At 41.9% G+C, this 72,089-nt stretch overlaps 1 long non-coding RNA gene across 1 annotated transcript; it reads right to left on the bottom strand.

Annotated features, from left to right (window-relative positions):
• Positions 1 to 17,003: 17,003 nt before the first annotated feature.
• On the bottom strand, positions 17,004 to 62,309 carry LOC118173491. The gene is made up of 7 exons (XR_004754232.1): positions 61,842 to 62,309; positions 60,843 to 60,970; positions 24,742 to 24,835; positions 23,740 to 23,851; positions 22,836 to 22,925; positions 21,723 to 21,872; positions 17,004 to 18,993 (listed from the first exon to the last, which is right to left on the bottom strand). It is a non-coding gene; the product is annotated as an uncharacterized LOC118173491 (long non-coding RNA).
• Between the last annotated feature and the right edge of the window lie 9,780 nt (positions 62,310 to 72,089).

The following is a 72,089-nucleotide window of genomic DNA, read 5'->3' as shown; positions in this document are numbered from 1 at the left end:
AGTTTTTGGCATCCCAAAAGCATATGAAAAGAGGCATGACCAATATCTATCTGCTTCTATCGCATCTACAGCAGCACTGTAGACATGCATATGAGAATAGATGTATGATATATGGATATATATGGATGGATGGGTGCACAGACGTATTATTAGCAGTTATTTAAGCCCTCCCTCCCTGGAATTTTGCACCCCATGAGCTCTGTCAAACCTTTTCGTGCTCCTCACAGTGCAAGCCAGAGGAACCCAGTCAGCTAATAAAATGACAAAATATTGCTAGCCTCAGGTGCTGAGTACAGAATGCCTCCGCGGTACACAGATCTCATCACTGGCAGTAATGAAGAATTTTCAGTGGTGAAGAAGAAAGGTCCCTGCCTTTTTCTTTTCTTTCCTTTTTTTTTTTTTTTAAACTGTCCATAATTGTCATTAGATGTCTTAAAGCTCACACGCTACCACAGAAATTGCAAGGAGGTGATGCCCTCAGCGCCGCTGCTTCTGCCATGTGGAAAAACACTCCCCATGCAAAGAACGGTCAGCCAGATTTGCCTGGTGTCGAGCCAACATCCCGGTTCCTACCCAAGTGTTTCAGCAGCAGCCAGCACCTCAGTCAGTATGATTCATTGGATCAATAATTCTAAGGTCTGTACCTAAAAGGTTGAAAAATGTGGTAAAACCTGGCAGAAGAGTAATGATTGTAATGTTCAGCAAAATGGTTAATGAGGCTTGGAAAAAGCAGACTTTGGGGGAGAGAAATATGTACAGCTTTAACCTTGCACACAAGCTCCAGCAGAACATTCTGTCTTTTAGGTTAACTCTCAAGTCCCCATACATTACGAGACATCTGTATTTCCTTGACATCTTCACTCTTTTACTGAATGGCCTTTTTCTTTCCCTATTTTCATGTACTGGCAGCTGGAGGAGGACGCGGCCCCTTTTCCAGGTCACGCTACCCCTAAACCAGCACTTGCTGAATGGTTGGGTTTGGTAGTGCTGTTACGCAAAGGCACACAAAATAAGGTTTCTTTCCTTCTCCCTACCTGAACATTTTGTTTTCCCTTCATTACCAGTCCTCCCCACCCCCCATCATACACCATCTTGCTCAAAATAACAAAATTCTCTCCCAGCTCTCTACCTCCTCATCATTTCTCTCCCCTCAGCTGGTGTAACAGCATCCTGTGCATAAGTTATCATGCTCAAAGGAAGCCTGGGAACAGTAATGCTGAGACAGCTAAGGCTAGTGATATTATTTAGCATTTGATTACTCTAGGAAAAAAAAAAAAAAAAAAAAAAAAAGGACACTGGCAGCTACAATTTCCTATCATTCCTCTCCCTCTCACACCTTTGGAAGAACCACGAGGTCCCTAAAAGCAGCTCACTTCACCACAAGCTGAAACACATTTCAGGGTGCACGAAATGGCACCAGCCTCTGTGCTCTACCCAGGATAAGAGTACGGTACCCATCATCAGACCAATAACATCATGAGATCAACTTCAGGAAGGAAATATTAGCTAAGTGATTTAGAATTCAACCCCCCACCTTCCTCCTCAGCAAAGCACCCACACCACATTACCACCGATGCATTTTTCTTTGTAACATAAAATTTACTATTAATTCATTCATCTTCCCAAAGCTGAACAAAGGAAATGTGCTTTCTAAATAGTGCTTAAATATTCTGCCATTTGTCCCCGTTGTCAGTCTGCACTAGCAAGAGATCTATAACTAATCTCAGTGCCACCAACGATACCGCAAGCTGCTCCCTCCATCCATAAAGCATCGTGTCCACAGGAGAGACAATTAGATGCCACTGATCTCTTTTCTATAATTCACTTTCCTACCTAATCGACAGTTATCCATAATGAACTTTGCATTGCTAGCTCAAACTCAGCAGTTTCTCTTGCCTAGTGCAAGACATATAGGCAAAACTGGTGGAAAATGGCATATAATGTTTTACGAAGTGATTTCTGAATAATCACACTTTAATTTTAGAGCTGTTTAACAGCCATAGCAAATGGCAGACAAAAGAACTGAAGTGAGGAGTATGACCTATGAAACGGATGAAAATTCATTTGGAAAAGTCTCCATTAGGAAAGGGTCTTCTTGTCACAGGTCTATAAATCACGCAGTAAAAATGAAGCTAAATTGTAGAAGCAATTAGTTTTATAACTCTGTATCTTTGTAGTCATCTGGGTGGTAATAACGGTGGAAGTAAAAGGAAATATTTTTGTCCTGCCTGAAGATGCATGGAGAGTCATGAGAAGCTGTGAACTGACCCTGCTATTTGTGATCCCTCCAGCAGAACCTGAGCTTGGTGTGCATGGCCGCCTGAATTGATCCATGGCCCAAACCCAGAGGTCAAGCCGCTGCAGCTGCTCCCCCTACCAGAAGGCACACGGATGCTCCAGAAGTCCTCAGAGCAGCTCCTGCAGGAGCCTGCTGAGCAGGGACGGTGGCCAGCTTGACAGGAGCAAATGCTTCCCAGCTTTGTTGAGTTTTCATGCAAATGCACCCAAATCTTTCCTCCAAAACTTCATGGAGTTCAGCTGCGATGAGAGCCTGGAACAGCTGCCATGCCGGCTCTTTCCTCCAGCCAGGGACAGTCTGCAGGGCACAGGCCAGCACCCAGAGCGACTGGGGAAGGGAGCAACAGGCAAAGCTCCCCAGATAACCCAGATGTAACCCATCACAAAACACCCGGAGATGTAGAAAAGTTTCTAAAAGCCTTGCTGTTGTAACTGAAGGAAGAAATGCATTTAAAGTTAAGGTAAAGTAAAGGTAAATAATAACAACAACGGCAAAGCACAGATGTTCTCCTTAGAGCTAGGCTGGAATAACCGTGTTCAAAGACGGGTCCATGCACCTAAGTCTCACCTAGCTATTGTGGATGGTTGCTTCCACCCCCCCGCCCCAGAACACCCAAATGTACAAGAAAAGACCCTGGGCTCACTCGCATGGGGGGCTGCAGTACTCAAGGAGGAAACATTAGACTGGAAAATAGCAGAACGGCAATCATCCCGGGAGGAGAACCACACCTGGGGCTGGGGAAGGGCTCCTCGAGCAGGCGCTGCTCCTCGCCTGAGGTTGTCCAACCTTTCTGTACGAACGCAGCCAAGCAAGGCGAGACTTCAAGGAAATCCTCCTTGGAAAAGCACACGCTTATCTTCACTGAACCTGAAAAATGATTGCTTCCCCTCTTGAGAAGAATTTGAAAAGCAAAAATGTTTAAAAATTGTTGAGAATATTCAGACACTGGCTGCGAAACAACTATTAAACCTACAACAGAGGTTTTTGGTGGAGGGGAACAGCAGAGCTGATGATTTTCAAAAGAAAGCACTGAGTGTATTTCCTCAGAAAACCCTCCTGGAAATGCACACTACATGCACTGAAATGTAATTCATGTGAGTTGTGATGCATTGAAAATGTACTGCAGATATTAAAACATTTTATAAGTGTGGGTAAGAAAAGTGTAAACCACTCCATGTATGTATTCATCTTCTAATACTTCAAATTGCAGTCTGGGCTGTGTCAGACCAGCTCAGACCTGTGGATTATCTGATCAATAGCCAACAAGAATGAGAATATTTTCAGTTCACTGGAAAAAAAAAGTCAAGGAACTGAGAAATAATAACGGAAGCAGTGATTCAATCAGAAGGAGCTGTAGTAGGTGGCACAAAGCTATAGGACAAATGTCAAGCACACAAACAAATAGCACTGCTGAAGTGAAAAAGCATGAGTTATCAGAGTGTCTTTTAGAAGGGCTCCGTGGGTCAACCTCCTCCTCAAGCAGTGGTATTGTCGAAAATAAAAAATTATTCAAGGAAGTAAAATCATGTGAGGCTGCAACATTTGTCAAATTTGTGGTCCCAGTCTTTGAGCCATGGTCACGCTGACCTTCCTGTCATTTTCAGACCTGAACGTAAAAGGAGAAAGCACACGGGTCTGGGGAGCCTGCAGGAGCTAGCTGCTGGAGTCCTGCTGTTTGCAAACACCTCCTGGCTTCACAAGAAGATTTTTCTTCCTGTAAGCTTAAGCTAATGAAAAGACAAATGTATTTTAACTAACCAGAGCGAGCTGATGGCCTAGCAGGAACGTCAAACGCTGTGGGAATAGCTCGTTCTTTCTGTGGTCAGGCAGAAAGATGAGCTGGAAGTACGACCAGGCACAGCGTGGTGGTACCTGGCCCGGGACAGCCAGGCACAGCCTGTGCAGAAGAGGAGGGCTTTGAGAGGACAAAGCACGTCCCGGCCGGGGCAGAGCCTTGGGTGGAGCAAGGAGTTGCAGGCCTAAGAGAAAAATGTCATTTGTCTGCGAGAGTCATGAAAAATACATCGTGGAGAAATGCCCGGAGGGGCGAGGGATGGTAATAAAGCACAGCAACAAAGAAAAGCGCTCCAGCCAAGAGCTGAAAGTGCTGGAATTGATCAGGCACGGGGAGCTGCAGAGCCCTGTCCACAGACGGCACCAACCGAGGTTAGGGCACAGCCCCAGCAATGGCACAAGCGCCACAAGAGCCACCCCAAAAAGCCACAGGCCTGCCTTGGCCAGCAGCGTCAGCTCTGACAACGCAGATGTCTGCCTCCAGCTCCACGGGAGCGCACGTGGCAGCTGACAGCTTACCGAAGCATCAGGAACGAATCGGTGGGAGATGAACCTCCCTTCAGGGCTCGCAGGAACACACAAAGGGTCTCAGCTTCCCTGTGCCGCCCGTGTAGGTAGTGACAGGGATGAGCGGCCCGAGCCCAGGCTGCTGCAGGACCTCATGGCTCTGAGAAGCAGGTAGGCTGCTGCCCATGCAAGAGACTGGGTGCAGGGCAAAATCGTGGGGGCAACAGTCAAAGATGAAGTTTGTTTCCATTCCCTAGGTAGGGAACAATCCTACAGGCTTCTCCACGGGGTGAAGGAACCCTTTCTGGACACGTAGAGTTCCTCTGCAGGTCCTCCCAGCCACCTCCGATATGCAGGGCTCCAGATCTTTGAAAAATGGCTAGTTTTAAAATACCTGCAAAGGGTCGTCTACCTTTTTCTTGTCAAGTTCAGGTGTTTTCTTGCTTTCCAGGTCATCAGCAAAAAGCCTTAGCTAGCCCACAGAAATCCTCTGCAGGCAAGGAGAGCCAAGTGGGCCAGGTATCAGCGTCTGGGAACCTGCCACCCACAGCTACCAGAGGAACAACAGTTTGCTCTGTGCCTTACAATCAGGTGGTGTCTGAGTATTCGGGCCTCACCGTGCACTAACAGACTGCCCATCACTTCATCTGGCTGTGTTTGTATTCTCCTTCATTGTATAATTTTATTCGTTGAGTCCAACCTCACCCAAAAACGAGTTGGAGGGTTTGTTGCGTTCTCTGGTCCTGCAGAATGGGGCTGCCAGGTCGTCACTCCTTTGGGCGGATTTTTAATTGGCATTCCTTCATCCAGGAGAAACGTCTGCTGACGTGACGGCATGTTGCTGTGGTCACCCGCTGGTACTTCGTCCCGATGCCTCCGCAGAAAGCAGGCCGATGTCGTCTTTGGCTTTGAACTGCCGGGCCGCTCGCACTGAGCCCTTCTGGGAACCTGAAGGACAGGCAGCGATGCTGGCGGGGGGAGGCAATGGAAAGCCTTTGTCCTCACCTGTTCCGATTAGTATCCATTTCCAGCAGTTGTGATCAGAATAGTAAACAGCATCCTACATGCTCTGGCTGGCGTAGCTGCACCAATGTTCTGGTTTATATGCAATGATCAACTCCAATATTCAAATTGTTCTCTGCCTCCATCATCTACAACTGTAATTTTCCAGTTATGGCAGGAATTTTTCACTTCTAAGTACCAAAGTGCATATTTTTGTGTATTTCTATTATTAATCTTATTTTCATTACTGCAGTCCTCCCAGTCAACTATTTCTTCCTATATACCAAACCTCCTCTGCACCAGCAATGCCTCCCTCCCCAGGCTTTGTGTCATTGGTAAATTTCAACAGCACATTGCCAAGTTAAGTGCCAGCCTCAAAACTGTTCCTAATGAACTCTATTAATAACTCCACTCCTACGGGGTAGCTCTTCTTTTAGCATAAACCGCACCTAATTAGGTTTTTGCTGCTTTCCCACTCATCTTACAAGGTGCTAAATATAAATGATTGAATATAACAACTTGAAGGTTCTTTTCATTCCGGCACTGTTTGCATTTTCCAGCACTTCCCAGGAACTGGGAGAGGGAACCTTTCCCCCAGCCCCGGCAGCACCCGCTGTACTCAGCCCTGTGTGGTTCCAGCACGAGGTGCACGCTGGTGGAGCTGCTTCGGTGCACACCAGGACACGCCAACCATCGCCGGCTGATTCATCGGTGCCACTGCTACACCCCTCCTACATAAGCAAGTACACCCAGCATTAATTTGGGCACCCTGTTATGCAGGCACACTCATAAAAGCACTCTTGGGTGACCTGACACGTTAATGGCAGGGCAAAATACAAGTTACACTTGAAAAAAAAAAATAAAAATCCAGAGAGGATCAGTTAAAGACTGGGATGATCCATTAGTGGCACACGGTGTAGTGACTTCAATTATCTCCTTCTCCAGAGGAGCAGCCAGAGGCTGCAGCAACCTGTAATTACAGGGAAGGAGGCGTGCTCAGGTTACCTCCTCCCGTGCCAGCCGATAGATGGGAGTTGTGGCCTTCGTGTCCGCTGGAACGTGCCGTAAAGGAGAACGTCCTGTAAAGGAGAACGTCCTGGTGGTGGGCTGTGACATGAGAGGAACCGGCTGTGGGACGGGGATCAGATCAAATGGACTTAAACACAGCTTTCAGCATGCCTTCCACATGACCTGCACTTGCTCTTCTCTACTGAGAACCATGCCATAAAATATTACCTAATTATTAAATTGCATAGCATTGGGTCAGAACATGGCTATTTTCTGTGCAGCTGGATGCAGTACCAGTTATCTGCATCCAGGGAGTGCAGAGGGAGGCGAGGAGGAATGTCTCTGCAAAGCAACTCAGGAGGAGCAGGTTTGCTCTGCACCCAGCACGAACCATCACGCTTGGCCCAGGTTTACTTGGGAAGCTGTGTAGCTCTGCTAATGCACTGCTATACCTCAGCTTTTAAAGCACGTATATATATAAACGGGACTTGATAACACTTCCTTCCCACATCAGTGAGGCTCTCGCAGTGCAGTGGAGCACGGTCTGCTCAACCTGTCCCAGAAACAAGCTTAGCAAAAGAAAAAGCAAAACTAGAAAAGAAAAAACAACCAACCAAAAAAAAACCAACCCACACTACAAAAACAAAAACCACCAACAAAAACACCTTCCAAAAACTTCCACACAGAGGATGATCTGCTGCCTTTCCTGGAGCTCCACGCTGGCTTTGCCCTGGGGGCACTGATCTCCGCAGCCCTGAGGAGCGCTGTCAGGTTCGCGCACCTTTGGGAACACCACAAGGCACATCAAGTGTGCACACCTACACACGAGACAGCAGTCTGTGTCTGCAGCTCACAGTTTAAAAACAAACAAAAACATGCAAGAAAGCCATAACTGCCAGGCTTGATCCATTATATTTTCCTACAAAAGCCTTCAGCAAGTTCTAAGCTTAATATTAAATCAAAAGCTAGTTATAATTCAACACGTAGTACTTAGTAATTCACTAAGTGAATTTGAGTATTACTCTCTGGAAAAAAAAAAAATAATAATAATACTGTACTGTAATACCTCCAGCCTCAAACAGCTGTTTCCCCCACACCAGGAATGCAGCTACCCAAAGACCTCAGGAACACCAGCAGACTTGAAATCCAATGCATTTACTTTCATGTTCTGAAACGGCTTAGGTAGAACACAATTTTTCTTTTTGAAGAATTTCCTCTCTTTTGACAAGTAAATAAACGTCCAACTTTATGCTAATTTTAGTAGCAGAAAGCAAAAGAAGAAAGAGAAAGGAGGAAAAGAATCTGCAACAGGTTTGCTGAATACGAGTTACTCATTTCATGAAACACAACAAGGATACTTTATAAACTAATCCAGCTTTACGACTGCAGCGTTGCCTTCGGTTTTGTGTTATTGGGTAATTTGTCAGTTCTGGCACTTTGGCAAGTAATAAAGTAAGGAACAACTACTAGAAGCATAAGCAAATTATTGAGTCTGATTCCTCCTTCTTATTGTATTCTAAACAGAAGCTGATTTTAAACAGAAGACTGTTGACAGAAACAAAATTACTTCTAGTATTTATGAAAGACACAGCACTAAAATGAGAAGCCTGTATATAAGGCTTTTCTGATTTTGCTTTTGGTTCTTCTCTCCCCTCCCAACAAAATAGATCGCTTTCCATTAAATGGTTTGAGCTGAACATGAAAACCCTTAATCCCTACTCAGGTAAAGCTTCACTTTGCATAACTGGTAGCTCTGAAGAAAAAGAACATTGCAATGACTTCAGCTCAGATGCGTACCGCTGAACACAGCCACGTAGATATGGCTGCATCTTTTTACAACGGATTTTCTGGAGCCTAAAATTAAAACCATACTTAAAACCCAGCGTGCCTGCCTTGTCTTGCCACATTTCAATGCACTGGTGTGAGGCGGGTGGACACTTTCGGTGCAAAGCATACAGCAGAGAACTGCTGTTCTTGGCAGCAGTCTGCTCCAGGGAACCCATTCCTCCAGAAGAGCTGATGCAGTTCCAGAGCATCCCCGAGACACAGAAAGCCTCTGCTGCCCCTGGGAGTTAAAGGGATTCACGGACAAAGCATCTCCACATGTACAACCTGCACAATGCACCATAGGGGGAAAAAAATACATTCAAGAGCACCCTAATTTAATAGGAATTCACTGACTGATCACACAAACGTCAGTGGTCAGAGCCAGAATTTATTTTCTCTTACAGATTGTCCTGCACTAATGCAGGATTTAACATATCAAATGATCATGAAAGATTAGGAATTAGTTCCAGAAGAACAAGAAAGCCATCAAACAATAGCAATCCCGCTCCCGCATTAGGTACTAATTTCAGCCCTCATGACTGGTGTGCATCTCCATATGTTGCTACTAACGAGGAAGAAAACAGGCAAATCTGGAACAGAGATTTTGGTCATATAAGCACTGCAGTCCTTGATTAAGGAAACAAGTCACTAACTGTCCAAAACGTATGGAATTAACAAAGAAGCAGATGTTTAAGTGTGCCAGCTTTAATTTGCTACTAAATTAACGTATATATTCACCAGTACTCACCAATATTTCACCCTTTAAAGTCTGTCACTGGCAGCAAACAGCAGATAGGGATGCTTTTCATTAGTGCCTTTGAAACTAACTTTCTTTTAATTTAATGATGTATGTTACTCAGACGAAGCAGCACGTATTTTACAAGAGAACATGAGAACATAACTGCAAAAACAAGGCAGAAGACAACCCAGCTCTGATCAATAAGCTGGCTGGATTTGTTTCATTTTGTTGTTTTATAGATTCCATTTAAAGTGAGCATTGAGCCTTGATTTATTATCAAAAACCCACCGTAGTAGTTGAAAACATCACTTTAATGAAGAAAAGATCTTTCAGGGTGTTAAACCTCTCTCATTACCTGAAGTCCAGAACTGCAATTATGATCAGCATTTTGCTGACTTGAGGGAGATGAACTATTAACACTTGGAAATAAAAGACACTGAAGAGCAGTGTCTTTTCTGCCAGAATGGGAAAAAAAGCAAAGTCCAGAACATTCATTATCATCTCACCGCTAACTAGCTCTGTGAAGAGCCCATGTCAATATAATGTTATCTGTCCTCAACTTGTCACATGTACTAGTTCAAACATGAATTTAAGGAGATTTTTGAAAATTCTATATAATTAATAAGGTATTAGCAAAGGAGATGCTCATGCACTGAACGCCTTATATTTCATTTAACATCAAGTTTTATGTGCTTCTCTAACTCGTGCATTTCTGATAGCACTAAACTGGATCAGTAAAAAATGGATGTCTCACACGAAGTCCTAATGTCTCTCCATCACCAGCAGGCATGCGAGGGAAGCAGAAAGTGAGAAGTTTATGCACAAGTAGTTGGAGACAAAACCAACTTTAAAAGCCTGAGTGCGTGGACTGTGTTGCCCTGAACCTTTTCCAATTGTATTAAAAACCTTCCTGAGATGGGTGCAGCAACACTACTACTACCCTGAATTACTTGGTGTCCTCAAAGGCACTTGTGCTTTTCCCTTCCCTGTTCACTCCTTCTCAACTCTTTATGAATACACTGCTGCCAAGTATGTTCCACTAATGATTTCCTTTCAAGGTAAAAATATGCAATTTCCTTACAGATCCACGTTCTCTTAGTTGTTTGCTTTTGTTTGTTTTTGTGTGGTGGTGGTGGTGGTGTGTTTGTTTGTTTTTCCTCCTTCCTCTCTAGTTCTTAAAGTGGTGTGGGGACAAAGTCTGGGGTAAGCATTTGAGAGGTCAGAGGACAACACAATGAGGCTATGGCAGGGAAGAAGACAAGGAACAATACAAGCAAACTGGATTTGAGTAGATAGAGATGAATGTTGAGCCTGTGGGTCTGGACATGCCTTCCTGTCCCCTGTGATCAGCTCCATCCCTCCGTCCCGAGGCCATCCTCCTGGGCAGGGTGCTGGACACCAGCCCAGAAGAGGTGCCACTTCTCTGCTTCACATCAGCAACACAGAGGTGCGTGGGGGTCCTGCTTTCAGCAGGTACATCCTGACTTATCCTTTTATCACAAGGGGTTTTTGCTTGGAAAGCAAGTTTGCTCCAGAGGCGGCCGTGCTGTCGGTGGCAATAGGCTTTACGCCAGTAGCTCCCTTGTCCCAGCAGCCATCTCAGCAGATGCTGCCTAGAGCAGCAGCCTGGTTTTGCGTAAGGCTATTTTTTGTCTCTTACTCCTTTCCTTCTCGGAAATAATAACCACTTACCTGCTTGTCTTGGAGGCATGATCTGTGATGACAAAATTGTGGGTTTTAAGGCGTTCCGAGGCAGAGGGCTGTAGCTGCGCTGCCCAGCGGCTCTCCGTCCTCGATGAGCCACTCCGCCTGCACCACGACGCTTTCTGGTGCCTCCCATTTTCCTCTCCGTGCCGGCCCAGCTGTGCTGGATAGCGTACTTAGGAAGGAGAGCCAGACCTCTACCTGCACGTAATGCTTTTCTGCACACCTACACAGGAAAGGCATTAATGGCCAAATGGGCAGCTGCCCAGGCAGTAATGGACAAAGCAGCAAGAGGAAAGGAGAGGGGAGGAGATCTTTAAAGTCCATTACTTTACCGCATCATTTCATCTCCAGGGACATGATTTAGCTGGAAATGCTTGTTGTGGCTAGAGATTTTTACTTTGAGACTCAGCTTATGCAATTTTGCCTTTTAGTGTTCTCTTGCATGTTAATGATTCCACCTTTGCCACTAATTAAAAAAAAAAAAAATCCTATTTGCCTGCTAGTCCATTTCAAAAAATTAGATAATGGATCTCACTTAAAATATTTTTGAGAGGAGCACATAAATGTATAAAACCAATAAAACCAGCAACAGTTGTGTGGTTCCAGAGTACTGTACAAGCAGATGGTTCATGGTTTCGCGGTCATTAAAAACTACTAGCTGAGAGGCAGGGGGAAGGACCCTATGGCTGTGCGGGGACAGCCCAGAAGCCAATTACACACCCAGATACCATACATTGTCAGGAAATTATATTCCACAGCTTGGCACCTGCGCCTGCCAAGCAATCTCTACATGAGCACTGACCAAGAATGTCAAGGTCACTGCTGAGCCATGTGGAGGTGGAAATGGAGTTGAATCACTGCTGCCAGAAATATGACTATGTTCTGACAATTTAGTAATAGAATTGCATGGAGATGATGACACTATGTCTTGTTTTCCATTCAAACCCAGAGTAAAGAGGAAAGTACAGTCTGGGAAGTGTGGCTAGTGCAAAAATAATCACTTTTCGATGCCTTATCTAACATTTCAAAAGATCATTTTATAATCCTCCCTTTTTTGTTATTCTATTTCGTTAATGCTTTTTTTTAATGAGAATAGTAAGTTTTTTTGTTTTTTGTTTTTTTTTTTAAATAAGAATAATTATCCAACTAATTTTCCTTGCTGGACAAGAGAAAAAGGAACATTAGCTGAATTTCCCTAATGTGTCTGAGTACCCACACTAAACAAACTGCCAGAACACAAGCTAGCCCAACAATTCAGAGTGAACCAGGTTCTTTGCAGTCCTACAGGGTGAGATTCCCACTGCAACGCTGCAGAAGACGTCCCACCAGAACATGCCTTGCCCCCCGGTCCCTCTCTAGGCTGATATTTTACTAAATATCAAATTATTATTAAGTTCTAATGCAGCAAACTGCTCTGCTCAGAGAGCAAGGGGATCAGCACGCCTCCCGAAACAGCTGGCCAGACTGCGGCAATCCAGAGGCGCCGGGTGCAATTATGCCACAAATCAGTCACGGTAATTACAAACAAACATTTTAAAATTTTAATTGTGGGGGAGAAAAAGAAAGAGAGACAATCTCCAGCACCTCAGTGAAAACAAACAAACCCATGCTGTAATTAAGAGAACTTGGACGTGCAATGCCGTGCCACACGAGCCGCTTGTGGCTGTTGCCTGCAGCGCTGCGGCAGGGGAGGCGCGCCGGGACCTCGCGGGCTGGGAGCTCAGCACCCAGGCACGCACCGCGTGCCAAGTCTGAACGCACGGCTATGGCACACAACATCCAGCTTCAACACCTATCTGTCCCAGCAGAAACAAATATTGTCCTTTGTAAGCTGTTAACAGAAATAAGACAATGAAATTTCTCGTCCTTGCACCACATCTTCACTGACCAAACGCTGACTATGCCCTCAGCGGAAGACTTGGTCTCCTTTTTTATTACATCATCTTCTATCTTTTCCATCTTTCTATTTGTGTATTGGATTTTTTTCTGCCCTAGTGCAAGGCCCAGGCTGCTTCTGCCGAGGAAGGTGAAATCTTCGTGGTGCCCTCAGCACCAGGTGAGCAGGGATGGAGCCAGGAGCAGTGGCACAACCCCAGCCCTCCAGGAGATGAGCACCACCCGAGAGCTGATGAGGCTGAGCCCAGACACTGCAAGCCTAAGCACCAAAAAGGAACGCTCCTTAGTTGCTCTTTTTTTGCATCTCTTGTCCACGCTTTTTAGCAACAAGAGCAACCGCTCCGTTTCAGCTAATTTCCTTTCTTCACAAAGGAAATGAGAACTTTGATTATTTTTAACATTACATAGATGGCAGTTCTTGGTAAAAGTTCTACAGACAGGGAGAGATGAGGAAAACGCACACTTAAAATGAAAGCCTTTCTTAATAGTCTTTTGAAATTTTACCTATTTTCTAAAGCACTCTTTTTCTAGCACTTTTCCCTCATCTTTATATGACCTTTAAACAATATTTTTAAGCACAGCTCTGGCATCCACTTCTGCTCCCAAACCCTAAAAAAAAAGTACAATGATTTCTTGTTAATGTAACTACTGCTCAACCACTACTCAAGTGCTCCTCCACTCAACTGCAGTTCCTACAGTGCTGCTCCTTGAGAACTTCAGGAAATGGGAGTCCACAGCTTTGAGCAGGCATTTTCTGGCACCTCCCCTATGCCATCACGAGGTACTGGAGGAACTCGCAAGTGTTTTATGTTCACCTCGTTTTGCTTCAATTTATTACAACTGAAAAATCTACTTTTAAGAGAGAGAGTAGCTTTCTTAAGGTCTTTCAAGACCCCTTTCCCCAGTAATTATTACAACTCCAACCAAACAGTCCCAAAGCAGGGTATTCGGCTTACCTGGGAACCATTTCTGTCTGTGCTGCCTGGCTGCCGAATAACAGAAAGTAAACTCCCTTGTTCCTGAAGCATCTGCAAGACAGAGAGAGGGATACTGTGATGCTGTCTGAGAGCTATTGATTGAAAAAAAAAAAAAAAAAAAAAAAAAAAAACCTACAAAAATTCACACTAAAAACACACAATAAACCTTCAGACTCCTAATGTAAAAGTCTGGTAGGATGGTAAAGTAATATACTTGGTTTTATCTCCATTTTCTTGTGCAGTCCTTACCTTCAATGAAAAAAAATATTAAAAGAAGGAAAGAAAAGAAGTAACAGTATATTGTCAGTGGTTGCAGGACCCTGTGCAGTTTGAACCAAAACATTTTAAGATCTGAATATGGAACAGTCAAAACCATCACCAAGTTTGGTGTCAAAGCAGCGAAACACACAAATAATTTCAAACAGATAAAGCTCCTTCTTAGCTTGAGCCCTCTTCTGTATCCTGTCCTTAAAAAGGATTTTTTTGGTATATGAAAAATTCGTCATTAGCATCAATTTTTTAACAAAATTAACATGGATCTTTAAACTTTAGTTCTAGCTGCAGCTCCAGCACAGTAACCATAGAAATAATTTAATCTCTTCCTATTAAACGTTGTTTGTCCTTGATCATTATTTTTCTTAATTGAAATACTTTAAATACTTCGAACAAAATTGCTTTGTAGCACAATATATTGCATAAAAGTTGTTTCAGAATGTAACCTGCTGGTACACTATGTCCTACATTTAAAGAGTTTTCTGGGAAGCTCCTTAAAGGCACCTTTAATTTTTAATAACTCCCTGGAAATCTGAAACGGAAGGAAAGGTAGGTCATATTTTTGGGCATCCCATTTTTGACAGAGCTCTTTGAACTACGCAGTTGTGATTACGTACATATTCTCTGTGACTTAGATTCTCATTTAATGAAATTTTAAAAGCAGCAAGTCTAATTCCAGGAGGAGTAACTGGTTATCTTAACATTTTCTTAATTATAATAACCTGTGACATCTGGATCTTCCTTTCATATTAGAGGGAGAAGTACAATGCGTTGGATGTGTTGGCTCTTTGAATCCCACATTCCCGGCCCAGAAACCCTTCCGGCAGCTGAGGACTGGCAGCCACCCCATCTTAGATGGGTTAATTTTCTCCTGAATGCACATTAGAAAAAACCCTTGCAGATAATTTCACTTGTACCTTGGGTGCAAGACTTCTGGGGCTGCTCCAGCAGAAAAACCACTGCACACCCAAAGCCCCTTCCCTCATCCCAATGCCCCCCGCACGCAGCTGAAACATGCACTAAGGTTCTCTGCGGCAGTGCTTAATTTGTAAATTGAGCCAACACAAAAGGACTGCAGTCTAAGGATGAAGCTCGTTTCTGGCCCAAGACCCAATTAATGCTAATGGGACGTGTGACAACCGGATTGGATCCACAGCAGCTCAAGGAGGGGCGATTAAAGCAGAAACTGCTGAAGAAGAATGAACAGTGTGAAAGCTGTCCCGGCAAAAGGGCTGTGGGGGATCCTCAATTGCACATTACATCAACAGACCTACAGCCCATTTATTTCAATGGGTTCAGTTTACTTATAGACCACATTTGAAGGCAGCATATTTACTGTCAAACTCCTAGCCCAAAGACTCACTAATTTGCCAGCACAGACCAAGCCTTTTTCTAAGCTTATCCTCCCATCCCCCCTCTGCCTGTGACAACTATCCCCCGAAGCAGTGTGTGCACTACCAAAAGACACAGATAAGCTCAGCAGACAACGGGGCATAAAGTGGTAATTTATCCAGTCGGGTGACGGTCAGGCCGGTCCCCCCACGATGTTCTTGCAGCAGCCAAAAGCAGCCAGCCCCTCCCAGCAAGGTGGCAGGGGGCACAGAGCTGCCGCTGCCCTCCCGCAGCCCTGGTACAGCGCGTTTCTCTGCCTGCTTGATCCTGCCACGCAGGAAGGCATTTGCAAGACTCAGCAGGCATTTTCCCCAGCACGGTTAGCGCTGAGCAGGGGATAGCTGAGTCCCAGTACGTCAGTCACTTTAATTGCTGCAGTCTCAGGAGTTGACTTTCAGTGGGTTTTGAGGAGCCCAGCGTGCCGTGGCATCTCCCTTCCAGCAGTGACAGGATATATCACAAAGCTTTTTGATGCTGCCCTGAAAACCTGCCTTCCTAAACGGTCATTGCAGGGTTTTCTGACAGCTTCCTAGCTCATTTATTTGGCATTTGATCACAGGTTTAGAGAAATTATAGAAGTCCTCTGAAAGCTATGATCCCCAGAGTGGCTAAAGGAGATTCACAGGCTTTAATCTCCCAATGTGTCCTGTTAAAAATAAATAAATAAATAAATAAAATCCTATATACTATGTGCATTGACACTATGTGTACAACTGTCATGATGCAACCAGACCGAGTGCTGAGCCCTTGGACAAGGCCACCCCACGCTGCTTTCCATGCCTCCAGCTCTGTTCCACCTACCTCTGGCTGCTTCCTGCAGCACTCCTCACTCGGCTTTGGATAACCTGTAATGACAAACAGTTGAGAAGTTTTCTGTTTACAAATGTATAAAAAAACGAATGCCAACAAACGAGGGGCCTGAGGAGACCTATTATCTGGCAGGTTGAAAGTGGAACTTGGAAAAAAAAAATCAGAGCTATTCCCTGTTCCATCACTTTCAATGCAAAATGCGTCTTCAAACCTTTCAAAGCTGTTCAGCCTCTCTCTGCCATTGTTTTCATTTCTGAAATGGAGATATTTGATCTTTTTTAGCCTGATGACATTTCACCAGCATAGGATGGCTTTAATACTTTCAGTCAATCATGAGGAATTTACCTCAGCCACTGTGATACCATTTGTGAAAGAACACATTGATTTCAGTAGGGAATTCTTGTACAAATTCTTAATATAAATGACATTTTTCTGTTTTCTCTCTAAAAAAAAAAGTGAAAGTCTACATGCCATACTTGAAACAGAGCTTGAGCTCTTGTTTGCATCAGCCTTTCCCCGGTATTCCTGAAATAATTAAAGTCCATTTATTCCCTTCTTGTCTTCCTCTGATGTGCTCAGAGAAGCAACATTCACTGCTGAACCCACCGGCAAAATGCAAACACTGGATGAATTACAAAATTTCAGGCTGAATATTCATCTTGGTGCAAGCTGAAATAGTGCCAAATCCACTGGAACGGCAGCAGATGAAGATGTGTCACCTGCCACTGAAGGTCAGTGCCCAACAGGTCCACGTGTTACAATTTCCCTGACCACCACCAAGACATCAGAAGAATGCTGAAGACACCAGAGCACACAGCAAGCCTGGGAGCTGAGATGAATTAGTGCCTGGAGACATTAGGAGGAGGTAAGGAAAACAGCCACGTTTCATAAGCCAGGAATCATCACTGCATGTTACAGAACAACCGTCACTAACGCACAGCTGAAATGAAGCTGGAGACCTTTGGACTCGTGTGTTTCACAAGCTTCTGAGACAAAGGGAAGAGTGGCCAACAACTGCAATTGTGTGTTTACTGCTGACTTACAGATTTTATAAAATAGAAATAAATTTGTGATATATCCCAAGGTATGCAGAACTCCAGATTGTCCTGTCTCCAGGACAGCTTTGGCCCAGCTGAATACATCTATGTGAAGTGGTTTTTTTTTAGCTGTGCAACTTCCTAACATCCACCACTAAATTCATGAATGGGAGTAACAATTAGCTACAACTTCATACACACGGAAATCCCAGTATTTATGATATGTTGAATATAGAGAGGTTGAAAAACAGCATTTAACAGCATTTTCATATACTTAACAAGCAATGAGGGGAACTTTATATCACTCAAAGTAGCAACTTCCATTAGAGCAATCTTCAGCTGCTGAACGAGAAGTGTATTGGCAAGGCTTGTCTAATATATTCAAAGTGATCTGCAGAAGATCCCAGTATCACTAGAGATGATGCATGAATAACAGTGGAAAATATGATGTAATTACAGGGATTATCCCACCCCTGGGACAAAAAAAAAGTGAAATTCAAGCACTCTTTAATCTCACTGGGACAAAATGAACTCGATGATAACCATATTTTGTTCAAAAGAATTACTTGTACTAATTAAGAGATGAAGGTGGCAGTTCAGAATCTATTCCTGACTGTCATTTCAGATGTCACATCAATCTATTCCACTGAGAAAATAACAATCAAAATACTCCCTCAGTCCCAGCAAGCCAATTTGTACTATAAAATCACTCTTACACAGCTGATTATTATGGTTTTCTTTTAGGTACTCTGGTGAACCAAGATTGTCAACTGTATAGAATAAAGGCAAATGTATTTTTAAGAAAAAAAATATACATATATCTTTACACAAACTCTTTATATCTATTAAAGTCAGACCACATATTTTAAATTGCAATACAATGTTCAAGAGCCAGCTTGTGGAATAGCAGTATGCATTTCAAAATATGCAAAGTATAAATACAGGGCTGCATACCTAAATCCCAAGACATATTCACTGGTATTCCTGGGCACCTGAATGTTTTTGCGTATCCCTAAGATATTCAAAGCAAGAAACACAAAGTTGCATGAAAGGATAATACTTATTCCCCTGACCCTTGGCTGTACTGTTTCCCATAGCCAGAAATAAAGCTGCAATCTGAAAACAGTTTGTGGAAGCAGCTTGTCACGTCACTGTGGCGCGTGTCCCCGTAATTCGGACGGCAGGGCCACGTACTCACGCTTAGCTGGGAACGTGCTGCCACAGCACAGCACCGAGATGGTTTGTCTGAGTGTGATTCAACATTTGGCAGCTGTTTTCATCTTGAATCATGCATGCAATGACCATTAACAACAATGATATTGATCCTTCAAGTGCTATGAGCAGGGAATTACAATGAGATCCTGGACCAGCCCGGAGAGCTGCTGCAGTCTGCTGGTGACAGCCCTTCTGAAGACGACATACGCAGAGGTGCTTATTCAGTCGTAACAGTTCCTAGAATGAAACTGAAAATGAGAACTATTCATAAATATTTATCCACATATATAAAGCATACAAATAATGGAGCAGTAACAATATGTCGATATAATAAGTGCACTGCAATTCAGTGAGAGTTTATGGCCAGCGGTGTTTACGTTGCTTCTCCAGTCCTTCCATTAAGCTTCTTTGCATCTTGTCTTAAATTCTCATGTAAGCCAATCTGGACCGCATGTACATAGTCCTCAGTGCAAGAGAACTCACACATCCTTTCCCAGCCTTTTGGCATTCCTGTAGAATAAGAATTTATACCAATTTAGGGAGGTGTGACATGCATTTTGCATGGCTGATGTCCCTGTGTACTTTAACTAGAGGACTACAGGAGAGAAATAGAATAAAATCCTATTACCAGGTAAAGCATCCTGGGGGAAGGCAGTGGTAGCAAGCCTAAGAAACAGATGTCTTTAAGCTCCTGGCACTCCTACAAAGCCAGGCACATATAATTGAATGAATAGCTCTGAATTACAAATAGAGATCATAAATTCTGCAAAAGGTTGTCTTTCAAACTCATAATGCCTGGAGGAAATGGGAAGACTGAAAATACGTGCTTTTTAATTGCATTCGTGAGGTTCAAAGACTGGGTGTCAGGAGCTGCCGCCCCTACCTTTGCACTGAACAGAAAACCAGGATGTTCTGAGAGGGGCATTTGACACCTGGCAAGATTTTTCAGTGGAGAAAACCAAGCACAAGCAGGCTGCCCACAGAGGCCATGGGGTCCTGGAGATGTTCCAAACCTGAACTGTCGGGCCCTGAGAAGCCTGTCCCGAGCTCACCCAGTCCTGCTCTGGGCCAGGGTCAGGTCTGATCCTGAGTCCTCCACAGCTCCCTTCCGACCGGTTCTCTGTTCTGTGGCTTAAAATAAAGAAATCCCTTAAAATTAAGTAGCACCACAATTCTAAATAAAAACCACTCTAAAAGACGGGATGATATGATGAGGCGTGACTAACGCATCAGCGAAAAGAAGGATGAACTACAGTACAGGTCACAGTACTAACAATCTCAATGCATTACAGCAGAATACAGAAGGAAAAACTAATTTAAAAGAGCAATATCCTTACTTCTGCAGAGGTCAAAAAATTATAAAGGACTTTCTATTCACCAGGAGATGATGAAAATATTGGATAATCTATGGCACGCTTTTGGATTCTAGCTGTTCCTGGTGGAATGGAAGACTGATGTTTTTTATTTTATTTTATTTTTTCTGCTATAGGAAAAAATTCTGTCCAAAGTTTTGGTTGCTTATCTATAAAAAGAATTCATCCACCTTGATAGATGCGATAGAAGTCCCATGAGAAGGCTTTAAGACATAAGCAAGTCTGGTGGAACATTGATCCTGACTTTGTCAAAAATCAGGCAGACAAAATCCTCAGAGCTGTCAGGGGGGAAAAAAAAAAAGAAGAGAAAAGAAAAATCTCTTCCTATGAGCTAAATTGTTCGTAAGTGGCAGGGGGCCAGGTTGGATGGAGAAAGGCATTAGAATTTTTCTGACCAAGTGCATCCCTTTTATCACCCCTGAAATGTCAAACTATCCAACTCCCAAAGGCATCTTTTCTGGCAGCTCTTAAAAGAAAACCAAAAGCCACAACCAACCAGAAGGGAGGGAAATAAAAACTCACATAAAGAAAGTAGTAGCTGCCCGAGTTGTTACCAATCCATTTTCCCATTCTTTACTCCACACATCAGCTTTCCCCCTCTAAGCCACCCTGTGAAGGACCAAGAGGAGATTTTGCGCCTTTTCTGTTCTAAGCACACCTACCACATTTCAGCAGCTTTTTTCTTTGTACAGTTTAAAAGAAGCTACCAAATGAGCACTTATTTGTTTGTACTGGATCAAAGTAATTATTTTAATTAGCACAGATAGTTGGGATAAATATGGATAGCCATGGAATCTGAGAGTAAAATAACTACTGCTTATTACTTGAGTGAAATAATAAAAAATAATAAATTTGATTACCATTCACTAGCATATGAGCAATCGTTTTCTTTCCTCAAATTCCCTGGCTCGTATGAATTTATTAAATATAGGATTTACTTGACAGTATCTGTATATAATTACTTATCACATAAAATGTCAGCTGTGGTTTATGAGCAGTTAAATGCTAGCAGTCACCATCCCATTTCACTGTGAGGTTCAGTTTTGCTGCACATACGGATGTTTAAGTTGCAGTGCAATGCTTGTGGTATCCTCCTCAATTAAAATAAATAATTAATAAATAAAAATAAATAAATAACTCAGATTCAGCCTTCCAGCATTAATATTCATGCTTGAGTTTAAAATTCACTTTCCATAAATATTCTCCATTGTCTGCTGTGTCTACAAATATTCATCCTGATAAATTAGTTGGCTTTGAAGAAGGCAAACTCAAAGAAAGTGATAAAGCAAATTCTACTTCTTCTTCTTCAGTAAATACCTGTTCAAAATACTCACCTCCACTCAAGGATACTCACATTTGATGGTGATATTTTATAATTGGCCTAGGAATGTGCTGATGTGTGTTCTGGGAAGGAAAAGTATCCTGAGGTGCTGAACATACAGAATATGGTAATTAAATAATTTTATGTTCTAGTTTTAACACAATAAAACAATAGCTATCAGATAACATGATTTTTAAAGCTGCTTGATCCTTAAAGCTACTTGTAAAACTTTTAGTGAATGGAATAAATCACCCCAAATTAAGCCTCCTTCCACAGACATCGGTAGGAAATATTAGATTCTAATCAACCAAGGGTGATTGATTAGAAGGAACCAACCATACTGATAATCGCGGGCAGACTTTCCCAATTCTTGGCATAAAAACGTAACTCATAGAAGGGAGTTCAACTGTTTTCTGCGGATGAGTGCAAACCACGCCGCTAAAAGCACTGGTCAAAGAAAGGAGGAGCGAGCACACCTCTGCCATCGCCCCAGGACGCGGGGACAGGTGGTTGAAAGCTGCTGGTCCTGCACTCCCTGCACACACGTCGTGTCCTGCTCAGCTGCAGCCACTCCTCACCATCTCTTATCCCCTCTGTACCAAGGGCAGGCATGAAGCTGAATCTGTATTTCTTTTTCTCATTTTTGCAGCGTTTCTGTCTTCCTCCTTCAGTCTTCTGTTGCACTGCTCCATCCTCTGTTAACGCTGTGTTGTCTAATTACGTTGTCCTTGCTAGCACTTTTCTAGGCTGTACAGTAAAAATGATCAATTCCAATTTGCATTTTTGCACATTATCATATTTTTTATTCTCACTGTGCTTTCAAAGAGAAATCCGCAGCTGCATTTCTAAGTTTGAACGAGGCCATCTGACTAAAGGGCAGGTGAAACAAGCAGAAGGAAGAAACCAGAATTCAAAGCAATGGCAGGAAGCAGAGAAGAAAAGGGGAGCATTCCCTGGGATCCCACCAGGATGGAGATCTACACTGCACAAAACTTGGCTGCAGTGACAGCAGCAAGCTGACAGGACGGGGTAGCTGAGATACCTTGGATTTCTGCAGAGCCTTTGAACTAAAAAAATCCCTGCAAGAGAGGCCCATGGGGAAGAGCTACCTGGCAGAAGAGCTTGATTAGCATCAGAGGAGAAGCACACAGATGGCAATGATTCCATGCATCTCTACCCACACCTCTAAAATAAAATATTTAAGGGGAAATTGCTTGTGATTGGCATGGGTCTCCACAGAACTACCTGCCCTCAGGTCCTCTCCCGAGCCTACTCCGTGGGAGGGAATACTCTGCTCTGCCACTGCTCAATAAAACTAAATAAATGTCTACATGGATCCCAATTAAGACTAAAACTTAAAACGAAAATACAAGGCAGGTGAATGCCACACAGATGTTTAAAACTATTTATGAAGGATTGCAGGAAGAACACCTGCCAGAGCCTTTGACAGAAATGGAACAAAACCTCCCTGATCTGAGAGACGAGGAAAAAAATAAATAAAACTTACCCCCCTTTGAGACCTGCATGCCACTAGCATAGGACAGAGAAAACACAGTAAAATGTTTTTAAAGAAAGCAGCTGGCAGTAAGCTTGTAGCCTATTTAGGCATCTAAACTAAACATTAACTCTGTCTTCATGTTGTTAAATATGAATAATACCTTTTTGTTCTTGTGGAGGATCTGCTGGGATCATGCTTCACAAACAACTCATCTTGAAATGTTCAGCGATGCTCAGAGGACTGATGCAACCTATAGCGACAGATGGAAGGACAAGATTAAGACTACTTAAAAGTGAGTAATAACAATCCTCTGTGTTCAGTGTGCTAGCAAGACTCTTAAGTCCTTGTATCTCTGTTGAAAGAGTAAAGGTGACTAAGTAAAGGTGACTAAGAAAACAGCCATTAGAACAACCAGAATTTGAGAAACGTACCTAGATAGTAGGAAAGGTTGACTGCAAAGAATAGAACACAGAATTTTAACCTGTAGACACAACCTGAATCAAAGAACGCAGCAAACAAGTGTGTGAACAAAGCACTCTAGCAGTGCACATGGTGATGGGGTAAATCTTTTTTTTTTTTGGACAGACATAGAGCTGATATACAGAAAACTTCTGTACTAATAATATTCCTCTCTGTATCTTATGTTTTGGTTCAACAGACATTATTTTAACTGAAAAATATTTGTTTGTGCAAAATTGCCCCAGCTTTAACGCTATTTTTCCTCGGTGAATTAAAGTAAACACTGAATTCTAAAAAAATGCACACAACACTGAAAGCACATGCATTTATTATTGCATCTTTGCCTGTGATAGAACTTCTTTTTGGATTTTAATTCATTCCACTTAACATTTAAGCATCCTATGTATCTATAAACATAAGCTTAATTCAAAGCTGGTGTTTATTAGCAAGATAATTGTACTTATTACTTAAGCACAGTGCCTAGCTGGCATTCAGCCCAGATTGGACTTTTCTCTCTATTGTATCTGCAGAAAGATTTGGACGGGTTTCAACAAAAGCAGATGCTCAACCAATTAGGAAGAACTGCACCCGAGCCCCAAAACCACCCTCCATCCCGTTTGGTGTATGTGGAGGTGAACTGGCCGCACGCAGGAGCCAGGAAACGCGGATGGGAGCCAGCAGGTGAGCACACGAGGCTGGGAGAGGGCAGGCACAGCTCTGACCGGAGGCCAGCAGCGGTTCCGAGATGCAGCAGAGAGGCACCACGGGCATGGAAAACAGAGAGAACCGAGTCTGAGGTGATTGATACCAGCTGTGACGTTTTGCTTTATTAGACAGAAATTTCAAGTTTTTTTCTAAGCCAAAGGCTGAAGAGATTGCACAGCCAACCAGCTCTATAAATGCAGGGAACTTCATAAAGATTTGGACAGGTTAAAATCCAGAGGTAAACACAACCTTTTATATTAACAAAACAGTAACACAGAATGCCTAAGGATTTTACACAAGGATGGAAGGAGGAGAGAAGGACAGTTCACACATATCAGGAGTGGCTGGTTTGCAAACATATGAAAGCCCTTAAATCCTATTTCTGAAAGGGTTGGTAGCCAACATGCCAGCTGGTCAGAGCTCTGCCTAGGAAGGTTTTTCTTAATGAATTTTTAAGTGAAAGCTCTGAAAGACTCAAAGCTCACATGGAGTGCAATGAATTTGGTTTTACCCAATGCCCAAAGTATATCAACCTAAGCCCTTACAGCACACTTATTAAACACTTGGCTATTCCCCCCCACCCCACCCACCACCACACGAATGTTTTGCTTTTTAGTACAGTAGTTAGCATTATTCCTTACAGAAACAGCTGTAAGTTGATGAGTGGATGCTACATGGCATGTAAATCTGTAAACCATACAGATCCAGAAATGAATCCCAAAACTTTAACCTCTTTGTCTTCTTTCCTTTGGTGACCAATAAGACAAGGCCGTATTATTCTCTCAGGGAGGGGGAAAAAATTAATGCAAAGTTCTTTCCATTATTTATTTTCATTTGATACTTAGCTGCATATTGACAAAGGACCACAGAGCTGGAGGAAAACTGCCTTGCTGCCAGTTTACCGTGAATGTTGAAAACCATCTGCTTTTGAAATGAATGTTCCTTTCCCTCTTTAATAATTAACTCTTGGTGATCAAATACATCCTTCAGTCTGGTCTATAAAGGGGAAAAAGAAGAGAAAGTGCACTCATCCATCAAAGAAAAACACACTGAAAATTTTTCTCTGTAATTCATCTCTATAATCAGAGTAACAGAGCTGGGCCACTAGACAAGGAAAAATATCCTTGTACATGCAGTGTTTTGTGACCTGGATTAGCACAAATTCCAGATGTAAAATTATTTGGGCCCCCAAGGCTGGTTTGGACTTATATCTAAGATAGTTTATAATAAAGACTGCGAAGAAAACCCCAACACAGATGAAACTCCAGATGTGTTTCACAAGGGATCAGCCCCTGGTGAAGAGATCTCAATGGCAGACATAGCTCCATAAATCGTTACTGGCTCCTCATTCACCTCTAACCTTTTGATCTCAGACCATTTCCAACAAGACAGATGTCTGCATTATAAAAGCAGCTGATTTGCTCTGTTCTGTGAGGATGTCAAAGATTAATGGGTCCTTGAAATTTAAATAATTGTCTTTCTGGGTCAAGATCAAGGTGAATGACGTGGGGAAATAAAACCTGCCAGTTCAGTAGATAATTAGAGCATCAAAGGGAAGGTTGGAGGACTGGGAAATCCCACAGCTGCAAATTGCGGAAAGCTGGGAAAGCCAGTGACTGTGCAGTGACAGGGATAGCCCCTGCCCCTTTTTTATTAATTATTTTTGTTATCAACACCCTGAAGCCCTCATCAGTATCTTCTTACAAGTAGAAGAATCTCCTTTTGCCTGTTCAAATAGAATGATAGCAAGTGTTTCTGTAAAGCAAAGAAAAATTATAAAAAGTGTAGTTGAAGAGCCTATACCTAACTAAATGCATGTATGCAAATATCCGTACACAGAAAGTATATAAGGTGGACAGACAGGCTAGAGTTTTTATTAAAAAAATAATTTCTGGTAAAAAAAAGGTATCAAAGTGAGCACATCTAATCACAGACATCAACAATCAGATAGAACATATAATCAACCCTTGCAATTTAGTTAAACAGATGCACATAAACTAAAACTTGCCAAATTAATTAGCACCCCCAGAAAAGCAAAACAGATTTGTATTTGTAACACATGGACCCAGACCAATAAATCACCTAACAGGAAGAAACTACAACGCCGTGTGAGTTGGCGTTAACTGCAGCCTCTTGTGTGTGCCCTGCAACACGCAGCTTTCTGTGAGTACCGCGTACCAGTGGAGCCTGACTTCTGAAATATTTACCAGTTATGCACTGGAAAAGACCTACAAATAAGCTTAACTGAGAATTCATTTACAACATACAATAAGTAATATCTGAAATCTCTCTCTACTGTAGCCTATGCTACTCAAGAGTTGCTCCCACCTTTGTCAATCACTTCATACCACCAGTCCCAGTTCAGAGACCCGGCAGCAACACACTCTTGTTTGCGTTCTGAAAGCAAAATCTTCACTGGCATGGCATGACAGCCAGAATAACACACCACACTTCAGCTACAGCCAAGCAGCGGCTGGGTTCGAGCCTGTTTTCCACAGATGAACAGCTTAACACAGTTGCTCTTGCCCAGCATCTGACCTCCTTGATGGATTCTGTACCCAGACTTTGCAGTTCAGTCCAACATACCTTTATTCCACAAGGTGTAATTCACAAAGAAATATTTCCCACATCATTTACAGAATTGCACGACATAGCTATAAAGTTAAAATAATGGCAGAGGAAAAAAAAAAGAAATTAGAACCTATAATCAGTGAAGAAGAAATATGTTTTCAAATGTGATTTGCAAATAGACAGTGAATCAGTGAGGCAGGGAGACTAGAGGATGCTTCTATAGGAAAAACAGCCAGGGAATGAAAAGTGGGACATTTAACAAGGCATTGCACTCCTTTACTGCTACTTGCATGGACTGTCTTCACTCATTAATCTGCAAATTATTCACTGCTGGATCCTCAGTAAAGTTATTAGCTAGACTTTATTTTTGCCTTCTTTTTTTCATAGACACCCAGGCTGATGTACTGACAATAGCCAGAGGATTTACTATCCCGTGTATCCCAGGGATGTGATGCGACACAAGTGACTCCTCCAGCAGGAGCATCCGAGAGCAGCAGGGTTACACCTGACAGGCCCAGCTCAGAACACCCCTCCCCTCTTGCACACACATCCCGGGATGCACATTTAATGAGCGTGTGTGACCCTTGACTTGCCAATATATACATTACATGGGTAATTACTAGAGGAGTTCTTCACGCACAGGAAAGCGCTCTGAATTGGGCTTGGACTGGTCCTGTACTTCTAAATTCACTGAGGGAAATTTGGGATATACCCAACGCATATTAAAAAGAAGGACATACGATGGCAAACTCAATATATGCGATATAGATACCAGAGCCTTAATAACAGTGACAAGAGGAGTACTACGGACAGTAAGGTTAATCCTAGTGCATCATGCGCTTTACAGAATAAAGTCACTGCAGCGATAGGAGAGGGAGGAGTGGGTGTTCAGTGTGTGTAAGTCTGCTCCTTTCTAAACATGTGGCAACAAGCTCAAGAGCTCAGAGGCCAAGTTCAGAAGGAAAGCGCCATGATTTTAAGGCAGCAGAGGAAGGCAGACCCGAACCAAGGGTGACTGCGGGCAGGAGGGCACGTAGCCACCCTGAGCAAAGCCTGGCCCCACCGTGGGGCACGGGGCACACCAAGCCTCGGGCTGCTCACGCTCACAGGACAAAGGGACGTGTAGCTTCAGGCCACTTCGGCTCAGATTGGGCCCCCTACACACATTTGGGACACAGTTGCTGTGTCTAAGAAACACACACCTATTTTGAGATCTTGGCGATCTTTTCTTCACTTTTTTTGTTGTCACAAAGACATAGTTCCTGGGCACTAGAAGCTAGCAGCTCTGGGGTGGTGCTTTCCAGTGGGCCCGAGCGCACACAGGAGCAGTTGTTCTGGCAGAGATTTTCAGAATGATTTTCAGGTGTCAGCTGGCAGAAAGTCATGGACGTGTTGCCTAAACTCCAGAAATCAAAGTCAGTTCAGTTACCATACATCTTAACCAGCATTCATTCACTGTGGAGTCAACGTGGCATGGCATTCATGAGAAATGTAAGGAAGAGAAAACATAAAGCAGGGTAATCTCTGTCAGGAGCATGTGGAACCTTCCCTGTGTGTCACAGACACTGAACTGTCAGTAGTCTAAAAATAATAAAGGCAGATCTCAGTTTCTGTCGAATCAAACTGACACAAAAAACTTGGATACTGGTGTAAAAGGGGAAAAAAAGAAAAATCAATGTCAATCCATTTCTTCACTCAAAAGTGGCACGCTAACAAGACAATTTGAGCTTTAAGACTGAAAAATGATTTCTATATGTTCTTTAAGTGTGTTCTAGAAGAAACTGAACCAAATAGATAATGTTCTAAATGACTATTTCCTAACTGAAATTTCCATAATTCCTCTATTATTTCCAAAGACAGCAAGCACAAAACAGCAATGAAGCCTACAGCTAAAATTGCTTTTTGACAAAGCAGATAGAAAGAATGACTGCAATAGAGGCAAGTCAGGAAGATTTCTTCAGAGGGCAGAACAACTTTTGTAGGTCCACCTACGATTCCCACCATTAGTCTTCTAGAGCTATGTCCATTTGGACAGAGAGGGCATTTTTCGTTCCAGTGATAGCTGTTGAAATGTTGTGTGGCTGATATTCCATAATTGATGGAGAAAGACAGCCATCGTGAGAAGATGTTTTCTTCATTTATCAGGCAAGAAAGCTTAGGCAAAGGTAAGCTCAAAAGAATGAGTCCCATCCTTAAACATTCAGTAAGATCCCAACGACAGGAGGTAAGACACAACTCTGCAGCTGCATCAGTCTTAAAAATAACAAATATAGTTAGAAGAGCAGCAAGAGAAGAATAGCAATTTAATAACGGTGAGAGTTAAGGACACCAGGAAGAGCCTATTGATTTCCTGAGTTTTAGAGCAGGTCTCGCTTCAGCAGAACACAGGAGGCATTCAACAGTTTTGTCTCCCAAAATCCTCATGCTTTCAGAAAGGTTCAGGCTGCTCTTATGCGTTACATTGACCAGCCATGGAGTGCACAAGCTACCCATACCACCTAATAGCCTCAGCTACTCCTGAGCAAAAGCCTCAGTCTCAGCTTCTTCTTCCCATGCTGGGCAGCCTGGCCCCTGCACCACCAGGGCTAGGAGCTCATCTCTACATATCACAAGGCACTTCCCCAAAGGTTACAAAGGATTTCTAGATACATATTCTAACCTCTTATTTCTGTACAGGAAGAAACCTTCGGTTTCACTAATTGGCTTTATGGGTGGTGAAAGAGCAAAGAATCATCGTGCAACAGGACTAGCAGGCTGGGGCTTCGGTGAGTCCCAGGGCACTAAAACGAAGCTCAGACTGAACAGTGCTTAAGAATGAAAACGTAAGAGGAGTGGGTGTTATTGACTGGTCAAGCCAAGACCTTTAGAACAAACACTTTTGTCCATATTGTTTAGTTTTAGCTGCTCAGAGCACATGTATCCTTCAGGCTGCCTCTGCAGCCGTCCTGTGGTGGTTCAGCATGAATCACTTCCATGCTGATTCACACCACAGCTCACAGGCTGAGGTGGCCAATAATTCAATTAACCTGACTGAATTGAAACTTGTATTTTATCTCAGTAATGAAGTATTTTGGACCTTCATAATTTCCTTTGATTGCTCAGAAAAATTTGTACATAATAACATGATGAGCGGACAAAATTAAAAAGTCATTTTTAACTGGAGAAAGCCTTGCTCAGCCAGGACTGTGGTGTTTGCTGTAGCCTTGGAAAAGATGTGATTCATTTTAGCTTACTCCCCTCAAAGGGGCCACAGTGCTCAGTGATGGCAAAACCTGGTTTCGAGTCTAAACCTTTGGAGCTGAACACACAAGCTTTCCTTTTGCTTGATTCACAGGCAATAAAATAGCAAACGAGACAGAAAACACCAAGTACCATTTATGTAGCTACACTCCAACGAAGGAAATGGAAAATTCTGAAGAACTGTTCACAGCCCCACGCAGCATTGCTCAGGCTGTTATAAATCTTATAAATCATTTCATATGCTGGCAACAGGCAAGAAGGAAAATGAAAATTACACCAACAATGCTCTCCAGCTGGTCAAATAGAGGATATCTTTAATTGCTTGAAGCAGAAAACCACTGTGGCAGAGCAGAAGGCTCCGGCACGCTTCAGGCTGAAGACCCAACTCCATTTAAAGGTAAACTCTGCTACATACATCACGCCAGCTCAAATACAGTTCAAGAAAAAAAGCATTGGAAAAATGTCCTGTCACTGTCTGCCTTTGCAAGGGATTCATCTTTGGATGAGAGATAATTGGAATGCACCACATGTGTATTCACACAGTAATGTCAACTCATTTGATTATTTAATTTTCAAAGTTAAATCTTTCACCCTGTAGTACTTTGATATCTAAAACGTTTTTCATTGCCAAGCTGTACTGAAACAGTTCTAATGTTACATTTTGGCTATAAAAGGAATGGATTGCGAGTTTCCAGAGGCTTTACCCAAAATATTAGGGATGTACATTCATGAAGCCTGAACCACAGAATTCAAATCCAGTTGTAAAAATGGTCCAAACATTTATTTTCATCTAAGATAAGACTACATCACGAAAAAAAAAGGTGTTAAATATATATATACAATATTTTCATTAAGTTGCTTTAATTTCTGCTTTATAATCCAGTATGAACTGAACTCAAATCAAAAATGCAAAACCAGTTTTTGCATTCAGACCAGGATTCAAGGTAAACAAGCCCGTGCTAAAACAGCCAGTGGTTCACACACTTCAACTATGTCGGATAAAATACACGTGGCTGGAAAGCCTGGCACATATGTTTGATGTTAAGAATATGCGTAAACGGTTTGCGGAACTAAGACCTAGCTTACAGTTCATATTCAAACTATGCCAAGTTTAAATGGAAAGCTAAGCTGTTACTGAATTTCTGTTCCCAGCTCATCCCGGTCTCATTGTTCAAACCACCAGAAGCAGCACTGAGCTGCTCAGAGCCCTCTTCTCACAGCTTTGTTCTAAAACAATGCTGGAATCATGAATAAGCAAAACCTGTGGTGAGCAAACACCACAGATAGGATATTGCAGACATATCACTCCTGACAGGGCTAAGCAATAGGTGATACGGATAAGTGGGGTTGGAATAAAATATGATTAAACCAGTCTTTTCCATTCTGTTTTGATTTAAGAGTACAAAGTGCAAACTATTCATCTTCTGCCTAGAAGAAGTAAATCAACTGATAAAGAAAAGTGAGAAGTGGGGTGCCAAGAAAATCAAATCATCACGTGCTGGTAAACTGCTTATGTAAAGCAGGAAAATAGGATTAAATAACAGCACAGAAGTATTGGCCAGAGCAATCATCAGAGTTTACACAGGCTTAGTTCGGGCACAGCAATTAGCATCAGTCCTGGCTGCACCGCCACGAGGGACAGCCGCTGTGCTCCCCTGCTCAGCACAGAGAAAAGGCACCAGGGTTCTCCTGTGGCTCCAGGGAGAGGATTATAGCCAATGCATATTTGTATTTGCTGCTGGCCTGGAGGTCAGTAGTGCTCTAAAGTGGAACCCGCTGCTGTAGGAGGGTAAGCCCAGGTGGGTATCACCCAGCAGGGGACCTGGGCACCTTCGCTTATTCTCACTGGGTGAACGTAAGGGAGGAAGGAAAAAAAGCAACATACTTGTGTTTTTTTTTTTGCAATCCCAAAACAAATACATATATAAACCAGCTTAATATGGGACTGAAAATATATCATAATCCAAAACCATAAATGCATTTGATTTCAAAAATTTGAATTTGTCACGTTTGGTTGTGTGTGATTGTTTCTATGTATTGTAGCGTAGGCTACAATCTCTTCACAAAGCGTTTGCCAGATCTGCAGATAGGTAGGTAGGTTTTTTACCAAAAACAAATGGTAGTTAAAAGTGTTGCCATCTCTATCAGAAGACAAGGCAAAGGACCCTTCCAGGAATAGCTCGCACATCACTACAGACAGATCAGCCCCCTGGTGCAGAAACCACGCTGGCCTCAGGCTGGATCCATAGAACTCCTCTCCCTTCACCCTGGCTGCCTGATGCCAGCAGTATTTACCGTGCCCCAGCTTCACTTGCTCTGCCTGAGTGCACACTGATGAGCGGTCCTGCAGACAAGATTATCCTTTGCAACCACGACATGGCCCAAGCAGCTTGCCCTAGGTCGGGAATTGCCAGGTGGTTTTCTTGTGCTCGTTGCAGCACAACGCAGAGCGGCGCTTACCCAACCTGCGGCACACAGCCCCTGAAGCCGGACAGACTCCCATGCCCAGCACCACTTCTGTTTCTGCCCACAGAAAGCTCTTCCCCTCCTCCTCAGAGAGCATTTAAGAAAGAATTAAGCTGAAAAGTCTGAATGCTGCAAGAAATGACACTGCTTTGTTCCTTCCTAAAATTAATGATTCCATTAAACACACCGCCTCATCCCGTGATGCTCCGGACTCACTTCTGCTGGCATCAGGCTGTTGAGCGCAGACAGCAGCACAGCAAAATGCAACATATTTTAAACTTGTAGGATGAGAAAGCCTCAGTGTTCAAATGAAATCATTACACTGAGGGTAGGCTGTAACACTGAACTACTGAGGAATACACTGCGGAGCCTCCCGAGGAAGGATCAATGTGTCAGCCAGGAAGGGATGGAATCACGAGGCAGAATTGGCATTCTTTAGAGAAATAAGGCAAAATGAGCTAGAAACAAGCTGAATGGGTGAAATGAAGGGGATAATCCTGCGTTTCTCACAAAAGCCTACAAGAAGATTAGTTGCTAGCACCAGCTATATTCTTGCAGCACGGTGGTTCAGGAGTGCTTGATGAGCAATGGGTAATTTTTCTTCCTTCACCAATATCATAAATCAGCAATAACAACGAAAATCCCTGTACCACCAGCACCTTTACTGCATGATTCGCAATACTTTTTGCCTCTGGATTTTAACTACTTCGCAAAAGAATGATTTGATTTTTCAGTGACAGCTGGAGAAACTGGGCCTGGTGGGATGCAGCAATGTGGCCACACGCCGGCGCTGGCAGCCACCACCAGTCCCTGTCTGGCACAGACACAGCACGCAGTGGGCTCGTCTCCCAAAGCAGCACGGACAAGGCTCTCGGCACCATACAGAAGTGGAGATGAGGCCACAGCCTCGAGGAGGCAAGAATGGAGCTGGTCTTGGCAAGTGATGTATTTTGGATAATCCCTCAAGGCTGGAACAGCTCAGCATGCAAGGCCACCTTACAACAGGAAATAAATGGGGCATAACGGGATTCTCAGCCCAGGGCCCATCCCTCTGACAAGACACAAAAAGGTTCTCAGTTGATTGGGTTGGACCATAAGGAGTAAAGCTGGAGAGACCTCACCTTGGGCACTGCCTGACATCTGATCTGCTGCTGACACCGAGCAGAGGACCTGGCCACCGCTGAGAGCTGTCCCATCACTACACCTTCCCCCGTGCTCACTGCAGAACCTCACACGTTTCCTACAGCTGCGTTTTGCAGCCGAAGTGGAGTTTTCTTGAGATTGAAAGGCTGGGAAGGCAAGCAAGCCCCCTTCAGGTTTGTAAATCCAACGTCATGTGCACAGCAGGTCTGTGAAAAAAAGTATTTCTTCATGCTGTTTCACCTGATGCCAGCAGTTACGGTGGCTGGGAAGAGAAAAGAGGGAAGAAACAGAATGCATAAGCCACAAAGGCTCGGAGATGCTAAAAACCCTGCGTCTGCTAGAGGAAACAGCATTAGTATGGATGTGAAAATAACTGCACCAGATCCTAGTTCAAAGGGGTTCTTTTCTCCTCACAAAGCCAATTACACAGCGCAAGTTAATTAGTTCCACCAGGCAGTGGTCTGCACGAAGCAGCAGCCCTGGCTGATGGCTGAAGCACTGACCAAGCACTGATCCAGGGAGGCAATTTCAGAGCAGTAACAGCCATAGCACTTCAAAACCCAAATCATGTGGTTACGTATGAACGCATACAGCTTCCACACGTTATTTTCCATAGTCCCTGAGCTGTGACCTGTGCTAAGTTCGCAGCCCCCCCAGCGAGTCAGCTGTTAGGGCGCGCACCAGCTAATCCTACCGCACCGACCGGACATTAACCTACAGTCAGCCTGGAAAACTGGGAGGCTGAAACGTGGTTAGGGAAGGTGCAGCCACAGGTGTGCTACAGCTATCAGCAGAGACTTTTGCCAGCAGCTTGTCCAAGGCGAATATCCACTTCTCAAGGGGAAGGAGCAGCAGTCAGCGCTGCCAGCAGCACCCCAAGCCACCCACGGGTGGGTGCAGACACAGGTGAGCATTCACAACACTTGCACAACGCTACAGGGACAAGAGCTCATGCTCACACACTGCGCTGTCAGCAGGTGTGATGGAGCACAGTGGTGTTTCCAGTGAAGAAATTGGTGGTTTGGATACGGAACAGAGCTGTATCTTTTTTTCCCTTTCTGTATCCAGAAACTTCTGGTTGAATAATCCCATCCTAAAGCACAGTTTGTAGAGTACTTGGCATTAATTCCGCAGGCGTGTTGCCATGAGCATTCAATCACAGTGCTCAATTACACAGCAACTGAATGCTGACACCTACTGACACACCAGGCCCTCCGACTGCAGCAGCGCTGCCGAGACCTGGCTGATGTGCATCACGCGTGGGACTCACCGAAGTATCTGCAAGTCCGTGCTGTATCAGAAGGGAAACCTGAAGAAACGTGGTGATTCAGCTACCGGAGTCATTCAGCATTTCCGTGATCTTTCGGGAACAGAAATAATTCTTCCGTTAGGTACATGCTCAAAGATGATGCCAGGACTTTGAAAACAAATAATGAAACACATTAATCTTATTATCATTAGCCTGGATTGGAACAACACATCTGATGAACTCAGTCCATTGTCCAGCAACTACACAAAATCTTTGCTAAATCAAGTCTTAGTAAGAACTTGAAAAATAATTTCAAGTATTACTGATTTTACTGAGCTAGAACTAATTTCCTCCATATTGCACCACCTAAAAAATGCAGATTTACACAAAAGTATACATAAAAATAAAGCAAAGGAGATCAGAGCAGTAATAATGAATTATTATTATAGGATCACCAAATTGACTGTTAACTCTATCCATCTTGGTTGTAACAGTGTTGATTTGGGAGAAAAAAATGTTATTGCATTAACATCGAGAAGAACTGTCTGCAATAATTATTTCATCTTTCTGTGCAAGTGTACATGAGAACTTCTGCAGCTGTTACATGGGGTTTTGCTATTATTACTGTAAACTGCAAACTCTGACACAGAAACACACACAAATTCCTTTTTTTTCCTCCTTTCTTGAAATAGAACAGGGAAAAAGCCCTCTGTTCTCTAACACCTCCTTAGCAGATGGCGATGGAGCTGAACACCTCCCACACCCAGCTGGAGGGGATGCCAGAGGAAAATTCCTCCCCCACGCCCGGCTGAGGAAGGCAGCACGGAGCAGGGGAGGCGGTGAGAGCCCCGCAGGGATGCCACAGGGAGCCCCCGCACCGCCCATGGCCCCCAGCTGAACAGCCTTCCACTTCAGCTGCTCTGGACCAGATTTTTTCTTTCTTAGCTCACTCCTGAAGTCAAAGATGCTGTCCTTCTCTCCCTGCCTGGATGCTCGGCCCTCGCGCAGGCACCCAGCATTATCCTTTTCCCTCTTTTCCTCTTGAGGCTTTGCCCTTCTTCATGGGAGGGATTGAACTTCTCTGCCATTTCTCAGAATCACAAGCTTTTCGACATGCAGACTTTTTTTTTTTCTTCCATGCAGACCAGTCTGCTCACATCTTGCTTATGACAGAGGAAAGAAGAGGAAGACGCCTGCTGCCCAGACTGTAGCACCACCTGGGGTACTGGGTACCGTGTGATGAGGAACCTGCACTGCTACAGCCATTTTTTATTTTTATTTTTTAATTACCCTCATCAGCAATTAAGTTTTAGCCATCAGGTCAGATGAACACTCAGTATCCACTCCTAAAAATTAATCCAACATGAAAAAGCAGTACTAACTCAAAACTAGGATTTAACACACTGAAGTCCTACTGAAGCTCACTCCTCTTTTGCTGGGACCTTTCCTCTGGCTTTCTGAAGCATCAGTAAAGCAATGCCTGCTGGCTCTGGACTCCGCACAACCAAGAGAAGACCACATTCAAGTCTTCCCCAAAGCATTTTATTTATTTTACTCAGCACTCTGAGAATATTCTACGTTCCATAAAGCATAAAGGTTTTTAGGTATGTTATAACATGTGGCTTTTGTAATAATTCTCCATGAACATAAATTATCCCCCAACATGAGCTGCTGCTGTATTCAAGGAACTCTACTGCAATCAATAATTAGAGACCAATTACAGGGCTCTAAGTGCAACAGAAGATTTCTCCTGTGACTCGGGTGTCTCTATGCCTCTATTATCAGCATTTGTAAGTCTGGTAGTCTATCTTAATAATTCTTAATGTATGAATAGAAAAACGCCTAAGGCCTTATTCAATTCCCATTTATGTCCAAGGAAACCTGCCTGTTTAAATTATGCAGAAGTCCTATTTCTCCCAAAATGCACTTTGTTTTATGGCTAATGTGTATTTGTACAAAATCACATCAATCTCATTTTTGAAACAGGTAACCAAGTAATGCTGCACATTGATTCAGCTCTGACACCAATTCTGCTTTTATTTTTCCCCAAGATGTGATTTATATTTTTTTCCCCATTTCTTTATTAATAAATTCCAAAGAACAGCGAGAGTATTGGCAGGCCCCTTTCTCAAGGGTGACCACAGGCCTACCATGATGGACGCTTTCATGCTGCAACTTCGCGTTCAGCCCGGGACTATTGACCAACTCCTCTGGAGGCATAAATCAAAACTTTCTTAGTGCCACGGTCTGCTTCACTCTTAATTTCTCATTAGAAAAGTTTAAGTGGACTGGGAATACTGGGGGATTGAGCAACATATATTTGGCTGTAGAGATATTTTTTTCCTCTTTAGTTGAAAACCAGGTCTGTCAGCTGCTCGAGCCATGACCACCACTTAACTCTGGGTACCAATGTCATTTTGCCTCATTTTCTGTCATGGATATGGGAATTTCTGTGCTCTGTTAATGTGAGAAGCAGCCCTGGAATTTCTGTAAATTCATATATATATTTTTCATGTGTAAGAAGACAACCTTACCAGTCTGTAATTCCAAGATACTGTAGTTGGAGCTAACTGCTCCTCAGACTCCAACAAACAAACAAGCAGTTTTGGGGCTCACTTTTCAGTAACACAGACTATTTTCGGAGTGGTGGTTTTGAATACAAATGCAACAACTTCTGAAGAAAAGTGTCTCAGGACGTAATTTAAATACAGCATAAACAGGTACAAGTCCAATAAAGTTTCTTCCTCCCACAACACAACCAGTCACGTAATAAAAGCTGAAGCACACAAACAATGCTGCCTACTGATAAAAATAAAATAAAATTGCATCACTGAATAGCCTCCCTGGAAGGCACGCACGTTTCAATAGCAGAGCAGGTCATGAACTAACAACCTTTGCAAATGCCCCCAAGTTTGGTTAAGTTAAGTTAAAAATCAGTTTACCTTTGTTGCAGCTTTTTAAGGAGGAGTAGAACACAAAGTGTCAAGGAGCACACACCCATAGACACCTTGGTCTGCGGGCACGGCAGGGCACAGCAGTGACATTTTATACAGAATGGTCAGAAATTCCATTGCCACGTTGCTAAGTCAAGTATATTTAGCACATCTGAATGATTTTAGTCAAAAAAAATTCAACTGAATCACAGAGCCAATGAAGTTTGTTTTTAAACAAACGGTATCGTTTGGTTCAAATTTACATTTCCAACAAAACAAAAATCACAGAATAGGGGAAAGCATATACTGTTGTCCCATTTCCAAATTACTTTTCAGCAACTTATCTTTTTCTACGGACCCAGAGAAAATGAAAGCAAAAGATAGCGAGTTTCCCAACTCAGCACTTGCGACTAGGAGGCCCGGCCCAATTTAGCCATCAGCGCACACTGGTTGTGCTAAGAAGGGTTAGTCCAGCCTAATAAAATGCTTCTTTTCCTCTCCTTTGAGCCCCGCGTTTCAGTGCAGATGAGTGAGCTTCCTATTTGCCATAATGGAAATGGAAGAGAGCTGCTACGCCTTCCCCCGGCAGCTTTCCCAGACAATTGCACAACCTCTGATACAAGCCCTTGTATGACAACAAAGTATTAATTCTTTTATTTCTGCTTTGGAGCAGACAAATAAGGGTTTGAATAATTCAGGAAGATGATTCCCTAAATCACTGTAAGAAAAAAAAAAAAAGTAAAAAAGAAAAAGAAATTAAAATGGATACTGGAAGTGAAAACGCCTAACAGACATACTGTCTTCTCTAAATTACGCTTTGCACCTTCTCAGCCACCTTTGCTTATCTGTATTGTTCCTGGGAAAAAACTGCTCATTTACTGACGCCTGTATCTGTGATAAAGTGTGACTGAAAGCTTACCGTGTCAGATAAAGAGCGGTTATCACAGCTTGATATTGAGCTTGGAATTATACTGTATAATATCCTCTCCAAACAACTTACCTTTAATATGAATTTATGAATGGTCTTTGCTAGATCTGAGGATAAACTTGCAGTAATAGGAAAAAAGTATATAAGCTGATGGATGGCCTATCATTGATGAGGGTTAGATACATTTATGTTGTACTGGGAGTTTCGTGGATCAGGAGAAATCCCTTTACACTGATTAAATGTCACAGATAAATGTTTTCAATTTTCAAATAATTTATCCTTCTTTCCTTTCAGTTTCAAACCAGGGGAATTGAACTGATCAAGACCAGAAGCACATTAATATTTTCCATATAATTGCCTGTGGGAGTGGAAGAAGCCTCTAAACATCATTTCTAAGCAGCAATGTCCTCTTCAGCCTCATAGCTGTACTCCTGTACAGGGAGGGTGCTCTACAGGACCTAACACACAGGTAGGAAAGGAGTTTAAATATTCATAGCTGTCATCATACAAAAAAATCAAACCAGCAGCCTGGTGGCCCACCATGCCTCAGAAAACTCAGGAGAGCATCATCACTAAAGCAGCTAATTCAAAATGCCAAGTGCAAGAGGAATCGAGCAATTATGCCTATGTAGTATGAAGAGAAAACAAACATATTATATCTCCTGCAAGTAATGGAAAACTACAATTCTTTTCCGTCTTCTTTCCAATGATGGCTCAGCCATCAAATTACATACGCTGATCCCATAAATTCACACGTCTCCTTGGGAAGTAAGGAGAAAGCTGGGGTACCTTTTCACAAGGGAAGAATATAATTTCATAACAGTAGTTTCTTTACTACCTCATTAATAACTTAGCTCCGTACAGGAATACAGTAATGCAGTGTCACTTTTGCAGCTGTGACAGTACAAAGATAATAGCAAGGAGAAGTTTGCAGAGAAAGAAAGCATGTTTTGTTAGACCAGCTGATACAGCTAGAACAAAGGGGTGAGTCTTAGGCACCCAAGTCTTCTGGGTTTTGGTTTGTTTTCTTATCTACTAAAATGTACTACCCTTCTCTTTGCTTAAGAATATGTAGGTGAAGAAGTGAACTCCAAGCCTTTGGTAGATCCCTTGTGCATGACATACCAGGGTTGATCCCCAAATCCTGGAGTTATGGAAATCACAACCTTATTTTAAATGATTCTTCCACATCTTCAGATTGGAAAACAAAGGGTTAATTTGGCTTAATAGGTGTTCACCGCTGTGTGTTCGAACTCTTATTATTATACCTTCACCATAAGAACAGAAGTATGCAAAAGCAATTATGAAATCTGTTTCAAAGGCTCAGGCATTACCTTTTTAATTGATTCTAAGAAAAAACATTTTACTTTGGGGCAATTTCAATTTTTTGTTCTTTGACAAAAGGAGATACACAAAATCTTTTTAGATTTTTAGACAAAATAGGCTATAACAAATCTACCATTTATTAATTTCCAATATTTTAAACGTTCGCAGTCATCTAACTTGCGGCTGAAGCTATCACAAGAATGCCCAAGGTGCTGGTAGAAGTTCACACACTAAACTTCAGATTCAGAGGCCAAATCCATCAATTCCCACCCAGATTCAGAAGTTCCAACTCCTAATTTAAAACCTCGTGGCTGTCGCTGGTGACGTGGTTAGGTGACGTCCACACGCCCCCCGTCGTGCGTTGTGTCATCCCTGGTGGGCAGCCCGCCCGCGGGGAAGGAAGCGCACCTTCCCCACCCAGGCATCGCTTTTTGTAGCTAACAGAAGAGGATCACAGATGGTGTGTAGAAAAGGCTGAGGGGAGGAAGAAACCACCACACACACACAGAACGGGAGCAAACAGCTCTCTATGGCCACTGAGAAAAGGGTAAGAAGAATTATCAGACTATGCACTTGGCAAAGCTCTCCAACTGCAAGGACAGGCTCTGGACAGCAAGTCCATCAGTGGAGAGGCTCTTTGGTTGCTTGAAGCAGCCACACAATTATCAGTTAGGAGCAGTTTTACGGTAATTTGAGTGAAAGTGAAAAAGAAAATCCACATTTCTTAATGACAGGGCGGGTATAACAAAGTATACTTCTGAAACACTATTTATTTGCCATTTTATAATCACAGCTCAAGGCACAGATGCATAAACATCCCCAAAAAGCCTCTTCTAATCGTTTGTTTTTTACATTCTGTGCCTCAACGTCCCCGCCAGTTAAACAAGGTTAATTTTTGAGTGCATTGCAAGGGTACTGTGAGTACTGCTACGATACCGCAGATACATTAACAAATTACTTCTTATTGTGATGCTCAGATATGACATTAATAGAATCTGACATCAGATGGAGGAAAAACTCTGAAGATCCAGAATTTTAAGAAGGAAGTCATGAAGTCTTGAGCAAACCCAAGACTCCCCAAAAGCTCGACTACCCCACTCTGCGAGCCTCCTTAAGAGTTGTGGCCTCCTGACACAGATTTACATACTGCTCCCATACAGGATTTTTTCCTTCCCTGGAAGTGGAGATAAATTTATACAACCATAGAAATACAGGGCTAAGAGGTCTACCAGGAGGTCATCTAGACCATCTCCTCTATACTGCAAGAAGAAACAAACCATCTTGAAATTCAACAGGGAAAGAGATTTCAGAGCTTCTACTCAACAACAAAATGTGCTTCAAACTTTGAAAGCCACGAACTCAGAACTTCTGTGAAGTCTTCCTATGGCTCTGAATACAATTCATCATCACAAATAATATTTTAGGATTATCTGACAACTGGAGAGTATTTACATTTATACACAAGAGAATAATGAGTTCGTACAAGTGGTCATAGTTGACTGAACAAAATAACTTCAGTCAGGTACGTAATTAATCCTTTTATTACTCTGATGAATCAGCTGCTCTCATCTGTAGCAAAAACACCCTTCATCATTATTTTGTTCTGCAGAGCAGACCACATTGTTTGGATGGCACATTCAAATGGAGATCAAGTACACTCACCTACAATTTAGAAGTTACATCCAAATAATTCAAGCACTTTTTTTCCACCTAAGTAGAATTTCATAAAGTAAAACCTGCAAAGCATGGATGTTTAGTGCTTCCTGTTTGCTTGCAGAGGTCAAGCACTCATCTAACCCGTGCATTTCCAATACATGAGACATTCTCCAAACTTTTTGTTGCCAAGAAGTCAAGATGCTCAGAGATGCAGTTGGGAAAACAGGAGGAGCCCAGACAAACACTTCTACTGATGGCTGAAGTTACTTAACAAAATAAAAGGAAAACGTTTTCTGAGACCTTTTTCTCAGCAGTGGGACTATGATGCCCCCTGTCCACATCCAAGGAGAAAGGAAACAGAGTTCTGGAGACAAGGGGTAGGAGGAACACACGCAGGGACACGTGGGCCAGGAGTGGGAAAGCCAAGGCACAGCACAAGCGAAGACAGGAAAGCAACAGGGAATAGCAGGTAATAAAAGAAGAGGAAGACAAAAACAAACATCCCTTCAACTATTCTCCTACTAAAAGTGGTTACAAACACTGTGAAAATACCTGCTTTAATTTTGCAATAAAATATCTGCTGTGGTTACTACAGCCATCAGATGTAGGCCAGGGAGAAGAGAAAGAGTCATCAACCTGCTATAATGCTGTCCTGATTATGAAATCATTTTAGAGAAGTAGCACTGAAAACTTCCCAACACACACAATTTTCTCAGGAGTAGCCATAGTAAACATACCGTGGGTTGTGAGGCAGCAAAGTGAAGTTAGATTTATATTGCAAATCTCGAGTGGACACTAGCAACCCAGCGGTTTTCTGCTCTTTATTTCCTCCAGTCCTTTTTAAGAGTCTTTTCATGGAGAATAGACACTTGCATTTATAGTAAGGTCATGAAAAAAAGAAATATCTGCTTTAGGTTCGTTCATCTCTGGCTTAGGCAAGTCTCTTCACATGTTGCATCACTGAGCACTTTCTCCTAAAGTGCCTACCAAGCCTCATCGCCAACACAGTAGGCAGCCCTGTTACTGGGACAGCTGTACACAGATGGAGTGGCTGGAGTACCAAGTCTTGACATGTTTTATGAGTTAATTTAGTGTTATTTAGTGCACCACACAGCAGCACTAAATCTTCACATCCTTTTTAGTGCTGTAAGTAATGCTTTAACTTCTGGGTAACCGTACAAGCTGGTGTTAATCCCTTTATATTTATTTGTTTAATACACAGGGGAGCTGCAGAGTACATTCTTTGTAAAGGATGTGCATCTTAACGGCGGTGCAACCACGAGAAATCTAAGCAAACTTATTAAGCTCTTTTTTCAAGACACTTTTCCCAAACAATTATAGGTAAGACAACAGGAAATAAGTGAAAAACAAAGACCAAAAGCCCCAAATCCATTAAGAGCTCTTGCTTTAAGGATGGCTATTTTATTTGACAACCAGATTAACAGCTTCTCCACTGAGCACACAGCATTCCTTGTCACCCAAAACCCATAGTTGCTAAGGGAGAGGCAGGGTAACTCCTGGATCTTCCCCTGCCTCTCCCTTATCCAAACACACCAAGGACACTTCCCCCCAAAATTCTCTGATCTGGGGTAAAATAAACTTTAAGATGAGTATGAATTAGTGTATGCCAGTAAGAACCGCATCACAGTAGGTGTTAGTTCAGCCTGTCTGATCAAAACCCTACCAAGTGGTACACACACATCCTATGTAGCTCTAACTCATTATGCTGCACTCCTAATAAATGATACAAATCGAGTAACACTTGATGAATCACAGAAAATGTTCTTAAACGTGAACTAGCAAAGTCTATAAATACTACAAAATCTCTCTGGCATTTAACTATGCTGTTTGAAGCTTCAAGTCTGAAGTGTTCCCTAAGCCAAGGAATGTTGGATAGATGGACTAACAGATGGACAGAAAGGTCCATCCAGTACATTATCAGCTGCCATCCCGAGAATGGCAGGCAGCTATTATAGCACTCAAAGGAATTTTCCACCCATCTGTTCTTAATAAAATTACATGATGATGTTCTGAATCTAATCTTTTTTAGTTCCACTGTTCAGTGGCATAACTGAAAAGTTTATCCTGAAAAAAAACACAGTTTACAGATTGTAAGAAACTCATGTCACCACTGCTGTTTGTTCCATTAAACAAACTCTCCCCCTCCCCTTTTCTAATTTATTAGTAGGAGTTATTGCGCTTGAATAATCTCAGCAGAACCATTTTATTGTTCTATTGCTAGCGGTGAAACTAGAGTATTGTTGTTCAGTGGCATCAGTCTTATATTGGGAAAACGTTGATGAAATTGCCCAAGAAGCCATAGCACATCGTGCATTTAATGGTAAGTGGATTTTATACTCCGCAGGAGGTTATCGCCAACCAGGGGAGAAGCGGTTACACGTCTCCTGCTACACAGGGACAGCAAGGAAAAAGGACAACACGGATAAACTTTGCTGCTGTTATCCTGTTTGCATGCGGGGAGAATTCCTACACCCATAATCCCCTGTGAAAGGGTCTTTTACCTGAATTTACCTAAGTATTTCTCCCATTTTGCCTTGGATCCCTGTTCCTTGAAACAGTCAGAGCTAGATACATAATCAGCAGAAACACAGGGTACAAGAAAACAGCAGTAACCTCAACAATCTTCAAAAGCTTTGGAAAATGCAATTTTCTCTTAAAATACACTGAAGGTATCACTGGAACAGTTCAGGACAAGAGGAAAGTTCATCCTGAGCCCATAAGTAGTGAGGATTTCCCCAAGAATTTCCCTTCTTTTATTTCCTCTATGTGCATAGAAAGCACATTCACATATGTAAGACCCTAGACAAATCTTCCAAGCAGACTCATCTGCAACCACTAGGTTCTCACCAATAAAGTATTCTCCAATTAGAGTAACAAGAAGCAGCACTGTTATATTTTAAGTTTTTCTCTTCAAGCCCATCCCACTTTCAGCTGGTGCCTGTGACCACACAGGTTTCCCTGCTCAATCAGCCGGGTTCAGATGAGCCTTTAGCATCTGCCCTTTGATCTGAGATGCAAATCCCATCCAATATGCCTTTTCTGAAGGAGCAAACATGATTCTACAAGCATTAAAGAAAAGACCTCACCGACGTACTGGAGCCCATCCTATGGGAACTTTGAGCTTGCCCAAAGTTAAGCAAACGTAAGAATTTAAGCGAATACTAGCTTCCTAAAGAGCATCTAGCAATTAAAAACAGCACCACCAACCTGAAAGCAGCCTGCTGTAAAACTGCAGGCCCTGCTGGTGCCTTTGAGCAGCTCCCCTACAGCCAGCAGCACGTGCTGTGCCCCAGCAGCCCGGCTGCCCTCACCAGCCAGCCCCGAGGAGCCCTGCTGCAGGGGACACGGCTGGTGAGAGCATCACTGCACACAGCGGGGTTCTTAGGGCTTGGTTTGGTGGGGAAGGGGGAAGTTTTCCCCCCCCCAGTATTATCTTATTTAGTCAACTAATTTTTGTCATATCTCACTACACAACTAGAGACTGTTTACTAAGTTCAGCGTCCTGAAGTACTTCTTTAAATCTGGGTCATGCACACCACAAAAAATATGAGTTTATTGAGTGAAGTTTAGGGGATGTAATAGCCACATGCCTTTGTTAAAGAAAAAAAGCCATTTAAACATCTTTTAATTGAACAATTAAATTATTTACTTGCTTAATAGACAGTGCAAGACTTAAATTTCTTAGTTTAAGTCCTTTATAGGAAGAATAAACCTTTAGCCTGCTTTTTATAGACTTCCATGATTACTCCTGCAGTACTATCAGGAGACTGGATCAAAGAATGCTATGCCAGTATTGAACTGGGAAGCTGTTACTGGAAATACCATGTATGATTAGGAAATCATTAATAAGGGAGATTTATAATGCTTACGGAACATTTTCAAATGCCCCATGACAGGAGAACCACCACAGGACCTGAGCCCTGCAACTCTCCTCTCCTGCAGGCCTTCGGGCAGCGAGGAGGACAAGGGGCCGGTGGCAGCACCGTGTCACGCAGCTGGCAGTGTCCACTTGCACGTTTTTGCCAGCACCAACCTCAGCCTCAGCCCAAGAGTCACGGATTCAAAGAGGTGCCAAAAACGATCGCGGAGGTGACAACCAGAGATGCAAACCGGCATTTGAAGCAGGACAGAAGTCCACAAACAGACCAGAAGTGCAGCTTCTGCTAATAGAAATGTCAGGATGTACTGCTCAGATTAGCTTGCTGTAGGGCGGTTATCAGCTCAGCCTGCTTTTAACAAAATAATGTCATAAGAGGCAAACACAGATGTAGATACCTCGGGGAATACACTGGTAACCAGTGACACATATGAACAGCTTTGAAGAACTGACCTTTAGCCAAGTTGGGTGGATGCTTGATTTGACTCTCAGCCCTAAATCACTGTGGAGAAAAAGATTACCTTTTGCCTTTTTGCTCTCTAAACTTTACACAGAGGAAAAAAATGCTCTTTTTAGCTTTAAGTCTACATTAATTGCAAGCCAAAAACACGCATACAAAAATGTCATCTTAGAAAGAATATGAAGCTCTTGAGAGGTAAACTATGTGATAAAAGACTGGTTCTAATTAGTTTTAATTAGAAATCCGCAGTAAATTTACATGAATTATTTAAGTTCATCTCAGAAGATATGCATTTTTTAGGGTAGAAAAGAAAAAGTGGTGTTTTCCTCTGTATTCACTCTACTCTCATCAGCAGCAGATACCTGATCAAAGGATCTTCTCCTGAATTGCCCACTACACAATGCTAAGACATTTCTCAGAAAAACAGCATACAGCAAGCATAACAGTCTGCATGCATACTGCTGAGACTCATGAGATGCAGAGCTGAATAATTTAGGTTAGGAAGATACATATCTATTTCTAGTCTAAAAAACCAAAATAGAAATACAAAGCCATGCTACATCAGCAAACTCAGCCCTACTCAGTATTTAATTCTGATGGTCGGTAAGGCCTAGTGTACATAGGCTTGGATTAGTTCTCTAGGATCCATAACATTGGCTGTTACATTAGCAGACCCTGAGAGAAAAGGTGCTAAGTAAGCCATTGTTCTCATCAAGATAAAAGTGAAGAACTTAAGGATGCATGGGCTTAGATAATTACGTGTGAAGATTTTGTGATATCCAAGGACATGTGATACACATGGGACAGCATGAGCTTCCCTCATACAATCTTGTTTATGAGCCCACCTCTTACATGTGCCAGAAAATCCCACCTGAGGACACATGATAATTTTTTTCACACGCACATTAAGGGGTAGGTTCACAAAAGCCAACACCATGTGTAAGCTGGCATTACTGCATAAGCCATGTGTGGAAAAATATTTTCCAGTATCACTATAACTACACAGGTGCAACTGCTCTGTTGATTTCTTTACATATACACACATATTTCAAACATGATAACAAAAACTAGTGTTTTAATTTGTCCATTGGAAGCCCCAACCTGTCACTAACACCCATTGCAGCATTTTGCCTTCTCTTTCAACAGCAGCATCTCAATGTCAGCTGCAGAGGCTGAATATACATCAGTGTTTTGATTAGAGGGAGCATGGATTTGAAACAAACCCTTTAATCAATCCCAATTACCAGATATTAATTCAATTCACAGCAGAGTTTTGGCGTACGCCAACTAGATTCCTTTAAGAGGAAATTTAATTAGTAGCTTCATTCCAGAGGTTAAAGAAAAAAGGCTGTGTGGACATTTGGATCACATCAAAGAAGACACATAAGGTACCTAAGATCCCAACCTGTCCCTGGTCCTTCAGGCAGCTTTGAATTATGTGCATATTTTTGTCCTGGAGCGAAGTGACCCATTCATGGAGATGCATCCAAAGGTCAAACAAGAACTGATATTCCAGGTTTCCCAGTTCAGCGGAAAACCCTAGTGAGAGGTCTGGGTCCTCAGTCTTGGCCTCCCTGCATGCTCGTGATGGGACTTCCCAACCACCCCCAGACCCCTCAGCTACGAAGCAGAGGAGCAGCCCAAGGGGCTGCTGAAGGATGCCTGCACCTGAGCACATCGGGCAGTCCAGAGCACTGCATGACAGTGAGGCAGTGAGAGACCGGGTGCCAAAAGCACCCCAACAGCCCTCACATGAGGGCATTACACAGATACTATTTTTTAGTGCATTCGTAACGTGAGGACCTGGCAGAGGTCAGCCTTGCTCAAGCACGCTGCCTGTTACAGGCAGGCAGAATGCTGTGGCCAGCACGGGTACAAGTGGTTGTGACTTGCCCTTCCAACAAAGGACTTCTGTGCTTCACCTCTGACACTGTCAGCACAGACCACTGCAGAGATCAGTGGGAAATTACGCTTAAGTGTCATCCAGAAGCAACTGCTGCCACGAAGCTCACCTCTGGCTTCACGAAGAGGGCAATGTTGATGCAACGTCCCCATTTTGCAGACTGACACTGATTGCCTTGTGTCTCGTCTGGTTTACAAAGATGTCTCTGACTATAAAAAACATATGACAATGATAAAGAAAGTATGTGCAGAACAGAGGGTGCATCTACATCAGTATTTCAGTTCAGCTGAGAAGTGTGCTTCTGCAGATAATTTCCTGATCATCCTTACCTACCACGCTTTGGCTCCTGTCTTGGAGCAGCCTCGGTACATGAAGCAGATCGCCTTTGGCCGATGGTAAGCTGGAAGAGACACTGTAAGAGCGCATCCAACGAGCTCCTGCTAACAGGCTCTTGCTCCAGGGCACCAGACAGGAGCTGGCCTTGGATGTCAGGTCCCTGCACACTCGCCACTACAGCGTTTCACCACCTCCTGGCACAGCCAGACTTGAGTGGCCTTGAAGAAAAAATACCAGAGTGAAATAAAGCTTCCACACTCAATTCTCTTTCTTTAATTTAGTGGTATATAATACAGCAAATAAAAAAGAATGCAGTACCGATATGCTACAGAAAATTCATGAAGCTCTGATGGCAAATGCGTGTTTTTGGTAGGTATATAGACGCCACATGGAAGTAAAAAAATAAATGCAAGTTAAAAAAAGCTATTAAGCCCAAATTAAAGGTTATTTACCTGCCTACCACACCACACACCAATAGAGAATTAAATTATTAGAGCAGAAAATCGTACATAATTTACCCAAATTCCAAGGTAGTTTGAAGGAAGGTTTCGGAGCATCTGTGAATTGAAACCTCCACGTGAGCACTGGTTCTGTGCCAGAGGAACATTAACTCAGTGCCAGGCCCTTCATTGCAATCAACAGCATAAAATTATCTTCATCTTAGACAAGGTAATTGGACATGAAAACACTATCTTAAAATTGAAGCGAGGCACAAGGTATTCCCTCTGGGCAGGCTGCAGCCCAGGCAGTTCTGACACCCCCTGGGGGCTGCCAGTGAGCTCTGGCACTTGGTCTCATCAGCCCAAGTGCCTGACAGCGAAACCTTTAAAAAACTTTGGTGAGCAAATAGTTTTTCTATGTGCATTGTTTGAAATTCTCTCTAGAAACCTTACAAGGATAATCCAGCCCACTATGGTGTTCCATAAACTTGCTCAAGGGGTATAGCCCAGCTGTCAAGAGAAATGTTTAAGAAGTATTTATAAAATTTTAAGGGACAACTGACAGGCAATTATTCCTTATTACAGTGGATCCTCTTTCCTGATAGTTCACAATTTATATACTTAGATAAATCTAAATATTTTCCTAATTACTATTTGGAACAGGAGTTGTATGATTAGTTGGATAATTGCTTTAAAATATGCAATTAAATTTTCATAATGTATTCATTATTCTCTTAACATAGTATTCTTGAAACATAATTTTCCATTGAGAACTTATTTCTATATTAATTTCCATAAGACAGACAGTTTTAAATTAATATACTTCCTACTTACTATATAAAAATTCATTTTCCATTAAATCAGAATGAGTAATTTGCAATGAATAACTTATTTGATGGGTTTCGTTTTTTTCCTTCCCCCCCCCCCCCATTCTTACAAGATAGAAAATATCCTTGTTCATCACTTAAGTTAATTCCAATCTCATCTGCAAGTCTTGAAAAAAGTGTTATGAGTAGTTTAAAATATTCAGGTTTATTCTTTTTTCCCCCTAATAACTAACAAAAAAGTAACAACCTTGTATTCAAAACAGTTAAGAAATTAACACTTTGTCAATGAGGCCAGCTAAATGAGTGGAATTCAACTATTCTTCACATTTTGGTTTCCCCTTGAGCAATTAAAAAATAAAAACAAAAAAATCTTACACACCTGGGATTCTCAAACCTGATTTGGAGAGGATCTTAAATGGAAAGCAGAACCTTATGAAATTAATGCTTCGCATAAGAACAAATCATGAAAACGCCAATTTTTCATCCAAGCAGGCATTGGAAAGAACATGTTGATCTACCTGACTGGACTAAAGCAGCACGTTTCAAGCATCACCACTCTGCCAGTAATAGGTTGCAGCACCTAGAGCGGCGGGGTTCACTGCCATTAAGTGCACGTTCTGGCCAATATACATGGGGGAAACTGTCACAGCATTGCCTAGAGCTGGGTCAAGATTTAATGTACCATACAGAAGATAGTTCTAAAACCTGCATAATGCCTGCAACTGTAAACTCTGCACACAGTCCAAACCAGCCTGGAGGCAGAGAATGTGTTCTACAGCATAAACACCAGACGGTCTCCGCTTTTATAACCTACTATGTCATTTCAAAATACATCTAATTTAGACAGTGCCACCAAACTGCATAAAGAAGCCATATAAAAAGGAGTCGAGCAAAACAACTAACATACTGCTAGGTAATAAAAATCAGGATTAGTTTAGAAACCTCCAAGTAATACTGGAAAGATTATAATGAAATTTATGGATAAATATATAGGCTGTTGCTCGTTAGTTCTAACCACTGCTGAATAGAGTCAGCCTTACTTGATTAAGGTCATGACAATAAGTGCTACTATAAATAATTTCCAGAATTTTCCATATATCAAAACTCCTGTTTTTGTCTTTGAAACAGTATGATAAGATACACCTCTCTGATTCTTTGAAGTTCCTGCATTAAACCTGGAATACCGTCTTTATCTTAGGGAAGGCAGAATGTCATGGTTCAGCACTGAGAGTCTTTTGCTGCATCTTCGAGATTGCCGGACCTGAACTAACTTGGCAGAGAAGACACCCAATGGGTGAAGGACCCTATAGCAGTAGAACACATACTTATGATCAAGCTACATACTTATGTCTTAAGGTACTGATTTCCAGTGTAATTTTGTTCATTTGGGGGTTATGATCTGAAAAAGTATAACCATTTCTGTGCTCTTCAGCTCATACTTCCTTTTCTTACAAAACTCTATTTATTTTTTTAAAACGAAGCCTGAAAGAGGTGTTATTACAGACACTTGCACACAGCCTGTGGTTTTGGCTTCTCCCAGCCTGGTCTTCCTAGGATGACCGAGCAATTAATTGCCTTTGTCCCTCAGGTCAGTTAGCAGCACAGTCTGCTTTGCTTTCTCAGAAAACTGCACAGAAGAACAGCAGCCACAGAGAAAAGCCATAGGAGGGGAAATACGAAGAGACAGGAAAAAGCAATTCTCCATACCCCATAAATACCGCAGACACTCATAACTGCACATAAAGTTCCTTTATCAGAGCACCTTGACAAAACACTCTCTACTTTTAAGTAAAACCCACATATTGCCTTGCTCATTCAGCCAGCACCAAAGAATGGATTGAGGTGGAGAGAGGCGAAGGAAGGCAGGAGGATGAGACTGCAATATCCTCATCAGCCAGAGCAGCTCAGGAACAAAGCTAGCAGCCATGCCTTGAATTATGGACGGTCTGGGTGGGGGATGCATCTCATCCAGAGCCTCTCCACCATACCGTATTTTAGCACAGCCAGTATTGCAGAGCTGCAAATGTCATTTTCCACAGGCAACAGGATTTGCCATAGAGTACTGCAGTTGCGACATTTTTTTATTTTTTATTTTAAATCCAAACAAAGCAATTGCCTTATTTGGGTATCCCATAACTTTCCAATAATTTAAATACATCACCACTAGGAAAACGTATCTCCCTTGCCTCCTTTTCCTAAAACATAAGATGTCTGCTACAAAGCTAGGAAAAAAAATACATTTTATCCTTTGCTGCCTTCAGTTTTCTATATTCATGCTTTTAGGTAATTCAGAAAAACCCTTTACTAGTAAGAGCTCTATTTCAAAGCATGGTATTTAGAAGCTACGATTTTTTGCAATACAAAAATACATTAAGGAATTTTCATAATATTCAATTAATTGATCTGGATTTTTCAAACTGGTCAGATTTAAACTCTTTTGATGACACAATGACTACAGGAACTCTGTACTACTTTCCTTTTTAGTAGACCTGTTTCATCATTCATCCTTAGAAATAGCACAGAACCTGAACCAGGACAGTTGGATCCCATGATTTATTGGGCATAAGCACACTGAGGAATAGAGCAATAACCTGTTAGCTTTTGTGTAATACGTAATTGAAAATGTTAAGAGAGCTCTATAATTTAGAAGACTTGTTTTTACAGAGTCAGAAAAGCTACTGAAAAAAGGTTAATAAGACAAATCACAAGATGAGTAAAGATGTAAAGCCTTGAAGATCCAAATATCAAGACTGTCTCTGGAGCAGACTTCCAAAGTACTCAGTAGCTGCCCGGATCTGTTCCTAGTGGAGTCAAGAGAAGAATATTCCACATCTCTAGCTCTGAAGTCCCTGCTCAAACAGAACTACTCTTGATTGTAAGACTTAGACGAATTATGCTTGAGCCCAAGCTATTTACCACCAGACGTCAGTAAGAAGGGTAAGATACTTCCCAAAATACATCTTTCTCTGTGAAAGTCTCCCTGATTCAAATTTTAAGCATCCACATTTGCTATAGGCTTTGCTCATTTTTCTTGGTGTAAGAAGCAAAGAGAGGCTTGTCTTAGCCGCACTTAACAAACAGATTTCCCTTTTTGTTTTCCAGCTGACATATGTTGCACACCAGCAAGTCAAACCAAGTTATATTAGAGATCAAACTAAATAAGATAACAGGGAGGTTGGCTGATACAGCACAGCGTGAAGTGGTCTCATGGGTTGGACTTGATAGGATTAACTTGATGAGCGACAGTAAACATTGCAAGAACCATGCAGGGAAGAAGGGAAAAAATATTTATATATAGGAGGGGGCCATTATTGGCAGATAAAATATAGAACTGTTCAGCTTGCCTTCATAGATTCACCCTTATTTTTCTAACTCTTCCTTCCCTGCTGCCAAATGTGCCTAAACAGACACTTCCTTACATTTCTTCAGATCTCAGTGTATTTCTGTAAGCCACCAAGTAACTCCCTGCATATGTGACAATCAAACATAAGATCTCAGTTAAGGAATGCCAAAATAGAGACCATATGTACCTATATGATCCATAAAAGAGATAGGATGAAGGAGAGAATGAACTTGCTATTAAAATTAAACTCTTAAAGCATACTGCCTATGTCTTTTTCAGAGAAGGTACCTTTTTCAGAGCAGAAACCTCACACCCAGCTAAACAGGCAAGGCTAAAGAGGCTCAGATGGCAGCTCCCATAAAGCAAGTCAAAGACTTAACAGTATGAAGTCAGAAGTCTTAATTTGCTCATTAAGGAGAAATTCTCCAAGGAGGTAATAAAGAAATAACCACCACTGACAGCAAATTAAATGCAGACATGAAATCTATATCTGATAAAGACAAGGAAATTATGTCCAAGTGTTAGTTAACTTATTTCCAAGCTATTCCTTCATCTGGAAGGTATAAATAACACAAAGTAAGCTGACAATGACTATAAACCTTGAGATACAGGTCATCTATGAATCATATCCTTCATCATGATATCATATGAATAATATGATATGAATAGTGACAGATTGTTTTTAGGGTATAACACACTCAGCTTTGATGCATAACTTCTTGTTTTGCAGTTTTGAAAGACGCAATATTAAAAATAACTGCATTACAGTAATATATCTAAAGCACATCATTGTTATTTCTGGCTGTAAGCACAATCAAGTCAAATCAGTAATTCAATTTTGTGAATCTCATAAATGCTTCTGCTGATCTGGAGACAAAGTTTAGTTTTTCTGCATTTCCCAACTGCGTTTAGTCAATTTAAGCATGAAATGGATATTCAAGTATTTGTAGCTATTTTCTAGAGAAATGGCATCTCAGTATTCTCAATTTGTTATACAAATGACATGTTAATGCTGTGTTGAAGCCAACACAATCTGACCTCCTTCAAATTGGCCAGAAGTTTTGAAATCAACCGGAATGTTAACAATTCCATCTTCGTTTATTCACGACTTCAAGGAATCAACACTATAAAGAACTATAAATTGAATAATTTGGGGAAAACAATTACGTTGATACAAATAGAAGTTTAACACTTGTGGGAGAAAGACAAAAACCACTCCCAGAGGCACAAAGTAAAACTTAAGATTAAATTCTTATGGTTCTTCCTGTAAGGGAAATAAATAAATAACCGATATGAAATAACACTTATTAAAACAATGATTAAAATGAGGAGGTAAATAGAGGTTCTTTGTAAAAATGAGGAAAACAGTGTCTTCAGTTACATTTTTTTCTTGAGCACATCAAGTCTTGTAAGAATAGACACAAATAAACAGGAAAATTGCCATGCCTCCATGTCACTTATGAAATACCTGTTCTTGTTGCTTGGAGCACAAAGCAACAAAAATGAGCACATAGGAGTACCATACAGCAATTCACTATTTGATTTTCAAGTACTAATGAAAACCTGGGTTTCACAATTCCCAAACTGCACAATCAGCATATCTGATTTTTTATTTTTATTTTTTTTAAACAAGGAAACCATGCTGTCTAAGGCTGAGTTATATTTTAAATATTCTACTGTAGTAACTGAAATTTAAGATCATGCATGAAAAGAGGACTCATGCAGTAGCTCTCATTTCAAGTATGGTTTGAGAGGGCACCCCATCCTTCCCTGTGACAACACAGCATCTGCTCCAACTTACTGGCTTGATTGTCATGGGGCACAGTGCTCAAAAGAAAGAAAGATGTTTAACAAAATGTATTTATGTTGTCTGACTAGCTAGCTAATGTATTCATAATGGAATAAAAAAAAAAATGTCAACAGCTCCAAAGTAAAAAAGGTTCTAAGAGACATCTACATGGTTCTCAAAATTCAGCAGGAAGATTTATAATTTAAGTCAAGTCAAAAACACGATGGAGCAAAGTACTGACAACCATAATTTGTTCAGTGAATATTAATAGGACTTGTGGAACAGAGGAAAACCTTTTCCTGAACAAAGGAGTTCATCTCAGAGGAGCAGAATTTTACCAAATAAACAGGAATCTTTCAGGCAGTCAATCTTCAAATATGTTTGATCATTTGCATTTTATTTCCAGGGAAAGACAGTTAAAGGTCTTTAACATTTTAAACACAATAGGACTGGATGCCCCTTTCCTTCAAAAGCTCTCAAAATTGACGTCTGACCTTATAAAGAACAATTCAGTTTCAATATGTGAAATATATATTCTCTTTAAAAGGACATCATTTCAGAGGTTCTGTAAATAGCTGAAAACACAGGTGTAAATGATTATTCTGTAAAGCTCTCAAGACTTTTCTTTTTAAGTTTCAAGGACTGAGAAATTGGTCCTAATCAGAAAGATGCTAAAAGTAATTAATACACCAAAAAAACTGACCTTGAAATATTTTACCTTATTTACCTTCGAAGGTGTGGAAAAGGCAAATAAATTAGGAGAGAGAAGGCTGAAAATGTAGAAAGAAATACAAAATGAAAAAGCAAAGGTTTTGGTCTGGTAGAAGCTCACTTTTCTGACACTGAGATTACAAAGAATCAGTAAAAGAGCAATTGGTGCGTAATCATATACTAATGCTAGTTTAAGAGATGACATTTGGGCTGTGACAGCATCTGCTGAAGTCAATAGCAATGTTTCTGAAGACACAATGACAGGACGAGAACAGGGCAAGAGAAAACAACTCTGAATTCCAAGCTAGAAGTAGTCAGTCATTGAGCCTTATACACTGCTCTCCTGAACAGGGGTAGCCCTCCACAACTCAGGCCAGCTCTTCTTGCATACGTACTCTGAAGATTCAGCCCAGCTTTCAGATACCAGGGAATCTGAGAATTCTCATAATCATTTTCCTCAATAGTTTGAATAAGGCAACATTGGAGGGACAGGGCTGTCAGCTGTGAACCAATGTTTCTTGCATCAGCATCGCCCTCTCCCAATCTCTTTGTAAGTCAAGAAAATCATGTTCAAGACAGGTTGAGCTCACAAAGACTAAAGCTCCTGAAGACAAATTAACCAAAATGTCAGCGCCCCTGTCAATCTTTATTACCTCCCCTAGGCAGGGGAGCATCTCCCACACAGGAATCAGTTAAGTTTCCTTATCTCTGGTTATTTATACAATGAACAAAAATATTTGCTAAAAGCAAGCCAGGCTAAAGAAGAACATATTTGGTACATGAACAGGGGCATGCAGAAATGAGCAAATCCAAAAGGGAAAAAAAAGAGCAAAATAAATTCACTCACCAAAAATTGAAGTTACAGGCTAGACATGACTCTTTTCTGAAGGAACTGAAGCCACCATAAAAAAGGAGAATAGTTGCTTGTATAATGAAATTTAAACTTTTTCTACTACTCAAACATGCAGAAGACAACTGTGATTTTTGCCAGTTTATTCTATTTTCACATGAGTTTCAAAGATATCTTCAATTTTATTAGGTTTTGGATTCATCATAACTGTAGCATTCAAGCACGTGAGGTACCGTGTTCTCCCTTTCATTTGGTTCAATCGCTTCACAAACGAATGAGTTTGAGGAGGACTCCAGAAACCCGCATGTAACGAAGTTATACTGCAGGAAGGACAGCCTGTCTTTGAGATGGGAGGAGATGCAGGAACCATGTGCTTTCTCTGGTACTTCAGCATTGTTTTTACACAAGCTGCCAAGAAGTATGCGTCTGAGGACATGTCAGACCCAGGTCCCCACGTGTTGACATGCAGACCGCTCTGGGCTAGACTGCTCAGTGAGAGCATGGAAGCTCTGCAGAGCTACATTAGACACATTAAATATTCAACTCAAAGATAGATCATACCACGCAGCCCTATGGGATACTCTCCAGTAAACTCAAAGTGCTCTAGGTAGGAATTTCTCCAGAAAAAGCCACACATAGCCTTTGGAATCCCGCAATGGTTTCAGTAGCCTGTTGGGACGTCTCTTGGTTCTCCTCAAGATGCAAGAATGATCTCATGGGGCAATTCCAAGGGCAATGCATCAGCAAGGTGTACAGGTAAGAAATTTTGCCTCGGGTGTTTTCAGCCGGTTCCAGACAGGTGCTATATCACTCCTTCTCACCGCAGGGAGAGCACTATTCCCTCTGTCTGCTGACTTATTTTAGATTATCCAGGACTTTCTATCGCTGTATGACTCTCCAGTACCCTATAGCAAAAGCCCCAGCTGCCAGCTGATAACCACAGATACTGCAGAACACAAATAGCACAGAGAAATGCCTGTAAGCACGGTATCAGCAGGTTGCCAAGAGTAAGTGTGTATTCTAAGCAGTGCCATTAGACACATTTAAATGACGCCGCACACTTAGAAAGCAGCCTGTGAACTGTGCCCGTACCTCCTTTACAGCTACCATAAGTAATTAATAGCACATCTACACATGCAAATCACATGACAGGAGACTGAAAATTAGATGTTAATTCATTATTAAAAGTTTCCTTCTAAAGTGACATGTCAGATGGAGAGCCTAATACAGCTTTGCATGATTACTTGGTTGCTTTCAGCATGCAGTTGTTATTTAACAAGTAGGAGCAGCGTGGAGGGAGTGAGAGCAGGTTGTGGTTTGCAGCTATTTATAGGAGAGCACAGGGACGGAGCTGAACAAAACCACATCAAGAGGCTGGTGCCTGACCGGGCTACGCAGCCAGCTCCTGCATGTACCTGCTCCTGCTGCAGCGGGGTGGCTCAGGGCAGGACGCACCGAGGGAGGTCTCCTGTGCTGAGTCGTAGCATAAAGGGTGAGAACGCAGCATTTTACAGAGATTTCTCAGCCAATAACCTAGAATATCAATGAAGCGAATTACAGCTCCAACATTTTGTGCACAGATTTTTAATCATGAAAAAAAAAAAAAATTAGTCATCTTCTTACAAGTCCCATTACTTGTTAAATTCTATGATCACGGTTTCAAAGAAGCTATTTTTGGTGACTTTTCAGTTCTTTCTGTTCTTTTTTCCTACGGCTAAGCTCTAAGTCTGCATTCTGCAGAGTGTACCAGTTAAATATTTCCTCTAAACACAAATGTTTTCTGCCTCAAGGGAATGAAGCTGAAACCTCAGAGCCAGTTCTAGCACCAGCATTTACATGCAAATACAAAAATATTCAGGCAGAGAGAATGCAAATTATAAACCCCAAAAGAAATCTTTGGTGGATCAACACTTGGATTAATCTCTTGCACAGACCTGTTTTATAGAAAACTTTGAGCCTGATTTGATCAGATTTATACACATTAATAGAATATGATGATCTGGCCAACATATTAACCATGAAATCAAAAAGCATTCTGTATGAAAAGTCTTAGAAGTTTAGACAGCCACAGGAGGACTGCAGAGATGCCAGAACACCGTGCTGGAAGTGATAATTGCTCAGAGGTAACATTCCACCTGTCAAACATAGTGCCAGCAGCATGGCAGGCTTCTAATAGTTTTAATTAAAGGTCTTAGGTTTAATTTTATGTCTAAACTAAGGTGTCTAAAGTCATACTCACTGCCATTTGCATCAGTGAAGTGTTCTAGAGGCCCTGAATTTTCTGTTCCCTTTGTTGTTGTTTTTTAAACCCAGTATGTCGCTTTCACATACAGACTCTCAACCCTCTGTAGCCCTCACCAATAAATCTTAATTATCAAGACACTTTTATTATATTAAACTACACGCACCTTCCAAGGAGAAAAGAGCCTTATTGCCACTGAAAGAAAGGATGGCTAGCAGAGCATGATTTACAGTAATTAGTAAGATTAAGAACCCCTATTAACTGCAATTAGACAACAGAATATTAAAGGGCAAAAATTACCATGCGGTGTGTCAGTAAATAAATACATGGATGATGCAGTTTCTCGCAGATGAAGGAAAGCAGAGCTGGCCAGGCTGAGTCACAGGCCAGAATGTTTTTTCATGCCAACAAAAGAATGTATCCTGCAGGAGCAGAATCTGAATAAAATAGCGTTCAGGTTGATGTAACAAAGCCACAGCTGTACACCTTCGCAAGGCTAAGATACAGAAGATTTCCACTGCTACAGGGAAAGAGCCTTTATCAATGTAAGCACATACAATGACTACCAAGTTTTCAATGAAATAAAATAGAAAATATTTACAAAACTTAAGAGCTTTTCCAGCATCTCAAACGACTTTTTTTGCTTCTGGAAAACCAATCTGCCCAGTTCACTGAAAGGTTTTTGGTTGTCCTTCCCTCCCTCCCCCCCTTTTTGTGAGGCATTCTCTTCACTCCTTTTCCATACCCTGCTCTCTTATCTCCATTCTCTCACTTCTCCAACCCAAGGGTGAGTTACAGCTGGCTTGGGCTCCATGACTGTTTTCCAGTGGTGTCATTAGCACTTGTGGCACCAAACTGGTCAGTGCAAAGGACAAAAGCCCATCCCTAAAGTCAGCAGCTTAAAGCACAGGACTGGTAAACTCAATGAATTAGTACATATTCTCTCCACTCCTTCCCAACTAATATGGTTTCAGCTTATAAGTGGCTCTGAGCTGGAAGGAGCTAAAGTGCACTACACCTGGGCACAAGAAGAGGCGACACTTTTCTGGCTGCTGTCAACGTTTTTGCATAGTTCCTCAGAAGGATGTCCTCAGAGCTCCAAAACTGTGAGTTTGGGAGCTGGCTGAACTCCCAGCAAGTGCAGTCAGGACCGGCCATGTCATTTGCTAGGGTTTTGTCTCCTTTGAAACAGCAGTTGTCACCAACACTGCTTCAAATATTAAAACCCAACTGAGTGCCCAGAGCCACAGAAATTCAGAGAGTTGGGAAAACAGCATAAAAACTCTTCCTTGGGATCCACAAGCACCGTTTGTCCAACCAGCACCAGTTCAGATGGAGCAACAAACACTGTCTATAAAACAAAGAAAACTTCCAGAGCGAAAATCCCCCACAGACCTCACGTGGAGTCAGCCAATAGCTGGCAAAGGCCCTGTGTACACACAGCCCATTTTGTTTCCAGCACAGCTCCTCTCCCTGGTGCAGCCTGGACAGCTCGCCAACGCGTTCTGCTCGCCAGGAGATGCTACCGAGGGCTGGCGGCAACAAGCCAGTTCGGCCTCTACGGGGCGAGAAGCTTCTGAGCTTTGTACAGCTTGTCAGCTCAATTTTGCTAACAGGACAAGAATTTTGTTGGAGCGGTAGCGTTTTTTCAGTTTGACAAATATTAGAAGATATTTTCTGAAACTGATATTGGAGATAAATCCGCACAATCAGCAGGTCTAATGCAAAGTCAGCGAGACACATCGTTGGTGTTGGTCTACAGAGCAAATAACACCAGCAACAGAGCTGAGCTGCTCAGATTTATTTAACAACTTCTCAAAGGTTTATGAGTTTGTGAGATATCCCTTATTTACTTGTTCACAAGAGTCTGCCCAAATCACATCTGTCTTCTGACAAATGAGAAAAATTAAAAAAATAAAATAAAAGAAAGAAGCTACTTTATGGTAACTCTTTATAGTCAAAATCATTACTACTCATCAGTCTCATGTTAGGACATTTACCAGACCTCAACCCACAACGAGCTGCACTGTGTCAGACTTCCTTACACATTTTGCTGCAGAGGACCATGTTAAATGCAGCAAGCCTTCCCCCCAGTGCAAGCCCCTATATTCACCAGACTAGTAGCAGAAATCAACTACAATAAAAATTTCTCTTAAATATCAGGAATTCATCAGTTAGAAATAAGAAAAACGTGAGTGTGCTTTACATAGAATGGGATTTTGCTAATAAAAGCAGTCATATTACACATCATTTTTCAATAGACAGAAACACAAAGAACTTAATCTTCAATATCACGTATAATTTTTGGACACCTTAGCTCAAGCTCAAGAAAGATGAATTACTATGTATACTACAAAGAACTGCCTGGATGATCAAGAAATGGGAACAGAGGACAAGATTAAAGCAAATGTGCTTATTTAACCTAGAAACTTCACTAGATATTTTCCATTAAATAAAATCAGGGAGAGAGGAAACAGTTAAGACAAAGTTAGAAAAAGAAAAAAATAAATTGGCTGAAAACCAATGTTGAAAAAAAAAAAAAAAATCAGATTCTAACAATCTGAAAAATTAAGCTCTGGAATAACCTTCCAGCTCTCCCAAGGAGGAAAGAATTGAACCGGTTATATGATTAGGTTTTATCACTTTATGAAGGAAATCACAACGCTGCTGCCTGCAAAAATCACTTGATTACCTGAGAGAGCACACCAAGCCCAAGACTGAGTCAGTCACTGTGCTCACTGGTGAGCAACTGGTGGTGGAAGCATTCAGTTATCGAATGGTTCCTTTCTTCCCCACGTTGTTCAGATTCAATATTTTTTCCTACATGAAAGGCAAGCTCATAAAGTTATGGTGTTTTCCTTTAAACAAATACTTCCTTGCTTGCAAAGCGGGAATACAAAATATTCCTGGAGTAACTACATACCAAAGTGGTGTGGGGGGCGAGAAGGAGATTCTAGTGCTAAGGACCGAGCACCACACCACAGTTTCTTGGAGTTAAACTAAGTAATAATAGCTATATTGTTCCTTCGGTGACAATTTGCTGTTCCAGAAATCTTTCTGTATGAGACCTGAAATGGTTTATCACCAACTATTTCCCTCAATTGTATTGAATACATCATTCTGAAACAAACATGTAATCAACCTAAAAAAAAAAAGCTGTTTTCTCAAAGCAAACAGGTCATGCTCAATTACCTGTATGTTTCTGTTCTGTTGCGTATCATCATAACAGATTTTTCAGCAACGCACCAAAAAGGCAGTTCTGCCTTTCCAGGTTTTTCACTCCTCTCCTGTTCCACCACGTATGCGGATTGCACAGACCCAGCACCTCACTCATCCCAACGCCGCGGCATCCCTCCCAGCAAACAATTGCCTTACTGACCTGGGACCACATCTGATGGCAGCCTGCTCACCCACCAGGCCCGTCAGCAGGCCTGCCCTGGTCCTCCTCACCCCAGAGGAGGGTGATTAATAGAGATACAACGTGAAGGGATTCACGGGGTTAATTAATATTGATACACTGTGAAGGGATTCACAGCCAGCTGGAGCATACAGCCAAAACTTTCAACAAAGACATCAGAAAGTTTCCAAGCTCTTATGTTAGGGCAGAAAATCAGAACAATGGAACTCTCTAAAGACAGAAAGTGAACAAACACAGGGGAAAATGAATTTTTTAAAAAAAAAAAAAACATACCTCCTTCAGATCTTCCTTCCACTCTCATTTCAGCAGCCCCCAGGGAACCCCAGCAAGGTCTCTCCTCGTCACTTCGCCTTCCCCAGAGCCCCCTCACCACACAGGAGCTCCAGGGTCCTCGCTGGTGGGCACGCATCACCCTATCAGGCCCACAGCATTTTCATTTGCCACCTGAACAGAGAAACACCTGCAGAATTGGTAGCAAATAAAGCAATACAGGGCAAAGCTCATAACATGCAACAGGACTGGGATAAAAGGAGGTGGGCTGCATATAGCCCTGACATTCGAGAATATAAATCTGTGCAGAATAAATGGTTTCATCAAGGGAATCGTGCCAAACTTGCAGACTACAGATATGCAAATACAGCTCCAGGATGAAATATTGCTGGATCTTCACAGCTCACATCATGAGAAAGCCTGAGGAGCTTCCCAAAGCACAGCTCCGTGAGCGTGCAGGAGGTGAGAGGCTTCCGCTGCCTCCTCGGCATGCTCTCACCCCAAGCTGTGAGAGCTCAGAATAAACCGCTTTTCAGTTCTGTCATCGTGATCTCTGAAATAGCTGCACCACTGCTGAATTTCCTGGCTGGGGTCACGCCCCCAAACCCAAAAGCCTCTGCACAAAGTCTGAAAAATTCTTGGCTTCACTGGATTATTTCCATATCACAGGGAGGGAAATTAACGGTATTTTAGGGCACTCCTAAAAATATGCTTCATATTTATGGTGGGTTTAACGTTAAACTTTGACAAACATTATTTCCAAGTGCTCTGAAGTGCTGGGGTTGCAAATGAGACTAAATTCCCAGGTGGTCCCGGCTAATCTGCATCACTCCTGGAGATCTCCCCATTTGACACCTTGAAAAATGATGATGATGTGCTACAACCTGGCTTAATTAATTGAACTGTTCATCCTCTCTCCTCCCCCATATTAACCCACCTGATGTGCAGAATCACTAATCTCAGTATTTACAGCCGGGAAAGCAGGCGGCCAGGCTCACAACGAGCTACACCCATGCTCCTTTGGTGTGAAAAACCTCATAGCCAAGCAAGAGAAAATACAAAAGTATTCCAAAAGAATTTTCATAACTAGTGAGTCTAAATATTACTACAGAGATTACACTTTGGTCTTTTCTTCTCTAATTTGATATAAAATGTGTTATTTCCAAGAGAATTATTAGACACCATTGCATTATCCCCAGGACTTCTCTTTCTAAATTCTTATAGACAAATTTATAGATAGCTTTATGTTTTAAATAGCACAATATCTAACAGCTTGGATATATTTCTCCTAGAAAGCTTACTCAAGATAAATTAACAAGCAATGATAATGAATAATTGGGTGGTATCATCAATAAGGAATCCTCTGGGGGTTGGTAAGTGCAGGGGGATTTCGGGCAGTCCCCAGAGCTGTAGTGGCTGCTAGGTTAACCTGCTTTGTATGTACCCAACCACTTCTGCTTTTACAACACGAGTCTGTCTTTCTACTTCTCGTTAGCCAGTTTTGCAGCTCAGAATTAAGAAAAAATTGGAAGGATTTTGCATGCAACAGGTAATAGTCTCTTTCAGTGGAATCCAGAGCTGTTAACTACAAGACTCTGAACATGCACACACTGTTCCCTGTGATAGGAAATTTGTGCTAATTGTCTGGACTTGCCATTATTTCCTGCCTGCTGGTAATAACATTATTTGACTGGATAAGCAATACCAGCTATCCCATCCCGCGTGGGGTGGGGAGGGTGGTGCAGCTCGGAGGGACCTGCTCGGAATGGCTGTTAGCGTGCTAAGTAAGATTTTCTCCATAAGCTGTGAGCCAGTCACGTCAACGAGCCAGATGCCTGCACTGGCCACAGATGGGGTTGGGAAAGTCACTTGGCATCGGCCAGAGCCAGCTCCAAACCCCCTGCTGCAAACCTGGCAGTTTTAACACCTACATGCAGCTGGGGCCAGCCTTGGGAAATCTGTCTTTCGGAAGAAGATTCCTGAGGTAGGGAAAGAAGCATCTTGCTGTTTGCTTGTGTCCTGAAGATTGCATTTCACCATCCACTACAAAGGCAGAGCAACAGTCTATTTTTCTTATTAGTCTGAGCTTTCCAGATGCCTGGATTAAAGGTGAAAGTTTGTTTGAAAGAAATATGTTACATTTTGTAAATCAATGCTATGTATTTGTTAGTGTTTTCTGTATTTATTGGGGGGTGGGAGAACGTGAGAGCTCGTGAAGCCTACAATTTCCCATGGAAATGAGCAGTCTGCCTGCCTGCCATCGCCCCAACACCAGGCGAGCCCCACAGCACCACAGCTGCTGCTACCACACAAACCACTCCTCATCCCCGTCCTCTCTCTGATCTTAAATATTTTGAGCGCAAGCTTCCTAAGTTAAAAAGAGGCAAACATTTACCCCATAATGCTACTGCAGATCATTGACAGTTCCACAATATTTAGCAATGGGAAAAGCAAAATGCTTTTTTAGCACTGAAAATATTTTGGCACAAAGCACAGCTGGAACATCTGGCAGCACGCGGCAGCGTATGTGAGCAGGACGGTGTCTCCTAAACCCAAAGCTCCTTAACCTGTTGGGCCCTGTTCGTCCCAGTCACAAACGTGAGCACTGATTTGTCACGCAGAAGTTTGTGCCACTGAAATGCAGCCGTGGGACCTAACGTACAACAGCACTGAGTCTGCATGAGCAAAGCCTGGCTTAAACGGTATCACCCCTCATTATGGAGCTCTGTCGGAATGTTTTGCAGAGGTACATTTTTTCCCCAAACAGGCTGAAGCTGTACTTGGAATTATGCTAATAAATGTAACATTCAGCAGAAGTTCAAGCAGAGATCTCATTACTGCCTCAGGATACAGGGCTTTATGCTCCTCGCAATGGTTTTCAGTTTATAAAGTTCCAAATTGACGTTCCAGTATGTAAAAGCTTGAAATTGGAACCTGAAACAATTTCGAGTCATTGGAAGCATCCCACTTTTAATTAAACACCTTTCTCTGCAGCTGGGTATGCTGCGGTGATGGTTTAGCTTGTTAATTATGTTGTGCAAGGAGCACTACGCTGCACTCCTAGTGAATGATTTATGAACTTCAACGATAGAAAACCTCCATAGCACTGGCATACCAAAGACAAAAGAGGTAATTACTGTGCCCAAAGCACTTTAACTTCATTGGTACTCTGTGCCGTGCGAGCACAATCAGTGTCCTAAATCACCGCATTGTTATTTAGTCCTCAGCAACCTTTTCGGTTGAAGATGTTCGGCATGATCCTTCGCTTACAGCCACTTTGGGGCAAAATCCAATGTAACAGATTATGTTTGCAAAGGGGATATATCATACATTAATGAACTTGCTATTACAGAATTCATTGCCATTTCAGGCTCCAACAACAGTTCTTATGACTGAATGCTATCTCTTTCTGTGACTGTAGGATATGAGATACAATACAAAGTGTTAAGAATTTTCTTAATTTCCTTGTATAATTTACTAGCTCCTAATATCCACTTGTCTTTTTTTTTTTTTTTTTTTTACTCTTTTCATATCTGTAAAATCTTTATGTGCCTAAAGTGCATATGAAGTAGTATCTTCTCTTATTTATTTTAATTTCTGTGTCTCCGTTTCCCTAGATGTTTCTCTGGTTCCTGGTACCTTTCCAAAACTAATAGATAAAATATTCATATGCTTTGGAACAAAGGCCTCAAGTAGCAGGAGAAAAATATCTGTGACTTGCGATTGCTCACAAAAGTAACTGTGCTGGGTACGTGTCCATCTCTTGCCTGTAGTCCATATCTCTTCAGAAATTATACAAAAAGACAAAAGTAAAAGACCTAAAAGAAAAATGAAAGTTGTAATTTTAAGCTGAAGCATAAACGTTGACAAAGGCATTGAGCGAAAATAATTTAGCTGCCTCTTTCCAAGACTTCTTCTGTATATAATATATACGTAAACCAGAGGGAACCAGTGTGCAAGATGGGCACCATGACTGGGTCCTTTCCCTGCTTCAGAGCTCAAAGCCTCAGCCTGAACGCTGCGCTTGAATGAGCATGATAGTTGGCTCAGCAGCTTCCCTAGTTATTCATTATTTATATGACCTTACACAGGTTCACCCCCTTGTGTTAGACTTGTACAAATACAGAGCTGAAAAAACGGCCGCTGTGCTTACCTTGCTTCTCGTCAGGCAGAGGGACATGATTGAGAGCAGACAGCATTGTGGCTGACCACAATCAGCCCTTTGACCTTCTCCTGCAGAAGACAGAGTTTCTCAAGTGCTATTTCTCAGTGTCTTCAGGCTGTCCCCTAAAATTAAATATTGATTCAATGTTATCTAGGTTTCTCGGGGGTGGAAAATTAATATACATTTTTCTAAGAGTACGTAGTTTTAAATACCAGGGTAATTTTAATGGCCTGCAGATAAGCAAAATGAACATTCACCAGCTACCACATTGTTTATCCAAGCAGTGCATGTATTAAGATATACTGTTTACCATCACCTCGGCCAACCTTCTTTGTTTATTCATCAATAGAGTCATCTGGGAGAGTTTCAGTCTGGCACAGTTCTGCCCCGGACTCGGCAGGTTACTTTCCCACAATGTCGAACATGCTGTAGTGAAGTTAATTAGACATAAGTAGCATATTCTTTTTATAGAGGACGTAATTGGTTGCTTGGCGAGCTGTGTACAGCATTCTGGATCTAATAAACAGCCATAGAGGTGTTGAAATTTGATAGAATGGAGGAAATAGGTGTAAAACAGTGGGGAAATGAGAGCAAGTTTCCTGAGATTAAGAGAGCGGCTGCTTCCAAGAAGAGAGAGCATAAGTTTGGGTTTTGGTTTGTTTTCTAAATGAAGCTATATTAACAATTAAAGCATAAAAGCACAATAAAGTATGTATTTCATTCAAATTAACCAGATTTAAAACTTATTCCGCCAGGTTTATCTATGAGATGCTGGAAATAATATCCATTAGTCTCCTATTTTGTCTGTCTTCTCTCCAAAGAAATTACTGAAAAAATTTCATTTTACATCTGGTATCTTTAAGTACCTTTAGGTGACCCGACCATGCTAACCACTGGGCAGCAGTTGACCAAAGGCAAACAGAACTACAAACACAGAAAGCAGAAATAAAAGAGCACTTTTCCACTGAACTGTGGGGGAAAAATAAATAAATAAATCTGTGACAGCTCTTTAAATATTGTAGAACCATGTCACTTTGTATCAGCTGATAACCTGGTTCATATGCTTTACAATAATAAAGGATTTAATGGCCATATATTTTTCTGGAAACTCGTGTCTGTACTTGCATTGAGTTTTACTGGCCATTAATTTACTTTCCAATGTGAACTCAGACATAAGAAGCTATATTACAACGTTACTTGGGAGTAGCAAATTGGTTCTATTAATTTTATTTACTATAGCTGTTTTGAATTTGAACTATATTGTATTAGGATGGGTCACCTTGACCTAATCAATACTAATCAGCTACCAGGCCTTCTGAAAACAGAACACCTGGCTGTACTGTCTTATTAAAGTCTTATTCTTTTGGCTTGCATGCATCTGTATTCTCTTTTGTTTTTAAATAGGGCAAGGATCTGAAAAAAAAAAAAAAAAAAAAAAAAAAAAGAACAGATTATCTGTACCTATATATTTATATTAAATTTAAATAAATCTAGAGAAGAACAAAAGAAAACAATGGGCTGCATCAACAAAGGCAGGTCAATAATTAGTTTATCATTTAACAGATTATATTAAAGCTTGTATTAATGAGAAACAGAACTTCTACTACCTTGATGTTTCATTTATCAAGCAAAGCTGTCCATATAATTACATATTTCCTCCTCATGAAACTCCAATCTGTTGTTTTTTTTTTCTCCTTTTATTATTTATAGTTGGCATAAAATTGGAACTGAACAAAATTTCAAGGTGATGGTTTACCAACATTGTGCCATTGGAATGGAAAGAAAAAGTACTTTAAAAGCACATCCTGTCCTATGCGATCTTGTGTTTACTATTCAATGCCTTTGTCCTTTTAGCCACTCAAAAAAAAAAAAAAAAAAAATTCCTCAGTGCCCTTCCAAAATTTTTCTGTTCAGCTTTCTCTCATTTAAGCAGTTTTAATGTCTGTACACCTCTGCAGATACTGCCCACTTAATTATGCTGCATTCAGGATGACAGATCCCTGGCACCCTGACAAAGGATTATTAATAATGCTCTCCAGGAAAGCAGAACCAAGAGAAAACAAATGGGAAAAAAAAAAAAAAAAAAAAAAAAAAAATCTGGCAAATTTACTTCTTCTCCTCTTCCCCTCTCTCCTACAAGGAAATCAGTAACCGTATTTTACAAAATACGGCTGCATAATAATTTATGCAGGGGCAGGTAGGTCTAAGTCCAGGACTTGCTACCAGGGACTGCCTGGATGTGAGCAACTCAGAGACCTCCCTAGCACCATCTCTGCTGCAATATTTATACCTCCAGGGGCAGCAGGGTTAGAAAATCAAGCAGATATACCATCTCCTGGGGGCTCCTGGGCAATGAGCTTGTTCAGCTGGAGCCTCCAAAGCCAATTCTGCCGTAACATCACATGAGCTCAGGGCAGAAGGACACCCCGGTCACCACTGTCCCCAAGTCATGACCTCCACAAAGGCCCTGAGGGCTGTGGAAAACCACATGGAAGACCAAAGGGCTGCACCCCGCACACCACATCTCACCCTTCTTACCAGCCACGGGGATGGGACACTTCTAACTTTGGCTTTGGGGGTTGACATCTCCCTGCCATGTGAAAAAGAAATGATATTTCATTATTTCTGTTGCTTGCTGGCAGACATGTTTGGCAGCGTATTACTTGGAAGTGAGAACATATTGGGAAGTCAGAAAACATAAGGAAAAGTCTGCTCTTGCCAACAGATTCTCCTGCTTGTCTCACTGGAGAGCGACGGCTATAAAGAGCTGCAGGTGCCCCACCTTCAGCATCCGTGGAGAGATGAATGAACGGCCTTCGGGTTCTGTGTGTGATGGAGTGCCAAAGTAGCTCTTCACTCTGACATTCATACAGGAATGGGCTCTCTGGCCTGAATATTTTATATCCATATTAAAAATAAAAAACATGTTCTTTTTTCATGGAGTTCTTAAAAATAAAATGTATAGAAACTCTTCCAGATGCTTAAAGCTGAAACAAACTCCAAACTTTAGCTCCCCACTCCCTTGGACCACGGCAACTTAATATAAGCATTATAAAAGAAGAATTGCTATTATCCCCTCATCGCTCAGCTTCTGTGTTATTCCAAATTGCAATATACCTTGGCAATGTTCTTCCCACATTAATGCAGCGATACACCGATGCCTCCCGTCCCTTGATAAAGGATTTCCTTAGACTTGAAGAGAGAGAAGCAATATGTTTAGAATGGATGTCTGAGGCGGGGATTGACTTTTTCTCCAGTTTCTCTGGCAATTTGTAGCTGTAAAACTACCTAGTTGTACTGGTGGATAGTTTAGCAGGTTTTTTTGAACATGCTACACAGGAAACGGGATAGGGAAAATGAACCGTGGAGCTCGGCTGTGTTGGGTGGTGAGCACGTGGGCTTCCATCCTCCTCAGCAGAATGAAGCCTTCAGGACGCCTCCAAAAAAGCGCAAACAGAACCAGGTGTTAGATTTCGGCATGCACTCCCATGAGAAGAAGAAATGATAAACTGCAGAATTCTAATGGGTTAAGATTACATCTAACTGCAGATATTTTTTCTTTTGTGTAGAACTGAAAGCCTGAAAAATACTCTTATTTCTGTTTGTTTTTAAACCCCAAAGATTCAAGCTAATGGGATCTTTCCTGCTCCAAGGGTGATCTCTGCTATTCAGTTGCTCACTGGACAGCTGCTCACATGCTGCTATAATGCCATGAGATGGGTTCTTTATATATTTGAATTACTTGGCAGGGTCTGTGCTCCAAATTTGAGTAATTTCTTCAAATTTGAACCTTTTTTTTTTTTTTTTTAAGGAAAGGGGAAAATGCTCTTTATTTTCTGAAAGTTTAATGTGCACTTCCCAGAAAGAACAGGACAGAAATATTGTAATATTAATAACTGAAGACCCACACAAACTATATCATGTATGATTCTCTCCATAACAAGCCAATTTCATGGAAAAAACACCAAGAGAAAGAACAATTCCTCCAGGTCAGGAAAAGAATTCTGACAGCTAATAAAGAGCAGTACATAGGCAGCTGGGAGTGATTAACTCTGCTTTTTTCTTTCTTTCTTTCTTCCTTTCTTTCTTTCTTCCTTTCTTTCTTTCTTTTTTTTTTTTTAAGGGGGCTACTTCAAAAAGTCATTAAAATGGCTCCTGAAACTTGACAGTTTTCTTCTGCTATAGAGAAAAAATATATCAAAAAGGTCAAAGTGACAAATGTGTTAGGGCAAGCAAAGGCTCAGCCAGTCCGTTACACATGGAAGATGAAGGAATTGTTAGATCCTTAATGAGAGAGGAGAGCGAACAGCAGAGAGCAGCTCGAGAGCAAAGCAGCTGGGTGCAGGCTGGTACCTCCCTGCCCACCGTGGCCCCCATGCCCGCAGGGAAGGGAGCACGGGGCTGGGGAAGGAGATGGAGGCCCATGAGCATGGGGATAGATGGAGAACATCCAGCTCATCAGAGCACGGTGAACTCATCCCGGTGAACTGATGTGCCGTTGGCGAGTGTCTTTAAAATCTCCTGGAATGGGTGAGAACCCAGAGAACTGAGGAAGAGTGCTAGAAGAGCAGGGAAGGCTGTAGACAGGTCTCTGATGGTTTGATGCACAGAGAAATGCTAAGAGCCCTTTATGTGGTTCTAAGAAACCTCATCTGAGGAGCAGCATCTTGACCAGAGGCAGGCTCTCTTCTCATGCTGGTGTTTAATGAAATAGCCACTCGGCCTCTGAATTTCAGAAAACACAGAAACATGCCACATTTCAGTTTTACTGTATTGTTACTGTGCAGTCTTAAATACTGTTAATATTAAATATTTAATAAGTAGCAACCTCTAGAAAGGAAACACAAGACTGATCAGCATATACCGATGTGTGCATACCTTTCAACTTGTTTATAATGTTAGTTGACTCGTCACAAGAGATCAGTTGTTGGGAGAATGTGAAACAACAGGAATCAGAATTACTTAAGAAGTAAGTCAGAAGTGTTCCCTCCCATGGTCTCTTACCTTCCCTCAGAATGCAAAACAGTTCAGATGGAAGCAGAAATAATATTCAAGATATCTTTGTCATTTGGCTAAAAAATTACATTTTTTGATTTTAAATGGTTTAAACATATTTTGCACATTGACATGATGGGCTTCTGTAACTGGAAACTTTCTTATTATCTCATGTAATTTCTCACGGGGAACTTGTTATGCAACTGCTACGGACTAATCTCCTTAATTGCCTACATCAAAAGGTATCCCTCAGTATAACCAAGTAAGAGATGTACTATTTTTAAATAAACAAATATAAAGACTCCAAAGAAATAATTTCCAGTTATAGAGGTGCAAACCCAGAACCATTAAATACTGTGCTTTACATTATTTGCCTCAAAAAATCATGGTTGTTATCTCCAGTACCATACCCCCAGTATACCACCAGTTTATTCATAGCAGTGATTATACCACCACTGCCCTTACAGATAGGTTGAAGTTTTCAAGATGTAAGGGCAAAAAGTAAACCTGAAGGTGTGATTTAAATATCCTGTTTCATTAAACGCATCATAGGAAACCAGTCACAAGAGGTACTGTGCTGCCTATAACAGTGGTAGTAAACAGTTAAGAAGCACAAGTTTGAGAATAATTTTGTTTTCTTGAAATTGCTCAGTTAGTTTTCAAGAGAAGTAGGTTTGCTTTGAAATACTGCTCAGAAAGCAAGTCAAAGAGCAACATGTGCTTCAGCAGCAGGCTGAAGATGCCTGGTGAAGGAACCAAGCGTGGAAGGTGTTTAGATTCCTTCGGCTTGCGCCTGCCCCACAGTAAGTGCCACCAAGTATCACAGGGCTGGAGCAAAGCAAGAAAACGCACAGAAAGGAAAGAGAGGAGAACCTGGAACAGACAAAGAGGGAAAAAAATAAGGGAGGGGAGAAAATCTGAAACTACTGTCAGGTATAAAAATTATTGGGAGAGATGAGATTTGAAGGGAAAAAAGCCCCACGCCTGAAGACAGCAGCCTGAGGTCAAAAAGAAATATAAAAGTAGCTTCACACACTGGGGGAAGGTCAAGCACAAGAAATGGTTGCAACCGTTTCATCCAAGCATTTTCA

This window comes from Oxyura jamaicensis, chromosome 12 (assembly GCF_011077185.1).
Source record: "Oxyura jamaicensis isolate SHBP4307 breed ruddy duck chromosome 12, BPBGC_Ojam_1.0, whole genome shotgun sequence".
In the NCBI taxonomy this organism is placed as follows: domain Eukaryota; kingdom Metazoa; phylum Chordata; class Aves; order Anseriformes; family Anatidae; genus Oxyura; species Oxyura jamaicensis.
Note: the sequence above shows the minus strand (reverse complement) of the source record. Positions and strands in the feature narration are given on the sequence as shown.